At 33.4% G+C, this 72,089-nt stretch overlaps 4 protein-coding genes across 4 annotated transcripts; 1 reads left to right on the forward strand and 3 right to left on the reverse strand.

The window, feature by feature from the left end:
- The first annotated feature begins 792 nt into the window (after positions 1-792).
- On the forward strand, positions 793-1,254 carry LOC131631201 (uncharacterized). The gene has a single exon (XM_058901981.1). It carries the CDS (start codon positions 793-795, stop codon positions 1,252-1,254), a length of 462 nt encoding a protein of 153 aa, XP_058757964.1.
- A 16,003-nt stretch (positions 1,255-17,257) lies between these two features.
- On the reverse strand, positions 17,258-18,730 carry LOC131631202 (F-box/LRR-repeat protein 3-like). The gene has a single exon (XM_058901982.1). It carries the CDS (start codon positions 18,728-18,730, stop codon positions 17,258-17,260), a length of 1,473 nt encoding a protein of 490 aa, XP_058757965.1.
- An 8,556-nt stretch (positions 18,731-27,286) lies between these two features.
- On the reverse strand, positions 27,287-32,070 carry LOC131631203 (uncharacterized). The gene is made up of 5 exons (XM_058901984.1): positions 31,876-32,070; positions 31,118-31,681; positions 30,435-30,622; positions 28,088-28,136; positions 27,287-27,484 (listed from the first exon to the last, which is right to left on the reverse strand). Exons 1-5 carry the CDS (start codon positions 32,068-32,070, stop codon positions 27,287-27,289), a joined length of 1,194 nt encoding a protein of 397 aa, XP_058757967.1.
- Positions 32,071-36,152: 4,082 nt separating this feature from the next.
- On the reverse strand, positions 36,153-37,325 carry LOC131631204 (uncharacterized). Its single transcript, XM_058901985.1, has one exon. It carries the CDS (start codon positions 37,323-37,325, stop codon positions 36,153-36,155), a length of 1,173 nt encoding a protein of 390 aa, XP_058757968.1.
- Positions 37,326-72,089: the final 34,764 nt, after the last annotated feature.

Consider the following 72,089-nt stretch of genomic DNA (forward strand, 5'->3'; position numbering starts at 1 on the left):
AAAATGGGACCTGTAATATTTTGGCTCATATCTCTCAAATTAAGCATTTTTTGCCTTGGCTTTAGAGAGGAAAAGTTGTAGAGAATTAAATTTCCTTCAAAATAGGCTTTGGTTGGGAGATTTCTGATGTACCATGTGAAAGTTATGGCTGGTAAAAGTTCAGTTGACTTTTAGGTCAAAAACCCTAATTTAGAAACTTTAGGTTTTGTTGATTTCTGAATTTTTCTTGATGCATCATGATCAATACTTGATCAAATGATGAATGTGACTTCAAAATATTGATGTTGACCAAAAATCAGGAGTTTTGACTGTGATTTGACCATATTTGACTTTTAGGTCAAACTAGTCGACTGTCGACTATTTGAGCTTTTGTCTGGGCAATCTGGTGAATCTGAGCTTGAAACTTGATGTGAGGATTATTTGAGGCATATGAGATGCCATGGGATCCATTTAAGGTCATATAACTTGATTTGACCTTGAGAGAAACAAAACCCTAATTGTGGGGTTATTACTTAGGAGAGAGATAGTCAGGCTTATTTCTCAGTGCTTGAGCCAAAATATGATGGGAAAATTTTGGGGTATGACATGCGGGGTTTAGAAGGGTGTTACAATAGTGGTATCAGAGCATAGTCGGTCGATGTGACCAGAGTCTTGTGTCAGTCTTCCCTGTGTATGCGACTAGTATGAGTTAACTTGTCGATACTTTTCTTCTGACTAAATTGTTGTGATTTAAGCAGAGCAGTGTTTGGAAGAGGTGGAAGAAACAATGATGCAATTGCTGAGGCTTTGGGGATGATTAATGGCGTGCTGGGAGGAAATTCCAATGGTGCTAGGATTGGTGCGAACGGACAATTGGCAGAATTTCAAAGGAACAACCCTCTGTTGTTCAAAGGCAATCATGAACCTAAAGGCGCTCAGAAGTGGATGAAGGAAATCGAGAGGATTTTCCGAGTGATTGACTGTGCTGAAAATTTGAAGGTGATGTATGGTACTCACATGCTATTTGAGGAAGCCGACGACTGGTGGATTGCTACCAAGACAAAGCTGGATACTGATGGGATAGCAATCACTTGGGCTGTGTTCAAGAGGGGATTTTTGAGGAAAAACTTTCCAGAGGATGTTCGGGGAAGGAAGGAGATTGAGTTTATGGAGCTGAAGCAAGACAATATGATAGTTCCAGAGTACGCTGCCAAGTTTGTAGAATTGGCAAAGTATTACACTCCTTACAACAATGATGAGGCTGGTGAGTTCTAGAAATGCATCAAATTTGAGAATGGTCTCCGTGATGAAATCAAGCAGGGTATCAAGTATCAAAGGATTCGACGGTTTGCTGATTTGGTTGACTGCAGCACGATATTTGAAGAAGATAATATCAAGATGAAGTCATCTCACTCTTGCGAGTTGGTTGGCAGAAAAGGTAAGAAGCATATGGATAGAGGTAAGCCATATGGTAGAGGTGAAGCTGTTGATGGGAAAAAGCCTAGTGGGGGAGACTCCAGTGCTTTTGTCAGGTGCTACAACTGTGGCGAAACTGGGCACCCTAAGAATGAATGCAAGCTTGATCAGAAGAAATGTTTCAAGTGTGAAAAAGTGGGCCATATTCCTGCTGATTGTAAGAAGAAGATTATGACTTGCTACAACTGTGGTGAAGAAGGTCACATTAGCCCACAGTGTACTAAGCCAAAGAAGAACCAATCTAGAGGAAAGGTTTTTGCTTTGACTGGGTCGGAAACCACTCTGGAAGATCGATTGATTAAAGGTATGTGTTTCATTCATGGAACACCTTTAGTTGCAATTACTGATACTGGAGAAACTCACTCTTTTATTTCTTTGGATTGTGCTAAAAGATTGAACTTAGAAATATCTGACTTAAATGGAAGTATGGTTATTGACACTCCTGCGCCGGGTTCAGTAACTACTTCGTATACTTGCTTGAATTGTCCGGTCGATATTTTTGGTAGGGAATTTGGAATGGACTTAGTGTGTCTTCCATTGAAACAACTTGATATAATCCTGGGAATGAACTGGTTGGAATTCAACCGCGTTCATATCAACTGTTTTTCGAAGACGGTGTTGCTTCCTGAGGCTATTAATGCTGACAATCTGGCTATGACTGCTAGACAAGTGAATGAGGCTGTTGAAGATGATGCGACAGTGTTTATGTTGTTTGCAATGATGAACTTGAAAGAGAAGGTAGTAAGTAATGAACTACCTGTGGTGTGTGATTTTCCTAAAGTTTTTCCAGAGGATGTGAACGAGTTACCGCTGGAAAGAGAAGTAGAGTTTGCTATTGAATTGGTTCCGGGAACTAGTCCAGTGTCGATGGCACCGTATCGTATGTCACCATCTGAGTTGGCTGAACTGAAGAAACAATTGGAAGAATTTCTTGAAAAGAAATTCATTCGTCCGAGTGTTTCTCCGTGGGGTGCACCGGTATTGTTGGTAAATAATAAAGAGGGCTCTATGAGACTGTGTAGATTACCGATAACTAAACAAGGTTACTATCAAGAATCGGTATCCATTGTCGGGGATTGTTGATTTGATGGATCAGCTGGTTGGAGCATGTGTATTCAGTAACATTGATTTGAGGTCTGGGTATCACCAAATTCGAGTGAAGGAGGACGATATTCAGAAGACTGTATTTAGAACGAGGTATGGTCATTACGAATATTCGGTAATGCTGTTTGGAGTTACTAATGCACCTGGTGTTTTTATGGAGTATATGAATATGACCTTCCATCCTTATCTTGATAAATTCGTGGTGGTATTTATAGATGATATTCTGATATATTCTAAGAATGAAGAAGATCATGCAAACATCTCAGAATTGTGTTAGAGCTGTTAAAAGAAAAGAAACTTTTCGCCAAATTGTGAAAGTGTGAATTTTGGTTTGATGAAGTTAGTTTTCTTAGACATGTGATTTCTAAGAATGGTATTGCTGTTGATCCTACAAAGATGGAAGCGGTATCTCAGTGGGAGGCTCTGAAGTCAGTGTCGGAAATTTGTAGTTTTCTTGGTCTTGCAGGTTGCTACAGAAATTTATAGAAGGATTTTCAAAGTTAGCATTGCCGTTAACTAAATTGACCAGGAAGGGACAAGCGTTTATTTGGGATTCGAAATGTGACGAAGGATTCCAAGAGTTGAAGAAGAGGTTGACTGGTGCTCCTATCTTGATTTTGCCGAATCTGGCAGAATTGTTTGTGGTATATTGTGACGCATCACTGATGGGTTTAGGTGGTGTATTGATGCAGAATCAACAAGTGGTCGCTTATGCGTCGATACAACTCAAAGTGCATGAAAGGAATTATCCGACTCATGATTTAGAGTTGGCAGCTGTGGTTTTTGTTTTGAAGTTGTGGAGACATTATTTGTATGGTTCAAGATTCAAAGTGTTTAGTGATCATAAGAGCCTGAAGTATCTCTTTGATCAGAATGAGCTTAATATGAGGCAGAGAAGGTGGCTAGAATTCCTTAAAGACTGTGATTTTGGTTGGAATTACCATCCTGGTAAGGCAAACGTGTGTCGCTACTGCGAAAAATAGATAGAGTCGCCACTAATATATTTATACTATAAGGGAAAGGAATATCAGAAAACCTAACAAAGGATAAGAACGGGGTCTTGCGACCAGAGAATCTAGGTACGGGAGTCGGTTACGCGAGGGGAAGGTATTAGCACCTCTCGCACCCATCGTACTCGATGGTATCCACCTAAGTTTGTTTCTATCTAAAGGGTGTACTATATCTATGTCTACATGCGAATGAATGCAAAAAGAAATGCGGGGAAAAAAAGGAATTATTTACAAGTGTGCTCGCTTAGGCTCCGCGACTCAATGCCTACGTATCCTTTTCAGGAATCAGAGCGACCATAGTTCGGCTCAATAGTTTCTGTTTGTTTTGTGTTTTTTAGTTCAACAGAGGTTAAGGTCACAATCCACGATGCTCGACCTTTGGAGACTTATACGCCTATTTCTGGACTGGACTTAACTTGTTCTTAGCAGCAGAATGAACTTGGGTTTGTGTGTTTTATTGTAATTCCATGATGACAAAATCCACTACAAGGCTTCGCATCACTTCCTTACTTTGTTTTAAGTCTGAGCCTTTTATTAGATGTTTTATGTGTTTTTGGTTGGGTGTTTTTTAAGGGAATTTATTTGTGACTTAGATCATACCAAAAAAGAGTTTTTTGAATTTTTAGAGAATGCACATCAAGGTCTACACCCCAATCGTTTCTCTAAATAGCGGTTAAGAAATACACCGAGGCCTACGCCTCAATCATTTCTCTTCCGCTAAGTAGAAAAGAAATACACCGGGGCCTACGTCCCAATCATTTCTTTCCTACTATAAAAAATAGTAGCGGTATGATCCTCGTCGGTATTTATTAGATTTTTTAAGGTTGAAAAGAAAAAGAAATGAGAAAGGAGAACTAACCTATTTTCTAATCTAATAGTTATTCTAATCAAAAAGTCTAATTCCTAACTAAGGACTAACCTAACATCTAAGGGGAACTAACTAAGAAGAAAGTTTTTTAAGTTGACAATAGTCAACTTTAACAACTAGGGGCATTTTTGGTACTTCACAAAATATAACAAATATTCACAAAAAGAAAGAATTAAAATATAAACCAAAAATGAAAATATTCACAAGCAAATCATATTTTTATTCATTTTAGAATTATTTTTAAGAATTAAAACTAACAAAGACTAAGTATTTTTATTCATGAACCAATCAAAGTTCAAAGAAATTCTCGATTAAAATTCTAAACAATTAAGCAATTATTCCTAAAAATCTAGTTAGTCAAGAAAAACTATTTTTCAACTTTTATTTAAGCAAAAATCAATTAACAAGCAATAAAAGTAATAAAAGAACTATTTTTGTTTTTTTTTTTAAATTTGTCACACAGGGGGTGAGAAAGTAACAAGAAAATGAGCTAAAAGTCTATGTCATGAAGCAACTGGGCCCGAACATGGGGTATAAAGATCATTTGGCGCTAGGCCCAGTGCAGAAGATAGTGGTGTAATAGCGTCATAGGGGTGTGATCCATAAAGCAATCTCAAGCCCATTATTCGTGGCCCAGCAACACACACTATTCCATTTTCATTTTATTATTCCATTTACATCTATGTCAGCATGCATATTATTGATTTATCATATGGTATTTTTTTTATTAAACGTGACATAAAAAAAACTGTTAACTCATATCAATTGGTGACTTCATTTTTAAGTTGCTAAAAGACAAAAGAATGCCTTAACCAATCATAACGTGACACCACATATACTAATCATTTGAATAAAAACAAAACAAAAAAAAAAAAGGAGAAAAGCTGGGAACATGGGCCACTCAGGATCTGCCACGTATGCCAAACAGAATCAAAGCCATGGATTAACACAGACGCCGGAGCTAGGGCTCCGGTCGTCTTCTCCAGCGAACCTCCACCGTGAGCAAATTCAAACTCGCCCAGAAATCGACTAAACCACCACTACTTCACTCGAAATCTCACGTAGATTCCAATTATGGCCTTAGTTCTTTCTAAATCTTTCTCTATCACCCTAACCGAATGCTATTTCTAAAACCCTAACATCACCAAACTTTGCCAAGAACAAAATTAATCTTATCAATCGATTTATATTCGTTCATGGAGCTCAGATAGGTGATTCAAAATTTCAAACATCAACAATTTCATGCAAACTAAATCAAGCTCAAGAATCATATCAAACTTCATACAAATGACACACACAATAACACCTGAGGAATATATACAGATGCTCATGATCTATCATGCTTTTAGAATGAAGAGAAGGAATCAGGAAAACTTACCTGCTGAATCTTGAACGAAACACAAGAAAGCCTTCCGACTTGAATCCGAGCTCGGATATGTGCTACTTATTTGAGGAAGCTTTGATCCTGAGAAATGTGACTGATCCAAGAGTTGGATAGCGATGCAATTCACTTCAAGAAGCCATTAAAGTTGCTGTAGCATTTTCTTGAAGCTCTGAAAGTTAACGAAGGAGATGATGATGATGATACTGTGAGAAAGAACTCAGTGATGGTGATGGTTGGAGTTGGATCCGAAAATTTGAGATGAAGGTTGGAAAGTTGTTATGGTTTGTTAAAGTTTGTTACGATGGCCGGAATCAATTGCTATGGTGGTTAGAGATGGTTGAAATGAGAGAATGAGGGAGAGGGAGAAGAGAGTGATGAGAGAGTGAGAGAAGAATGAAGTTGGAGAGAAAAGAGAACGAGAATGTGAGTGTGTAAAAAAGGTTTGTGAAGGATGGTGGACTTATATAGGATGAGGAGAATGGCTCATGGTGTGCACTTTTTGGAGTGGGACTTGTAGTGTAGCTTTCTTTCATGCTTAGTGAACAAGTCTTGAGCATTTGGTAACCTCTCCATGTGCTTTCATATTTTAGAATCGTGCATGGTCCATTATGGAAATGCTGCAACCATTCATGCATGCTTTGTCTAAACCTATGGTGTCCCTGTTAGTCACTTTGGGCGTGGAAATCTCAAGATATGGCCCATCATATGACTTGATTTTGGGCTCATTGGAAAGAGGACGTGGCAAGGAATACATACATACCACATTTGAATCAATTGGATGCTTCTAATTCTTTAAAACTGGACGCAAATATAGCCCACCACATGTTTGTAGAAATGCTGCGCGCGTGACTTGTTTCTTGGCCTAGCCAGATGCACCACATGGGCTCTGCGAGGACGTCACTTTAGAGACTCATAATTGACTCAATATTTATCCAATTGCCATGATACTTTGTTCATTGTGTAAAGGGAATGGAGGAGAAGAGATTCATATCACGTTTGCACTTGATGGGTACTTGTATCTCCTTAGAATCAACTTCAAAAATGGCACGCCACGTGCTCGTGAAAATGCTGCACATGACTTGGAGATCTTGCCCAGCCTCATGACTTGCATAAATGGATTTCTTCAATCTTTACACCTTATTATCTCTTGAGTAAAGCTTCAAATGAAAAACCTTCCAATTAAAAAGTTATTGTATGCCATGATATGAACATTTCTCATGTTGAGCTTGTCTTGAAATTTTGCCATATGCCACGTGTAAATTGGTGCTGAAGTGGACTGATCATCATGTTTTAAAATGTCAAAATATTTTCTAAGTGTGAGAACATTCCTTTTTTAGCATAGTTTCCAAAACTGGCAACTTTGACAATTTCTTGATTTTATTCATTCGTTGACTCTTTCTTGACCGATTTTCCACCAAAAATCAATATTTAACAATTGACTTTGACTTTGACCCAAAAGTCAACTTTTCTTGATTTTCTGATTCCAGATGAATTTCCCGATTAATCCGTTTCTTGCCCAATTTCCAATCAGTCTTCAATTCAATGAGAATCAAATGAATACTTCCTTAATGCACCCATGATTTCATACTCAACAATTATCTTCTGATTAAATGCTGACCGAAAAGTCAACAAGGTTAACTTTGGTCAAAACCCTAACTTGGAAAGCCTGATGAACTTGAGGATTGTATCTTTTAATCAAAGCTTTGGCTTGGAGACGATAAAACCCTGATTTTTGGAGGATTTCAACGGGAATGATGCCATACAATCAGACTTCAATTCTTCCCTTATTTTTTATCAGGAATTTCTTCTGCAAAAGCTCTTTTCTTATCAATTTCGGATAGTAACCATGATATGGATGAATGTAATGGATGAATGGCCTAGATGAGGTATGCACATGAATGTAATGTGAAGGCCAATTGGGGAATAAATAAGTGGGCAAATTTTGGGGTGCAACAACGTGGTTGCTGATGCATTGAGTAGGAAGTCATTGCATATGTCTATGCTATTGGTGAAAGAATTGGATTTAATTGATCAATTTAGATATTTGAGTTTGGTATGTGAAGCTGATGCTGAGTTGATCGATAAGTTGACTTTGATTAACCAAGGTAAAGGCGGTAAATTCAGAATTGACGAGAATGGTATAGTGAGGTTTGTGATAGATTTTGTGTTCCTGATGTTGTTGAACTCCGAAAGAGTATTCTGGAAGAAGGACATCGTAGTGGATTGATCATTCATCCTGGTGCTACCAAGATGTATCATGATTTGAAAAAGTTATTTTGGTGGCCTGGAATGAAGAAGGAAATTGAAGAGTTTGGTTATTATTGCTTGACATGTCAGAAGTCAAAAATTGAGCATCAGAAGCCATCTTGGTTTATGCAACCGCTGTTTATTCCTGAATGGAAGTGGGATACCATATCAATGGACTTTGTTTAGGGTTTGCCGATAACTGTTAAGAATTGTGAGGCTATCTGGGTTGTTGTGGACATGTTGACACAGTCTGCACATTTCATACCGGTAAGAATGGATTATTCGATGGAGAAGTTGGCTCAATTGTATATTGGAAAGTTAGTTAGTCTGCATGGTATTCCTTCGAGTATCGTGTCTGACAGAGATCCAAGATTTACGTCTAAGTTCTGGGAAGGTTTGCAAAAGGCGTTGGGTACTAAGCTGAGATTGAGTTCTTCTTATCATCCGCAGACTGATGGATAGACTGAGAGGACGATCTAATTGTTAAAAGATTTGTTGCGTGCTTGTGTGTTAGAAAAAGGAGGTGCTTGGGATAGTTATCTGCCTTTAATTGAGTTTACCTACAATAGTAGTTATCATTCGAGTATTGGTATGGCTCCCTTTAAGGCTTTGTATGGTAGGAGGTACGAATTTGGTGAGAGTGTTGTGGTCGGGCTAGAAATTGTGCAATAGACTACGGAAAAGATTAAGATGATTCAGGAGAAAATGAAAGCTTTTCAAAGTCGTCAGAAAAGTTATCACGACAAGAGGAGGAAGACACTTGAGTTTCAGGAGGGAGACCATGTGTTTATAAGAGTTACTCCTATGACAGGCATTGGTCGAGCGTTGAAGTCGAAGAAGTTGACACCGCGTTTCATTGGTTCGTTTCAGATTTCTGAAAGAGTATGAGAAGTAACATATCGTATTGCTTTGTCGCCGATGCTTGCAAATTTGCATGATGCATTTCATGTGTCTCATTTGAGGAAATACATTGCGTATCCGTCCCATGTGATCCAAGTAGATGATGTACAGGTGAAAGACAACTTGACGGTTGAGGTTTTACCTGTGAAGATTGAAGATCAAAAGCTGAAGCAATTACGTGGCAAAGAGATAGCTTTGGTCAGAGTAGCTTGGGGAGGACCGACTGATGGAAATGTTACCTGGGAGCTAGAAATCTAGATGAAAGACTCCTATCCGAAACTCTTTACTTGAGGTATGTTTTCGAGGACGAAAACTCTTTTAGTGGGGGAGAGTTGTAACACCCGTATATTTTAATTTTTAATTTAATTGGAAATTAAATTAATAATTAGAATTATTTTGGTTTTATGAAAATAAATTGGAAAAGAATGGTTTATGGCATTGGGCCATGTGTGATGTTAGTAAGAAGGAGGTGTTGAGTTAGTAAAGCCCTTTACTAATTAAAATTTTATTTTTCATAAAATAAGAAGAAAATTGGAAAAGAGGATACAACGTGAAAAGAAGAACTAAGGAATCGGAAACTCGAAGAACGTGAAAGAGGAACAGAAGAGGGAGAGACCAATCAAGAAATTTTGGCTAAGGTAAGGGGAGACTCTTCGGTTAGCATCTCTTATCGTATTTTAGATGATAATATTGATTAGGGATATTGTTTAGGTCAATTGGATTGTATGTTAGGTTGGGGTTTAGGATGAATTAGAATAGATCATGTGATTGATGATTATCTATACTTAATTCTGTGCATTATTGTGTGGGAGTTGATGTTATGGTATGAATATAGTGTTTGTTTGATGTGTTTGGTGTGTTCATCCATGGAATTGAATCTACGAATGTAAATCCCTAACTAATTGAGTATAAATTAGGATTGTAATGAGGAAATTGATATATGGTGATAGACTATTGAAGATAGATGAATCCTATATGTTAAAGAGTGCATAATTTCTATTTTAGATCCAAAATCACAAGTTGTAATGGTGTAAAACGCGAGGAAGATGAACTGGTACGAGTTGCAGGTTTTGGAAGTCTTTATCCATTTGCGTATGATACGCGTATGGTACGCGTATGATGGGCTTCCCAGGGGCCATACGTGTATGGTATGCGCCCTGCCCCATCCAAAATACGCCTTTCTTCCTGTACGTGTACGATATGCGTATGAGAGGGTGGTGATACGCGTATGGCACTGTGATATGCGTATGATGTGTTTTGTGTGGAAATCAGCCTCTGGTGATACGCGTATGGTACTCGTATGACCATCGTGAGTGCAAAAATTTTCTGTTTTGTGATTTTTGAATGCTTGACGATGCTTAACTTTTGAACCGTTGGCCTGTTTTAAGGGTTGTATCCAGATGATGTGTTGGATCAGTGAAGGGCATAATTCACATTGTGTGGAATTTGTGCTGGCAGGGCCGTATCTTGACGATGTTGGGTCGGTCGGTGGGTTATTCCCATTGATGATGTTGGTACCACATGCATAGTGTCAGTTCATTCATATGCATGATTTTCATAACATGATTGATTGTGTTACAGTGTTATGAATTGATAATGTGTTGGTTGTGTGTTTGGTGAATTATTTGAATATAATACAATTGGATGAATAATATAACTATGATGTGTTATTATTAATGATACAATAATATTTGTTAATTGTGATGAGACTCACCCTTACATGTTGTCATTTTCAGAGTGAGGATAGTGGCTTTTCGACTTGGTGAGGATTAGCTCATGAGTCAGTGCGTTTAGTTTAGCGTCAAGTGTCATTCTCTGATATTGAAACACTGTGGAACGCGAGTTTAAAGTTTATTTTTTTATGACTCTATTTGTTTTATTTTTAGTTTTGAGGGATATAGTTTTTAAAGATGTTGAACTTATCTATATGACTGATTTTTCGTTGTGTTAAAATGAGTTATTATGTATTATGATGAATTTCCTTAGTGAATGCATGACAATGACATATGATGGTTGTTTTCAAATTTGAATTGTGGCACCCTTGTTCCATGTTACTCTGATATACTTATTTAATTGCCGTGGGGTTAGAAGGGTATTACAATCTACATGCAGCTCATGGGAGAAAACAAAAACGAAAAGCAGACACGCAAGCATTCAATGTTTCGTCTAAGAATCAAGTTAACGGACAAAAAATATTGAGCTATATATTCATGTTCGTCTGAAACAACAACAATAACGACAACATACACAAACATCATTATTCTGAAAATTATCAAAGTGTGAAGATACATCAAAACTCGTTGAAGAAAAATCTTCATATCCATATTCTGAGATCAAACTTTCTGTACCAAATATTAGTGAAATATCACAGTTGTGATTAACGCTTTATAGAAGCAATCCTAAACACTTTCATTTGAAGTTACTTTGTAACAGTTCCTTGAGAGACCAGTTGGGTCAGAAGTCTCAAGAAGTCTAGGACTAGTTGAGTCTTAGAAGTTGGTTAGTCACAAACAGTTGGTTTGTGCAGGTTGTTAGTCACCAGCAGTTGGCTCGTGCATTGTATTGTTAGTCACACCAGTTGGCTGTGCAATTGTAATCAAGTTCTGATTATAGTGGATTAAGTCCTTGTTGAGAGAGACAAATCACCTGTGGAGGGTGGACTGGATTAGTTTAAGTTGCAAACAAATCAGGATAAAAATAACTATGTTCTGTCTATTGTTGCTCAAAGCGAAAAAGAAACAAACTTATTCAACCCCCCTCTAAGTGTTCTCTCAACATTCAAAAATGGGGATAAGTGACCAAAAGTGTTTAAAAACAAAATAGGAGGACTAAAATCGTGAAAACACCAAAATAGAGGGACCAAAAATGTAATTTAGTATTCTTATATATATATTCTTTTATATATATATATATATATATATAGGACGTATCATATGAGAATTACATTTTTATATGAAAACATGAGAATAAATATGAACCATTAGATTTTAAAATAAATGGTGAAGATTATGTTTCATTTTTTTCTCTCCCTCCATTACTTGTTTTAATAATGAAGGAGAGAAAAAAATAATCACAAATAATCTCCACCATTTATTTTAATATCTAATGGTTCAGATTCATTCTCACCATTTATTTATGTGAGAACATGAGAATGAATCTGAGCCATTAGATTTTAAAATAAATGGTGGAAATTATGTGTCATTCTTTTTATCTCTCTCCTCCATCATTTATATTAATAATGGAGGAGAGAGAAAAAAAGAATGACCCATAATCTCTAGCATTTATTTTAAAATCTAATAGTTCAGATTGAGATGTGTTGATGTGCATAAGGTATATCCTTATGCACGGTGCATAAATACTCAAATATTGTTTAAATTACTCAAAATATTATATTTATTACTCAAAATAGTATAAATATTACTCAGAACAATGAATATATTACTCAAAATATTTAAAATTCGATATTACTCAGAATGGTGTAAATATTATTCAGAATAGTGTACTCATTACTCACAATTAATAATTATTCATAATTAATAGATGTGTACAAATAATGCATATATTCTTTATGGATTATGATATTAAATGTTGCTCGGAAAAAATTAAATATTACTCATACGAGACTTATGCACTCAACCTGACCCGTTCAGATTCATTCTCATGTTCTCACATATGATATGTCCTCTCTCTCTCTCTATATATATATATATATATATATATATATATATATATATATATATATATATATATATATATATATATATATATATATATATATATATATATATATATATATATATATACACTATACATTTCCGACGGGTCGACACTACTTAATTTGTATATCTTTTATATACAATTCTTAAATATCGCTATACCATATTTATTTACTATTTATAACAATATTGCACAACCATGCAAACGCATGAGTAGATAATCGATTTTATATATGTATGGGTGAAGTGTGCTACATCATATACTCATATTATTTTCAACATAATTTTTATGTATATCCTGACGACTACTATAATTTGACAAATTTGTTATTCTTTTTATATTTTATATATATTTTAAAAATTACTATATTATATTTATCTACTATTTATAACGACGTGCCGGCATTTCTTAATTTGTATATCTTTTATATACAAGCGAACACACATGTAGATAATCGATTTTATGTGTTCGTGTGAAGTGTACTAGACCAAATACTCATATTTTTCAACATAATTTCTATAAATATCTTAACCATTACTAAAATTTAATAAATTAAATTAATATTTATATGACAATTATCATTAAAATCTTTTTCATTTTAATTTATATATATTTTATTTAATATTTATATCGACTTTGCGCGACCCGTGCGAAAGCACGGGTCCTTTACTATTATCTGAACATTTCCAAATAGCTAACACTACTAGAAATAATACTCTGTTTTCCTGCGAATTTACTTGCGGATTTTAGTTAAATTTCCGCAGGAAACACGTTTCCTGCGTTTTATGTCGCCAGCAAAAACCTTCGTGGGTAATATTTTCGGCAGAAAATTCCGCAATTAATTTCGCAGGAACCAATCCGCAGGTAATTTCTTTCTCAAATTAAAAAAAAAGTTTTTTTAGAATATTATAAATTATATATTAAAATAACCATAATATAAAAATAAATTTATAAATTAAAATATTTTGAATTTAAATAAGACAAATTCATTGAACAATAGGTTAAATAAAACCATAATATAAAAAAAGTACAAAGATAAAATATTTTTTAACTTAAAGAAAACCATTCAAATTTCTCCATTTTTAGAGACAAGCCTTGGGATACGAAAACCATTCAATCAATAGCTGAGCAGTATTTCTTGCTATTTCATTACTTTTGTGGTCACAAAAAAGCTCAAAATTTCTAAAGAAAACTGAAGCAGAAAAGTCACACACTTTTACTTGTCTATGATCTTTGGAAAACTCTGGAGATGAATCCATTTTTCTGCTTGAACATCCCATAAAATTGCAGTCGTATCACAACTTCCAGTAAGAATATAATCTCCTTTCTTGTTCCACTTCAACGAAAATACGGGTCCCTTGTGTTTGATTAATGTACTCTTCAGTTCACTTGATCAAAGACCCGAACATATGATCAAAATAATGATTTTGATTGAAGTCCTAAGAGCAAATTCAAATAAACACAAAATTGCCAGCTTAAAAAACTTAACAATATAATCAATGACTTCATATATACCACGAATTCAACTAGATCAGACACTAAGATTTATCAAAATTAAGTATCTCAAAGCAGAAGGAAAGGTAGAAGAAATGGCTTACCATTAGTGGGCCAAATTCGTGCTTGACCATCATACGAACCTGTTGCAAGTAGTGTTATCTGTAATACAATCTGTTTTAGTTTAGATTAATACTCAATTCTTTGATCTTCTTTTGTTCTACTGTTAACTAGAGGATGAATACATGAAATAATTGCATTCTATTTCTCATACTTTCTTCTAGTTTAACATAACAAGAAATTTTAATATATATCACCAAACCATCTTTAAATTTGTACAAACCTATATATTATACAAATAAAGTATATACGAAATAGTAAAAGGTGATAATTTCTTATATATTTTGATATCTCTCCACCTTGATTTCATGTTACTAATATGAGCAGGTGCAGCAGAAACCCCACACTTGAAGTACAAATCACCTGGCCCTTGATCCTTTGTTTGAAACTTCTTCTCTTCATCAATGAACACTGTAAAACAATTATATTATTTATCAAAAAAGGAAATTTTAAATAATTTGATTAGTGTTAAAAATTTATAAGAAATAGAAGATAGATTATTTTATTGAATAGATATGATAAAAATTTATTTTTTATTGAATAATATATTTTAGTTATAACAAATAGAATGTAATTTTTTTTTAATAAATAGTAGTAGTAAGTAATTAAATACATTATTGAAAAATTTATAAATAATAATAATATAATAATAATAATTAATTAGCTAAAAACAATTAAATCTCAATTTAACCCCACCTATTAAATAAAAATATAACTCTTCACCTTTCCAAATCCCTACAAAATCTTTACTTTTTAGTCCTTACAAATTGTGTAACATATCCTTCGTCAACTTGGAAAAAAAATGCAAACAAGAAATTCTTATATATCTACAAATAAAATTTACTACATCTCTTTGATGACTCTTTGATAAAAAGATGAATATATTTTTATTGCTAAACCCACTAGACCTCTAAACAAAACACTCAGACCCCGCAGTTGAGAATACAAAACTCATAACAGCAAGTCTTAGTTTCATTCATTAGATTTAGTAAGTCTCATTCATATTCATTTACACTTGATTGTTAATTTCATATTAAGTCAATATGCAGAATTACAAAGACACCTGCACATGTCATCATATCATGACAGAGAGTAACTATGTTAGATTATATCACTATGTCAAGTTCTAGTATGATGCCATATATCTTTTGTGTAAATTTCATTTAAGTCCCTCATAAAAACGGTAGAGCTTAGATTAGTCCATGAGAAAAAAAAGTCTCTATTAAATCCCTTACAAAATTTAACCGAGTCATATTAGTCCCTCTACTAATATTTTTTTCAAACCGATTTTTTTATTACTTTTGAATCGTGACTGGACTACCAGTGAAGACCCATTTTAGTCTCTCACAAAAAGGGAGAGTCCAAATTAGTCCATGAGAAAAAAAAATCGCTATTTAATTCCTTACAAAATTTAACTGAGTCATGTTAGTCTCTTTTTAAATATTTTTTTAAACGATATTTTCCTATTTTTAAACCGTGACTAGACTCCTATTTTACCCGTTGATTTGAAATTATTTGTGAAGGGATTGTAGATAAATTATCGCAATACCACAATGTTCTTTTTTCTTGTTGGGTTTATTATCAGGCTTATGCGTGGGTGACTACGGTTTTTCTTGTTATGTATTCTTGTGTATTAGGTGTTGTTATTGTTTCTGTTGTTAATGATCTTTTATGAAGGTTTAGTTCTGCTGCTGTGGTGATTTAGGCTAATTTCTTACTTTTGTAAATAATACTTGTGGCGAAAATAATACACATGATATGTTGGAAAAAATTGGTTTATACCATACTCCTTAGGTTTTGATGATAACAAAGTATTTAATGAACAATTAGGTATACTAATACTAGGTAACCCAGCTTCTGGTGAAAACTCAGACTCTGACGACCATGTGCAAAGGAACATAACCTCTGACTCGTACTCAATTTCTGAAAGCATGTTTATCTTGTCAAGTCCAGTTACGATTTAAAAATAGGAAAAAAATCATTTGAAAAAAATATTAAAAGAGAGACTAACATGACTCACTTAAGTTTTGTACGTAAGAGATTAAATAGAGACTTTTTTTAAGGACTAATTTGAACTCTTTTTTTTTGTGAGAGACTAAAATGAGTCTCAATTGGCAGTCCAGTCACGGTTTAAAAGTAAGAAAAAATCGGTTTGAAAAAAATATTAGTAGAGGTACTAACATGACTTGGTTAAATTTTATAAAGAATTTAATAGAGATTTTTTTCTCAAGGACTAATCTGACCTCTGTAATTTTTTTGAGGGACTAAAATGAATCTTCACTCTTTTTTTCATTTATAGTTCAGTAATTATTAATTATTTTTGTGTATTGTGTTACTTGCTGCTGCTAGATCATTGATATCTAAAAGGTTTCTTGATAACTTGCCATTGTTTAAATATAGCTAAAGAATTCAAAGGTGAATTAATTACTTCAGCTCAGCTATTGATGCTTGGAATGCATGTCTTTTATTTCTTACATATATAAGAAGATTAAGGGTTAAATAAGTTTTTGGTCCCTGTAAATATCTCAATTTTGGTTTTTAGTTCCTATAAATTTTTTTTTGATTTTTAGTCCCTATAAAATCACTTTTGCACTCACTTTTAGTCCCTCTGCAGGGACTAAAAGTGAGTGCAAAAGTAATTTTATAGGGACTAAAAGTCGACTTTTTTTTAATAGGGACTAAAAGTAGTTTTTGATAATTTTATAGGGAGTAAAAACATATTTAACCCGAAAATTAATATAATTCAATTTGAAGGAAAGAAAAACATCAAAATTTAAAATTTTCACATAAAAAAACTAACTGTATTAAAATTAGTATTCGACAAAATGACGATTAAATAGAAACAAATCTTAAAACAAAAAACATGTAATATTTAAGAATCAAAACTTCAACAAATAATACATCCATAACTAGCAAAAGACAACCCCAAGGAAAAATAGTTTTTTTTACTTTATGTCACTATAACATGGATAATAATGGCCTTAATGAAACCAAGGAGACAACAACATTAGCATTCACTTTATCACACCACATGTAATGATGCTTTGATGAAAACACATGTAATGATGGCCTTGATGGAAGCATTGAGACAACAACATCAACATTCACTTTGCGACACCACTTCAAACAAATTTTTTTCAATTGGGTGCAGTTTTCAACCACACGCATCACTCCTTTTTCTGTGACATAATCACACATTATCAATACTAGCTGCAAAAGGCCACAACAACTCTTTGAGATCTGATAGAGTGTTTTATCATTAACATTTGAATATGATAAGTCCAACACCTCTAGTTGGTGAACTACAAAGTTCATTTTAAGTCCTCTCATATTATAACTGCAGGACAAGTCCAGATGTTTAAGCTTACAACATGTACTTAAAACTTGACAAATACCTCTTTTAGATATGTTATCGCAAAATCTTAAATTGAGAAACTGTAAATTGGGAAAAACAGAAGCAAGCAATATGAGAGTCTCGTCGTTTATCAATGAATTGGAACACAGATGTAGAAACTTTAATTGAGGGTTGGCGTCAAAATCTTTCAAAATATCAGAAACTTTTATACTCTCTCCTTTAGTAGTATATATGCTTTCCATGGTGATCTCACCAAGTGAATGACAGTTCTTAATGAGGGCAAACAAAGCTGATTCTGTGAGCTTGGAACATCTACTAAGATTTATAGATGTTAAATCAGGAAGAAGTAAAGACAACTGGGAAACATGATGATTATTTAGAAAATCAACATCATGAAGACCCAAATGTTGTATCCCATGACAGTTGGATAATAAATCATAAATTCCATGATAACTATAGCCCATACAATTTTCAAGCACAAAACTCTTCAAAGGAAGACCTCTTGCAATAGAGTAAAGCAAATCATCGGATATTTTGGAATACCGAAACTTAAGAGAATTCAAACCCTTCAAACTCAGGAAGGAATCAATGTAATGTGAAGAAACATAGTTTGCATCCTTTAGCTCAATTCCAAAAACAGATAATGATTTTAATGTTGGTCTGTCACGGAGAGCCAAAGCAATGGCTGCATTGTTGTCGAGATCATGCGAGGAGGCGAACCAGAGGTCAAGAGAATGAAGGTTGGAGAATCTATGAAAAAAACAAGGGAGAAAGCAAAGCTGTGGATAATAAATAGTGAGAGAGAATATGAGACGGTTGGTGATGGAGAGGAATTGTTTAGAGACGAGAGATAGGGAGGATTTGAAGTAGAGTTTGTTTTTGTCTTCGGGTACGGCAACTGGATTGATGATGAATGAAAAGACATGCTCCCAGCAATCATCTGGTAAGCAAAATTCAGGTTGTGTAGAAGAAAACGATTGTTGTTGTTGTTGAAAAGATTTGACACAAATTCTCTTCTTCTTTCTCAAAGCAATGACAGGTTCCGATAGTGGTTGAGAAGATCTCTTCTTCTTCATGTTGACGACGATCTCAGGGTGAAGGAAAATAACGGAATAAGGAATATATGTTCACCCTTATATAGTGGATTGCCGCCGCTAATTTTTCTTTTAATGGAATAACATTTTTTTTTTGTTTTAAATTAAAATATCCTACCCGTCCAATTTATAACTAAAATTATATATATATATACCAAATCAATACTACCAATTACTTTTAAATCACATATTAACTACTACTTTAAAAATGTTTATTAATAATCATGTAAATTTAAAACTTATATCTTTTCAATAAATACCAATAATTCGTTTTCTTAAAATAATAAACGATTTACAAAAATTAAGGAATTTATACAACTGATTTAGTCATTCCTATACCCTGCATTGATTTGATTGCAACAAACTTAAAAATAAAAATTATTATAAGACTATTTAAACGTCCATCATTCTACTTTTAAAAGAAAAAAAAGATTCCTAAACAATAAAAAAATTTATATACAACACAATCCTAAATAGAAATTTATAAAATTATATTGTATAAATATCATTAATATTAAAATTATAAATAAATAAAATCCGGAGACATAAATATTAATGATGTTTTATACTAAAAAGTGATTTCGTTTATATATTAAATTCAAATCCCCTTAAAGTGATTTCGTTTGTATAAATAATGAATTTTCTCTCTTTTCATAATCTCAACCACTTCATGAATCCAATTAAAAACAAAATTAAAATATTATTAGTTGTTTCTAAGAATATAAATTTAGGACCATGTTCATGTAAGAATTTCTCGAAACCAAGTTAGATCAGACTAGAACACATGACTCACAGTCGAGGTCGGCCATGAAAAATAACGACAACGACGCCTCTAACGTTGGTACGAGTTTTTCCACCACCTTATAACAATTGGAAGTATTTGGGAGCCTATTGAAATAATAAGTCAACCAAAATATTCAGAGACAAGAATCACCGACCACACTAAAATCGATTATAAAGAAAGACAAAGAGGGACTCTCGAGCAACACAAAGAAAACACTAAAGAGTTGTTGTTTTTTTTTTAATAGGCAAATATTATAATAAGCAGGAGTATAAGGGATACTCCGCTCATTACAACTGGAAAAAAAAACTACTTCCAAAACAGAAAGAGGTAAAAAATCCACTCATGGAATTACAAGACAAATGAGACTAACTAAACAAGCCCTTGTACCAGCCAAAACCTATAAGATTATGCATATTACATTCAAAACTTGAATGATGAATCTGCATTCAGAAGTGGAATGAAGACCCAAAATATAAATATAAGAGTTATAATAAAAAACTATTGAAAATAAAATTTATTTTATTTATAATTAAAACACAAATGTTAACGTTCATATAGTATTATTGTAAAAATAGGAGGTTGTAAAAATACAGGAATGAAGTGGAGTTTCGAAACAGGAACATTAAGCTTGCATCCAATACAGATACCAAACCACTAGGGTGGAAACACTAAGTTGTTATTTAAATTCGCTAATACCTATATATTTTATTTATTCATTATTATAATTTCTTAGTTACACCCCAAATTGATGCCCCTATTTTTCTGAGGTCCTGGGCTGTGGGCCTGTTTGCCCTAGCCCAAAGCCGGCCCTGAATGAGGCACATTCCATTTTATTAAAATCATTTTCAGTACAAAAATGATATTGTTGGTTTGTCGACCAATTAGTGTTAATATTAAAATTATATATCAACTTGAACTTGCATACAACATCATGATAAGTTTTTGTACAATATCATTTATGTCCGCTGCATATAATTGTTGGTTGAAATAGAAATTCTATCTATATGTATTTAGTAATAAAATAACACGAGGTAGTACATTAAGCTGTTCATGTAGCCGTTTTTAACGAGAAAATTATGTGCTCATACTGCTGCTCTATATATTGATAAGCTATTAACATTCATTGATCATATACTTAGGACAATCAGCTGTTCATCAATGTATTCTTTCAAACAATCAACTCTTAAACCGATATCTAATTATTACATAAACTGATATATTCTTTAGGGATAAATAACTGTTACTCTCTGTCGTTAGGGCGAGTTTTGATTTTGCCCCCTATTAATTTTTTTTGTTAGATTTTCCTCTTATAAAACACAAATTCTGTTTTAGGGATAAATAACTGTTACTCTCTGTCGTTAGGGCGAGTTTTGATTTTGCCCCCTATTAATTTTTTTTGTTAGATTTTCCTCTTATAAAATACAAATTCTGTGGGCGTGGGGAATTTGGCTGACTGAACATATAAATCTATTAGTTTTTTTTGTTAGATTCCCCCCTTATAAAACACAGATTCTGTGGAAAATTTGACTAACTGCGCATATGAATCTTTTGTTTGGCTAATTAATATTCGAAAAAATTTGTCCCACACCTTCATCCAACCAATGAAACAACTCATTTTATTTGTTTAAATATTGCTCATTAATTTATAAATTATATATTATCATTTTAATTTATTTTTTAATATAATATATATATATATATATATATATATATATATATATATATATATATATATATATATATATATATATATATATATATATATATATATATATATATAGGGAGCATATCAAGTGAGAGTATTTTAAAATGAGAGATGAGAGGAATAAATATCAACCATTGGATTCATCCAGAGAGAGAAATTAATAGCCACATTAATGCATTAACCTTCTCTCTCTTGATGAATTCAATGATTGATATTTATTCCTCCTATCTCTCATTTTAAAATGCTCTCACTTCATATGCTCCCATATATATATATATATATATATATATATATATATATATATATATATATATATATATATTAATTCAGTATGTTTTTTTTAATATAATTATAACGTTTTTTTTTGTTTTATATATATTAACTTTTTTTTGTTTTTTTGTTTTTTTAAATTGTTTTTTTTGTTTTATAACGTTTTTTTATAACTAGTACTTTACCCCCGTGCGATGCACGTGTTTAGGCGGGATTTTAGTCTAAAGTTGACGCCTAAACATGTATTCTGTTTTAATATATTAAAGATGTCTTTTTTGTAAAGTTTTTTTATTTACTCAGTATATAACATTTTTTTATATAACATTTTTTCTTATATTGTATTTTTTAAACATATAATTTTTTATAAATTACTCAGTATATAATTATTTTATATACTGTATTTTTTATACATATTATTTTTTAAAAACGTTAATATATACACTATAATAAAACATTAATATAATAAAACATTAGTATAATAATAAATTATGTTAGTTCATAAATTTAATTATTCAAAATCATGCAGTTTGTTAATTTATTAAAAAATATTTGTTAGTTTATAAAAAATACTAGTTTATAAATAAAATGTTAGTTAGTTTAAAATTATAAAATATAAAATAAAATTTATTAAAACGTTAATATATATATATATATATATATATATATATATATATATATATATATATATATATATATATATATATATATATATATATATATATATATATATATATATATATATATATATATATATATATATATATATATATATATATATATATATATATATATATAAAAGTTAAAAGGTAGTGCATTGACAGTGTAAAATAGTTTTACACTGTCATCCAATAGAAAATCATAAATGTTCCATGTCATTAATTTTTTTTTAAATAAAAAAGTGGTTTAATTAGATACATAGGTGGTGATTGGTTTACAGTGTAAAAATATTTTACACTGTCAGTGCATCACCCCTTTTTTTTTCTATATATATATATATATATATATATATATATATATATATATATATATATATATATATATATATATATATATATATATATTATAAAAAAATGTTAACGTTAGAACAAATATTATATTACTGAAACTATATATATTAATGTTAGAAAAAATGTTGCTTATTAACTATATATATTAACGTTAGAAAAAACTATACATATTACTGAAATTATATTATAAAAAAACGTTGGAAAAAACTATATATAGTAACGTTAGAAAAAACTATATATATTACTGAAACTATATAATACATCAGTTCAAACAACAAATATAATAAATCAATTGGCCTAGTGGATGTTTTCTATTGAAGAGTTGGGTTCAATACCTACCGCTTGCAAAATTTTGGGAAAAAACAACTTATTAAATTTATAAACTTAAAATAATAATAAATAATTTGCCAAATCATAATTAAAATATAAAAAAAAGCCACCTGAGATATTACCAGAAATAAAATAAATAAAAAATATAAAAAATATTTTAAAAAATCCACGTAGGACACAGTCAGCCCCACGTAGGACATAGTCAGCGAAATAGTGACAAATGGGGATGGAATCTAGGACTTACGAGGGGGAATCTCAATTTTCTTTTTAAGGGGGCGTAAATCAAAACTCGCCCTAATGACAGGGGGTAACAATTATTTATCCCTATTCTTTATTATGCAGTATATATATAAATACACTTAAAATCATCATATATTCATTGATGTTTTCTTTCAAACTTGGACTTCTTTACATGACCAACCAATTACATTTTGGATTTGGAGTATTTGTTACGTTAATGGATTCAATAGCTCATAGTTTCTAAAACGTATTTAATTTGACGCTGCTGTTAAAATTTCATTGTATTGAAATACTAGTAACTAGTAAGATAGCCGTGCTCTGGAGCACGGGTGAATTTATTTTAATATTAACGAAATAATTTTTTTTAGATATACATATAAAAATTCCTTTTTATTGAGAAAAATTATAACAAATAATATAATTATTCAAAGTATAATAATAAACTTGACAAATAATTTATTTAAATACATATGTGAATTTAAATTAAATTATATAATTGTAAAATAAAATATTATTATATAAATTCAATTGTATGAAATAATTTATAAAAACTTGTGACTTAGAAAAGAAAAAAAAATTGACATTTGAAAATAAAAATTTTATCATCAAATAAAAGTAATAATTTGATAATGACCCATAAAATAAAAAGTAAGTTGTGTAAATGATAACTTTTGATACAAATAACTTAGCTGCAAACTAAAAGAAATTCTTGTATCAACTTATTTTTCAATAATCATTTACTATGGCGCAGTGTAGCCAAAAAACAATACAATATTGACATAGATAATGCATAGTATAGAAATTATAAGAAAATTCCAAACAAATCCGTATTCATTGATAGTATAATTTTTTATTATAAAAAACAATATAAATAGATTATTTTATAATATCACTTTTTTAAATTAGTTGTTATTAGAATAGTATACAAATATTTACTGTCATACTTTTATAAATTAGTTTGAAAATATTTATATAAGTATTTTACATAATATAATTTGATGGACTATGTGTATAAAAGAAAATTACACCTGCTATACATACAAATTAAATATATTTATATTAATCATATTATAGATTATTTATAATTGTCTATCATATCTTACAAATACTACTACTACTACAGAAGAAGAGTGCTCCAACCAAAATGTCAGAAGATTTACAATTACGAAAGAAAAGTTCCGATAGTTCATAGAAAAAAAAATACATAAGATTGAATCATAGAAAAAGGCACCAAAAAGACATGAAGGTTTTGATGCACGGGTCCATTAATTTTAATTAGTATACAATTTATTTATATGAATTGATAAATTTAGTTATGTAGTGCATTCAGATTATATCAAATGAATTAAAATGTCAAAAAATAATTGATAGTTACTTGTCTAAACAGTATTATAGCTGATATTGGTGCATACAATATCATAGTTATGGACAGACCACAAAACGCATACCTGCCTACAGTGGCGGAGCCAAGACCCTGGACCAGGGGGTGCAAGTTATTTTTCGATTAATATATATATATATATATATATATATATATATATATATATGATTTAATTTTTTTATTTAAACTATGAAATTTACAATATTTTCATCCAATCAAACAGTTGGAATTTTTTAAAAATATTTACAAAAAATTTATATTTGTTTAATTATTTCAATAAATATTATATTAATATTTAACATTTGAACGCTGAAAAATTAATAAAAATTATAATAATTGAAATAAAGTCAATTTGAACATTTTAAGCTAAAGGTGGAAAAAAGATTTTAGGGATTCAAGATGAAAATTAATAAAATTAAATAATAACCTTTGATTGGACAAAGTACTAATACCCAATTAAGTTCAAGAATACTTGAGTATTCACCTTTATTTTATTATAATTTGAAGTGTTATTAATAATATATGTAATTATTAATAATAAATATAATATTGATTACCATTAGCCAATTGAAGAGAGAGGGAGGTAGAACAATTTGAAAATTTAACGTAGGGAGATGATAGGATAAGATATAATTAGTAAATAAAATATATTTTATAGGTGTAAAGAAGAGAGAGGAAACACAACTTTAACTTAAAAGAGAACAAAATAAAGTGTTGGATTGGTACAGAGTTTAAGGGTGCAAAGGACAACTTTTCAGGGGGTTCAAAGTTTATATAATATATGAAAATAGGCATGAAATTTTAAAGTTGAGGGGGTGCAGTTGCATCCCCTGGTGTGAACGTGGCTCCGCCACTGCCTGCCTAATTCCAATTTTTCATTATTCATTTGAAGTTTTGAATCATATGGTGACAAATTTAACTGAAAGAAGAAAATATAGTTAAGAAATAGTATATTAGTGAACACGAACTACATTTGATGATCTGCAGGGCACACATCAAAATTGAGGAAAAATAGATTAAAAAAACTACTTATATAAATTGGATTCACCGACTTCAGGTTTGAATTGCGAGACAGAAATAATCAAGAGGATTAAAAATTATTAAAAAAATTAAAATCACATAAAGGCAAGAGTATTAAGAATATTTAGATCACATAAATTCAAGAAAAGACTACTCTATGATCATCATTTTTTATTTGAATTTTAACCACCAAAAATTAAAAACTTAATGTCCACACTTCTCCCTTCAATTCAACTGTTTGAAATTTGAATGTGATTTTGATTTCACTGTCAACTCAAATACTCCATCCATGTTAAGACCATCAAGGCATCATCAAGTATTCCTTAGCAAAAACCAATCTCCTCAGAGGCTGTAACAGAAGTCATAGATGAAACTCAGAGATCTAACTTCAAACAACCACTAACAAAGCAAATCAAGTCTAGATTTAATATCTTAACAAAATCACTATTTATTAAACCAAATGTTCTTATTTATATAGGAACAAATAATCAGAGCCTGCAAGATGAGAAATCCAAAATATATACCGCAATTTGGGTCTTGAGATCATTCTCCTCGGTAGTAGTTAATTGAGCTGCAACATAATATTATTTAATTTAGATGAAATTAGATTTGGTAAAAATCGGATCAAATATTATGTTAAAACAAATCGATAATGCTTAACTATAGAAATATTAAGATAAACTATTAACCATTGATAGTGTTGTAGAACCAGCCCCAACTTTTTCCTGTAGCGTGAAGAACATAAGAAACCACGAGATTAATTTCAACAAATCAGAAAATAAACAAATCTTTCAAATAAGTCCAACAAATCACTTTTTAATTAATTTCAACACGTCACCGACAAGATTTATGGAACCTGATGCATCAACAACACAAATTTTGCGGTTAGATAGTATACACAGTACATAAAAAAGAAAATGCAGAACATAAGGAAGCTAATCTTGTTTGTAAAATATTCACAAATCTTCAACATAAATATGTATTAGTTAAATTTACCTGAAAGAGAGTTGACTGGTTTTGTTGCACTGCACTCTGTCCCTAAGCCAATTGTCTGCAGAACAATATTTTTTGCAAAGAAATGGGATAAAATATGATTCATGATGCTTATGTGAGTGAATAAGCTTAAATGAATGAAATTGGATTCATGATGATGAATAATTTTACACAGAATTCTAGCCGTTATCGCCGTGATAGAATTCTATCCGTCGACGACATGGTGCTGGCGGTGAAAGCGACGGTTAGACTGAAAACTCTGAACCAAACCTCCGTCTCTATGATATTTACTTATTTCGGGTCTCGGTTCGGGTTCATATTTCGTAAGTTCAGTAAATGAAAAGGTTCATGATAAATACTAATTCACCATTACACTTGGTGGTGATAAACGATGAAAATCTTCCTCCATGCAAATAAAAGTCAAGTCTAATGCATTCTCACTGCTCTCGGGAATCGAAATTGGGGTCAGTATTTAGTAACATTATTTGAAGAATCAAACTAGTAAACTATTTTCTAGTGGAATATATGTTAATTTTGCTTATCTGAAACATACAAAAGGGATTACAAAATATTTATCATATATAATTACAAACACCAATAAGAACCTAATTGACAATTGCATAAACAAAACCATTACCTATCAAATGAAAAGGAAGTTTGTCGAATGAAAAGGCTTACTATGCATAAGGATATTTCTTGCATGATATGTATACTACCACAAACCATCCAACACAGTTATGACAAAATTCCATGGTTGACACAGACTAATGTTCTTGATATATTTATCAGTAAGAATTGAAAATGTCACCTAATCCTCAAGGATCATGCGTGGAGGTGTACACCATGCACCACGATGTAAAGCATTGAAGGAGCTTACACTGCTCAACCCAGTAAATGAGCTAATGGTTGACATTTGGGGACTTTGCTGGCCTCTAACTCCTAGTTGTTGTTCCTGCTCTTGCTCCAGCTCCCTCATAGCTACATTGTAATCATATGTGTTGAGTCCCTGAGTCAATCGCAAAAGCATAACATTGATGTTAAATGGGAATTATGATGTAATCTTATACTTTTCAACTTGAAGGCATACTATCTTACCTTTTTAATGAGGAGGATATGAAAGAAGAAAAGCAAAACTACAGATAAAGTAGAAATCATAGATAGTTGTTGAGCCACTGGAAAAGCTCAAAATACATCAATCATTCAGAAAATATGCCAAAGAATGAGTATATAAATGGTAAATCAAAAAATCATATTCGGCAATGATGACCAATATGTAGGAAGAATCTGTAGATTATATATTGAAATTGAAAACCAATACATGAGAATAGGTCCTGATTAGAGATACATTTACACTGTTATTGAAATAATTATTTACCTTGACACGAAACTCCTCGATTGAAAGCTACGAACCTTTTTTTAACAATGCAATCAGAGCAGTGGCAGTAGCCAAATCAAACTCAAAGGCAAAAGCTAATAAAGGAAGTAAATGTTAAAACCAAAAATTAATGACATAATCGATTGGGATAAACTGTTGATAACATCAAAGGTTAAAAATTATAACTTCCAGAGAGACAGTTTAATGTATATCAATCAGTTTAATGTATATTACCTGCAATTTCTGCTCTTTAAGCATTTGTTCTTCAAGTTCATCGAAAGAGCTATAAGAAAAAGAAACACCAAAATAGTTACATCAACTGTGGTACAACCATAATCAACCGTAAATTTCATTAACCTATAACATACAAATACTTTAATAAACTAAAATCTGAAATAGTAGTGTAATTTTGTCAGGTTCTAACACTAACAAAAAATATAAGACTTCACCAGAGAAGAGATAATACAAGTTCTAATGAACTAGCGGAATTTTCAAAATGAATCTTAAATGTTGGGGATGGTAAGATATCTGAACCAAATGATGGATTGGTTGATATAGAAATTCCTCAAGAATTATTATTATTATCCAATTTTGATGATCCTATAAAAGCTATTGTTGAAAGCACATATCCTAATTTGTTGGAGAATTTTCAAGATGTGGCATATTTACAAGGAAAAGAAATTCTTGCATCAACCATTGAAGTTATGTACAAAATCAATCATTAAGTATTGGACATGATACAAGGTAATAAAACGTTAACTTTTGTCTATATATATGCATATAACATACAACAAAACGGTATTTCATATTGGATTTACTAATGTATTAATATTTTGATTTTATTGCATTTTTTAGGAGAAGAGAAATAGTATCTAAGTTACGATTCAACTGATAGAACTAATGCAATTTATACAGAAGCTTATGAAGTTCTAATTCCAGAATTTCTTAGAAAACTAAGAACACCGGGCCTACCAAATCATAGGACCAAATTGAAGGTTGGTACCTCCATCGTGCTAATGAGAAATTTGGATCAAACAGATGGATTGTGCAATGGAACAAGATTAGTTGTTACAAGGTTAGCAAATCACGTCATAGAGGCAAAAATTATGTTGGAAAAGAACATAGGTAACATTTTTTACATTCCTCGAATATCTTAGTCACCTTCTGAGTCACCGGGCCATTCAAGTTGATTAATTAGGAGACAATTTTCAATCATTGTCTCTTATGCAATAACGGTTAATTAATTCCAAGGTCAATCGTTTGATAATGTCGGATTATATTTGCCTACATCTATTTTTAGTCATGGACAATTGTATGTTGCAATTTTAAGAGTTAGAATCAAAAGAGGTCTTAAAATCTTAATACATGACAAGGAGAATGCACCGTATTTGACCACTATAAATATTGTATACAAGGAAGTTTTTCAAACACTTTATTAGTTGGTAATCCTTTTCACTTTTTCCTTTGTGATCCAAATTCAATATTCATGTTTAATTTATACATGTCGATACCACATACTTTCTTTAGTTTTTTAAATATGCAGAATAATCAATAACTTATTTGATACATTTCTCCATGCAGATATACGATGCCTGTTGTTATTGGCTGCTTCCTTCATTGAAAATGTTCAACTATGAAATTGATACTATGGAGATATTAACATGTGAACATATAAGACTGAAAAGTTTGAGTGTATTATTAGTGGCAGACCAATCATGTTAATTTTGTTGTTTAATATACTATTTAGTTCAAAATAAATTGAATTTTGGTTGAATTTGATTAATTTAACTTTGATATATGAAAAAATTTCGCAAATCATTATTAAATCATGTGATATTAAATCATTAACATGGTTTCTTACTATTTTGAATATTAGAGTTTACCTCCCAACCGTGAATGGAAGGTTTATATCTTCCATGCAGAAAGAGAAGTTAAATTATTCTTGAGTGTAATTTAAGTGCGCAGGACCAATAGATTATCAACACCTAGTGTATATGACATAGAAGAAAATTACATTTGGTTTAATAGAAGTTTTTATCGGGATCCTGTTATCCTATCCTAAAATTATTTAACTGATACAAGTTTTTTTTCCAAAGCAACTCTTATATTAAGAATACGAGTACTAGAGGTATCCAACCCTTACAAAAATGACGAAAAAAGTAAAATAACTAGCCGCAAAGAATATATTCAAGGAAAAATATTCTTTTTAGTCCCGTAAGTTAATTTCGGGGTTCATTTTGGTCCCTTAATTTTAAAAAGTTTCAAATTGGTCCCTTAACTCTTCAAAAGGTATTATTTTAGTCTTTTTTGTCATATTAGCGACGGAAAAACTCAAAAATCGATCGCTAAATCCGTCGCTAATATGCCAAAAAGGACTAAAATGACACATTTTGAAGAGTTAAGGGACCAATATGAAACTTTTTGAAATTAAGAGACCAAAATGAACCCCGAGATTAACATATGGGACCAAAAAGATTATTTTTCCTATATTCAAATACACAAAGAAGGATTTTGGATCCATTCATAGAAATTGAAATTGATTCTATTCTTGGAAGCTATGGCCAGCCACCACCAAGTGTACCTTAATATTGAGTAATATACATGTTCCATATCCAACACATCCCCATTGAATATTATGGCATTCCTATGTTTCCATATGCACCAATAAATTGTAAGCCAAATTGCTACACCTCTCTTACTTCCCAACCTTCCTTTGACTTCTTCCTCATAAGCAAGCAAACTCTCCCACCATTCGTCGACATTTGTATTCTGCATATCAAGCCAAAAAAACATTTTCCTCCATAACCAGTCTAACTTGGGACTTTGCACTAACACATGATTTAGATCTTCCACCTGCTCTTTACAAAACACACACAAAGTGTCATTCAATTGGTGAAGAATATGCCTCTTTAGAAGTTGCTTGCGGGTAGGAAGTCTGTCCCTAATCAATCTCCAACCAAAGATCTTTAGTTTAGAAGGTACATAAGCCCTCCAAATTCTACTCAGACCGTGTGTTAATCCTTCAGCCACCACTTCCGTTTCTCTTTGCACATTCAAATTATCATAGCACGATCTCACGGTGAAACTCTTATTTCTATCATATGGCCAGACAAAATGATCCGGGTTGTTAACCATTAGAGTTATGCCCAACACCAAACTCAACAGCTCACAATATTCCTTCGTCGCCTCCCTTCCAAGCACTTATTCTCTTTGCTTTAACTTCCAGCTCCACACACCTTGATTCCAATCTCCCAACTTACTCACCTCTAGCATATTAGATAAGACACTGTTAATCAATTTTACTCTTCCTCGTATGGATAACATTCTACCTTTCCAAGTGGATAGTTTTGCTTCTAATGATTTGACAACCGGTTTCCAAAACTCAACACATCTTTGGTTCCCACCTACTCGAAATCCCAAAAACTTAAATGGAACTTTATCAATATTACATCCTAAGAAACTGGCACTTGCTTCTAAACAATGTGAGGGACTGTGTTCTCCATAAAGCTTGCTTTTATCCAAGTTGATACTCAGTCCAGAAATCATTTCAAATCCCCTCGATATTGCTTTGACTGCCCATAAATTTGACCAAGAGCCATCCCCAAATAATATTGTGTCATTTGCAAATTGTAAAAGGTTATATTCCAATGTATTTGAAAGCTTGAAGCTACTGTACAGTCCTCTATGTACAGTCTGCCTCATCATGGCAGCCAATTCTTCTGCAATAATTGGGGACAATAGGTCACCCTGTCGTAGACCTCTGGCTACAAGGTGCTGGTGAAAACCATTGATTCCATCCATCTCATCTATCTTGTCCCGAACCTCATGCTTGTAAGTATATACCTCAGTTAATTCCAATCCACACAGTCATATGCTTGAGTAAAATCAACTTTAAAGACCATGCACTCTCTCTTGTTCCTTCTAGCAAAATCTAAATTTTCATTTTCCACTAATACTCCATCAAGGATTTGTCTTCATGGGATGAATGTTGTTTGATTGCAAGATATCAACCTGTCCATTACCTTTCTCAATCTTGCCACGAGAACCTTAGAGATTATCTTAAGCAGACTATTAATCAAGCATATATGTCTATATTCTTCAAGTCTTAAAGGATTTTCACACTTAGGTACTAAGGCTAGAAAGGATGAAGTAACAGCTTTAGGAAGTTTACCTCCTCTATAGAAATCTTGTATGAAGCTCACTATCTCCTCTCCCATAAAGTCCCAGCACTTTTTTCAGGAAGTCCATGTTAAATCCATCTGGGCCAGGGCTCTTGTCCCCATTCCCCTCAAACACAACTTCTCTTATTTCTTCATATGTGAATGGCTCCTCCAGCATACCTCTTTCCTCAATAGTTAAACATTTTAATTCAGAATTTTGCAGCCTGGGCCTAGGAGTGTTTGATCTTTGAAAATGAGTTGCAAAATAATCCTTGATTACCTTCTTTACTTCGACTTCCGACTCCACTATATGCCCCCAATGAATTTTTTATCTTTATAATACGGTGAACTGACTTTTTCGAAATGTTGCGGATAGCAAGAGTCGCCACCGACTTTTATTTTATCCAGTTGGAAAGGAAAAAAGAACAGGAAAGACCTTTGAAAGATTTTGAGTTCGGGGGGTAGGTTATACAAAGAGAAGGTGTAAGACACCCTTTGCATCCATGGTTATCCATGGGCTCTTAATTGCTTAGCTCACTTGTTGTTTGATTGGTTTGAAAAGTGTCGTGTGTGAATAGTAAAAAGATTTCGTTAAGGACTTTAGCTTGTGAATAAGCGTAGCCTTGTTTTGAAATTGTTTTGAAATAGGAGGTGTGAAAAGTATTTGAATTTTGAATTGATTTGAGCAAGCAATTTAGAACTACCTACCCTAAGTTTGTCTTTCGTGTTCTTTAAGTCTTTCATTTGAAAGGGTCTATCCATACCATGAGAGGGCAGGAAGTCTTTCAATTGGATGTGCGGGTCATCGAGAATAATCGTTCACCATAAAACTGTCCTCACCATGAAGAGGTAAGTAGTCTTTAGGGAATGATAAAATAGTCATTAAGGAAACAGTAAGGATACCTTAGCAATCGAAGGGACTATCACCATTTAATCGAGGGACGAGATCATATTTTATCGTAGGTAACTCGAAAGGGACTATGATCTTTTATCGGAGGGACGTGGTGATTTTGAATCGAAGGCAGCAAGCTAAGGTATCCCTATATTCGAAGGGACTTGACTATTTGATCGAAATCGAAGGCAACGGGCAACAAGAGGAGTACCCTAAAGGTGTTTGTGTGCATCAATCACGTGGATTAGATTCATATATTTATCTTGTATTAGATGAGCTATCGTTCAGTTAATTGCTTATCTTGCACTCCCTATTTTACTAACCACGCAGTTTTAAAATTGCATAAATTAAACCGTGTATAATATACAGGAAAAAAAACAGAAAATAAATCCTAATTACTATTACATTTAAAACGAATGAGCGGCCTATACACATTTTCTAATATTTAAATAACAGAAATTAAATAAATAAACAGATAAATGGCGTAATTAAAAGGAAAATTAAAATGAGAGCAGAATTGAACAAAGGCACAATTTAAATGGTGGAAATTAAATAATTAAATAAATATCATTAAATAAAAACGAAATTAAAATGAAGGCACGCGACAATCATAGAGTATGGGATGAGAGGAGAAATTGCGCATTTTAGAAATTCAAGGTTTGAAGGCAAATGAAGTGTTCATGGTGATAAATCCTAAATCTTAAAGGTTAGCCTAATGGAAAGAACACAAACCTTATAGTTACTGGACAATACCTACCTGATTAGGGTTAAGGGGAAAGGTTAATTATAAAACCTAAAATTAATTATTATTATTAAAACCTAAAAATAATTAGCCTAATCATTTAATTAATCAAAGTTATTCCTAAATTAAATTATTTACCTAATTAAAAATAAATAAAAATTAACTAATTAAAGTAATTACTAAACTAATTAACATTTACAAACTAATTATTATAGTTATTTGAGATTGATTATTAAAAAAAAAGTTAATTAAAAGAAGAAAATTAGTTTTTAAAAAAGATTTAGTTTTAAAAAGAATTTCTAGAAAATAAAGTAAATAAAAGAAATAAAGAAAAGAAAAGAAAAAAATATTTAAAGAAACCTGGCGTTGATTCAATGTATTACTCCTGTGCAGGTCCATGGTGAGGCACGCTCCTGGGGCGTTAGATCTGGGCTTCGTGTTAATCCAATGGTGATATGCTGAAGGTGCATCTTGGGCATGTGAAGGGAAGCTGCACGGAATCTATGAAACAAGTATACCAAAAAAATTCAAAAAATAGTTAAAGCATCCAGGGATCGAACCTGCACCCTGTTGGTCACACGACCACGCTTCTTCCATCTGTGCCAGACTTATTCACAGATTTTGTAACACTTTGCATAAAATATATAATAAACAAAATTATTAGAAAACCAGTCAAACCAAACGCCCACGTGGGGCCCTCGCCTGTGCTGACCAACCAATGGGAGAAGGAGAGAGGAGGATGACATTATTGACCAACCATTCAGGCTGGGCCACGCGTGCGGTGTGAGGAGGCCAAGGTTTACCCGCGAGTAATACAACGCCACACGTTCACTCAAGAATCTACACCTACTATTCATCATCTTCTTCGAAGAAGCTGCGGCTTTTCATGCGGAATCACCCACAATTTTACCTGCGGATTTTCCTTGGTGCAGCATCCATGGAACCTGCATTTTGAAACATAAAAAAGACAACGAAGCAAGACACATATGTAACCCAGGTCCACTAATTAACATGCCAGGACTTCAATGGTGCGAATGGTTTAGGCTGAATCGTCCTAGAACGTAGAAAACGAAGGGTATCTTCTTTGTGCCCTAACACTGGTGGTTCCAAGGTTCTTCGTGCAAGCTTCATCCCAGAGGTCCCAACCTGTCTTAAATGCTACCAATAACTCATGTAAAGCATTAGATTTAAATTAAACACATCAAAACATAGTAAACACGAATTCAAGAAATGCATGAAAAATAAGGACATGGTACCATCATGATACACGTTATGGATCCTCAACCATGGTTTATACTTACCCTCTGCTACTGTGAGAAGTGATTGGAAGGATTATTTGTCTCTGAATAGGGCTGCCAAGAGGAGTACGATTCTCACTTTTCTTTGAATTTTTTGTGATGCAAACCCTAACTCTTGCCTTCTTTTCTTTCGTCCCCTTGAGGTTTAATAAGGTGTGAATATATAGAGGATAATTAGGGTTGAATCATTGGAGAGGCAATAAGAGATTTGATTGGAACAATATTTGATTCTTGATCATGCATGAAAACCTTCTATTTTAACTCCTTTAATAATTTGTGCACTTTTCTCATGTGATCCCAAGCTTGGTGAATCAATTTGGATCTACAAAACCAATCTCATAATATTTTTTAATCAAATCATAATTTTATTTGATTTAATTTTGAATTTAAGTGAATAAATTCAATAATAAAGGAATAAAATCACAAAATTGTATGAGATTGTTCTATGGGCCCTCAAGGTAATTCTTAGATTGATTAAAAAATTTGAAAAATTAATCTCATAATCTTTTATCATTTAATTACAATTTTATTTGAATTCAAATGGATGAATTCTAAATAAAAGAAATAAATATCATAAATAAAGATAAATAAACATATGGGCCTCTTATAAGCTTGGAGTAACGTGGTAAACACAAAAACATGGGCCCATTACTCAAAAAGTTCAAAGTTTCTCAATTGTAGTTTCATGCATTTTCTAAAAATTGCTCAACTTCAATGATGCGCGTCTCTCTCAATTTTAACCCTATGAAGGTGTTCTTGATCATTTTAGAAAGCTTAGAGTGTCCTCTAAATTCCTCTTTTGGTTTCATCTCAATTGAGTTTTCCATTTGCAAGTTATGAGCTTTGACCCGAAAGGTGTTTTTGTTGACTTTCTGATCTTTTCTTGATGAATCATGATCAATCCTTGATCAAATGATGAATGATACTTCATAATGAGGATGTTGACCAAAAATCAGAAGTTTTGACTGTGATTTGACCATATTTTGACTTTTAGGTCAACCAGTCGAGTATCGATCGTTTGGGCCATTGAGTGAGCAATCTTTTGAATCGGGGCTTGAGACTTGGCATGAGGATTATTTGAATCATATGAGAGACCCTGGAATCCACTTGAGACATCAGAACCTGATTTTCCTTTGAAAAGATCAAAACCCTAGTTTGAGGGTTGTTGTTTAGGAGAGTGTACAGTCAATCAAATTTTGAGCTTCTGCTATTCAAATGAGTTTGAGCATAAAAATGTGGTGGGCAAATTTTGGGGTATGACAATCTCAATAATAGCATTCCTTCTTATTTTTGTCTTCATGGTAGTATGGAAGTATCTTGAGTTATTGTCCCCTTTTATCATCCACTTAAGCCCTGATTTCTGCCTAAGAATACTTTCTTTAGTATGAAGTTTGTTCCAAAAAGAATCCTGGATCCGCCTCCTCTCAACTATCTCGTCCTCTGTTAGTGTCACATTCATCTGCACCATTCTCTCTTCTATGATATTGAGTGCCTCGACATCATTTTCAATCTTCAGATCAACTTTGCCAAATACATTAAGATTCCACCACCGCAGCCTTTCTCTTAGCTTATTCATCTTTTCCTTGATAACAAATTCCTTGCTTCCCTTTACAACAAAAGAACTCCATTCCTTATGAACAAAAGGAATAAAATCTTTGTGATCAAACCAACAATTCGTTCTACTCGTTTTTGTCCACACCAGTTTATGGTCTGATACATCTCTCTTTCCCACCTCTTGCGCAACAATATCCCATCTGCATATATGCCATTCAGATAGCAATATACGGTCCAATCTACTTCTTGCATTCCCATTTGGTTTAATCCAGGAAAACATATTTCCCACCACTTGAACATCTATTACCTCTAAACTTTCAATGAAGCCCTTAAATTCCTTCATCTCAGAATCTCTGTTTGTATTCTCCACACCTCTCCTTTCCTTTCTATTCTTTATTGAATTAAAATCACCTCTAACCACCCATTCTCTTACTTCCAATTTACTTTTCCATTTTATTAAGTCTTGCCATAATTTCCTTTTGTCTGCTAAGCTACATTGCGAGTAGATATTGACGTAGTAAACAATCATACCTTTCACAGACCCTTTGATCCCCAAGAAGCCTTTACCATGAAAACTAAAGACCGGAACAAAGGCATCCTTCTTCCAAATTGTTATAATTCCTCCAGCTCTTCCGTCTGCCTCCTTTGCAGACCACTCACAATATTCTGCACCCCAAATTCTATTAACTATATTTTCCGTCATCTTCCCTATTTTAGTTTCTTGCAAAAACACAACATCTGGACTTCTTCTCCTTACAATTTGACTAATACGTTTCTGTTTCGTCAAATTGGCACACCCACGAACACTGAAGGTTCCAATTATCATGGTAACCTCCTTGATAACTCCTTCACCTCTTCCTTTTTCCTTCTATCTTTATCCTCCAAATCACGAATTACACCCTCAAACAGTTAATCATCCTCGTCTCCTTCCACTCCTAGCTCTTTAATTGTGTTCATACTTTCTTAGGTACCCCTTCAAATGCTTTCTAGATTCTTCCATTTCCTCTTTGAACTCCTAAATCCGAGACAGATTCCCCTGAATTTGAAGGAGTTTCAGTAGTTCTAAACATGTCTCCCAACTCAACTCCCTTGCTGCTATTTTTGTTTGGATTACTTGAGTTCTTGGTTTTTGAATTAGAGTTTATTTGGGAATGCAAAAGCGCTGTAAAATAAGAAGGGGTGCAGGGGATTTTCAACGATTCGTATATCTCCACCAAAGGCTTTTTTTTCTCTTTGTTATGACAATATGGGCCTCTTGGGCCCAACTGGATCTCCGCAATTGGGACAAAAGAGACAGACTCCAAGTCTATTTCCTCGTGCCTATGGCCCACGTTTTTCCTCAGATCGTTTCCCCCCCTCTTCGTACAACAAGCCATTGACTTTTTCACAATTTCAACTCCATCTCCATCATTAAATTTTACCTCAGCAAATGTTGTTGCGTCAACTTTTGAGACTCTTACTTTCTTGGAATTCCCACCATTTTCTCCAATCTCTGCTCTAACCTCTGTTTCCTCCACCACGCTTTCTTCCTCCTGTTTTTTCATGCCAGATCCCATCCTACCTCCTTCACCTTTTCTTGAGAATACTTGGAAACGTCATGTTGCCTACCTTCCCTAGGTTCTTCTTCCTCAACCTCCTTCATTCCTCCTGTGCTCCACGCGCCATCTTCCTCTTCATCTTCATCCGACAACATCTCCTATGAGTCTTCATCCTTTTTTGGTTCCATTGGTACAACAATTCTTTTTGGGCCTTGCATATCCTCTACTAACTTTATACGATAAATTTCATCATTTATTTCTACATTTACTGTCTCGTTCATCACCAGGGAATATTTTATTCTTATCATGAATCGTGCCACGTCCAGTCTCTTGTGAATTCTCGTTTCGTCATCGAAGCAAACATATGTTCCCATACAACCAGAGATGGATGCAATGAATTATGGATCCCATGCATGGCATGGTAAGTCGTAGCAATGCATCCAAGTTAAGCGCTCATTATCGACGTCTCTTGGTGTCCACGAGTGTATATCCGAGAACCACTGGCTCATCCAATCTTTTGCTTCCTCTACCAGCGCTTTGATCTCTCCTTCGTCCTGCTCTTCTAGGAGGCAATGGTTTGCTCCCAAAGGTGTAGCTTTCACCCTAAAATAGCCTTCCTTATAAAATGCTTCCTGGATGTTATATGTCATTCCCTATCACTCCAGCCTAACACATTCCTAGTTTTTGATGTTTGATGTTCTCTCTCTGCGTTAGCATTTGGTCTATAACCTCTCACCACGTTTGCATAAGAGCTTCCTTCGTTCCTTATGTTAAGTTTCTTCCCCTCCACAAGATTATCTTTTTATGTTCTCTTTGCTTCCACTTGCTCCTTCGCTTCTTTCCCTTATAGTCTACCCTTCACAAACCCTTTATTTTCTCTGCTAAACCTAGCTATGTTGGCATGGAGTTTCCTTCCCCTGATGAATATGTTATCCAGTTTTATCACAAGATCTCCATCGTTGCTTACCTTCCTGAATCTGACAAATCCATACCTCCTACCCTTGTTGTCTCTCTTTGGTGGTATTGCCACCTCCTGCACCAACCCATATCCTTTAAATATTTCGAAAAGATCCTTAACTCCAAGCTCTTCCTGAAATTCTGTAAAGAAAAAGTTTGAAACGTCTTCCACTTCCGCATAAGCTTCCTTTCCTCTCCTTCTCGCAGCCTAGAAAGAGCCTCTAACCCTCACCCTCCTATTTTTGTTACTGACCATCGTCCAACCTCCCTTCGTCATCTCCAATATACTAATATTACAACTTAAACTACTTAGGCTAAACTATGCATACAAGGTGAGCCAGTAAAACATACACCAGGACCAAGGTCCCTAAGGAATTTAAGCAGAAAATCTTAATGCAGAAACACTAGTACATCATGCAGTTCTAATCAGTAGTTCAGTAGTGTTTATCTTAGGGAAATATGAACCACAAAGTGAAAAGGTATATTAAAACTTGCAATGGTTGTATATGATTTGGTAATAAAACATAATCGGATATTAAACTGATATAAAAATGGTTTTATAGTTGGATCGAAGTTAGACTCAAGTTGAAACGAATTTAATTATGTAATACATTTTTTTAATATTTTATTATAATATAGCAAGTATTGGTGAAAAATATATTACAAAAATAAACATGTTACCAAAATATAATTATTATGGCCTTCTTTTATTTTCTTATAAGCCCAGGGCCGGCCCAAGGGTAAGGCGGGCAAGGCCCTTGCCTTGGACCTCAGAAGAAGAAAAAAATCTTAAGGGATATTTAGGCCTAAAAAAATAATTTTAAATATATTTTTAATATGGCGAGTTTTATACCAACTTGTTTGTTTGGCTATATTGGTTAGTAGGCACCTGTTTAACTATTCAATCTTGTTTTCGAATCTGGTAGTTGGATAAAAAAATGTCATATTTTTACTATATATTTTTTCTTTTAGAACTAATAGGCGGCATTTTTGGTTTTATTTTTCTTTTTAACACATCTCTCTTTTTAATAACAAGAAAACAAATATTTATTTATTAATCAAAAAGTAATTTGAATACTTTAATTGTTATTGAGTAAATATATAAATTTTTTTATCTATCTAATTATAATACCAATTTAATATTTAACTTTAAAATTAAAAATATTTTTTGAGCCTCACCTTTCATAAAAATTAAAACATGATTATTTTTTAAATCTATTATTTGAAAAAATAATTCAGCTTTGATATAAAAAGTGTAAATATCTAACTACCGATTTTAACATTAGTTTCATAATTGATAAAAAAAATTAATAATAAAAATATCTTAGAACATTTTTTAAAATTAAATATTTTAATTATAGTAGCTGAGAAAAAAAGCCTCATATTAATATTTGCCTTGGGCCTCACATTATGTTGGGCCGGCCCTGTATAAGCCCAATCCGACCCTAAACTCAACATCTTACATTGTTCTACTTCTTTTCTTTCTATCGATTTTAATTTTTTTGCACTTTTTTCATTTTAAATCTTGCAAATGTTATAACTCTCACACAACAAGATTTAACATTTTAGAACTAATTTCTCAGTTTTTTAATTTGGGTATTTTACTCATCTAATTTATATCAATTTTTTTCATTTGAATTATGAGATTAAATGCAAACAAATTGAAAACACAAAATCAATATCCAAAAAATCAATAGCAGGTGGAGCAAAACAAGTATAAAAGTGCAAAAATCCTTAAAACACACTTGAAAAAAACTCGGTTTGATCTTCAAACTTGTCAGCTTTCCGGTTTTCTCCGATTTATTGGCTTATTTTCCGATTATGTGAGCTAGCAGTTTCGAAGAGCAAATGAAACCGGTTGGACCTGTTTTTATTACAATGATATAACTGCTGCATCCTTCTTTCAAGTCTACCTCTTCAATGCATCCTTCTTTCAAGTCTACCTCTTCAATTTTTTTAGCGTCTTCTTTCCTTCCCTTACCCGCCTCGCAATACTGTGTTACGACAAATTTATATATTGTTAATAAATATAACTATAGTAAAAAAATTTAAACTTAATTAATCAGATTTTCTTACAAGTTTGGAACATGACTAGTAGGCAAATGCTTATAGGGAGCTTCCATATCTTTGATTTCCTTATCCAGTTTGTCTATCCTCTTCATTTTTTCCTCTTCCAATTTGTTCTCCCTGTCTTCCATTTCTTGCTTCTGTTTCTTCTCAATTTCTTTCTTTTTCTTTGAACTCCTTTTCTTTTTTTTTGCACCGCTGCATACATGATAACGAGTAAATTATGATGTTATCAAACAACCACAGAAGTAAAGCTCAAAGTAAATTATGATGTTACCAAACCAGCACAGAAGTAAAGCTCAAAGAAATTTGAAGAAAAAATACCTGCTTTCCCCTTGTTCAGGAATTTTTCTCTTTCTTCCTATCATCATCATGTGCTTTTTGAGAGGAAGGCCCATAAGAACTAGTTTTCCAGATTTCTTCTTATCATTTTTCTTTTTCTTTGTTCCTTTTGCAATCACTTCCGTAGTGATTTCATCATAATTCTTCGCCATAGTTCCTATTTGCAAAAATAAACAAATCATAGTAATTTAATTTGCATTGCTAAAACACATATTACCACCAACACATAATTAATCTACAATGTTAAATCGAGAATACGTTAAATAGTAACCAAATTGCTAATATCATTATGTGATATTAAATAATGGTTTTATAGCACCAGAACCTATTATGTGATATATCCTATTTGATACAAAATACTGTTAAATAACTATGGCATTATAGCAGGATATTGTTAAATAGCTATTCTGTGAAGTATTTACCTAAAGAAAATGTAAATGAAACACTAACAATTATCAACTTTCGAAGAAAAAAAATAGGAAAAGCAATTACGCAAACTCTTGATAGAAACAGGAATAATGAGAAACTGTGAGCTACGGAATAAACACAAGAAAGTAAAATCACTAACAAATATAAGCAATGGAAGAACAATTAGGAATAACACTAACCAAATTTGATAGAAACAGAAACGACCAGAAAACTATGATCTTCGAAATAAAGCTAAATATAATCGACTCAAGAAAGTAAAAACGCTAACAATTATGAGTATTCGAACAGTTAGGAATATCGTTTACCGACGTAACAGAGAAGAAATCAACCGAAAACCTGAAACATACAAACGTTTTGGTGATCAACAAAAATATAATCCATTCAAGAAAGTAAAAACATTAACAATTGTGAGTATTCAAACTGTTAGGAATAGCGTTTACCGACGTAACCGAGAAGAAATCAACCGAGAACCTGAAACATACAAACGTTTTGGTGATCAACGAAATGAAGATTGAGATAATGATTCAAGAATGTGAACAAGAACACTAACAACTATGAACATAGAAGAAGAACTAGAAAAAACGTTTACCGAAACTGGATCGTAACCGAAACGAAGAGAAGTGAAGAGAAGCTTCAACTTCACAAGGTAAGTTGAAGTTCTCCAGAGAGAGAGAGAGCGCGCGAATTGTAGAAAGAGAAAACGGTTGGTACTTGGAAAAGAGAGAGAGAGGTTGAAGGAAGGGATTATATACCGGAGTCCGGTGGGTGTGTTTGCTGCGAGGGAAAACCGTCTTCAACACATTTCTAACAGAATTTTCTTTCAAACTTTGCGCGACTTTCGAGGCATGGAGTCATTTCCACAATTACCCTTGATTCATTCTATTAAATAAGCGTGCATTTTGTGATCAGACGGTGGAGAGTTAGAGGATGCGATAAAAGACTGTGGATTTATTATTGTTTGGCACTATGCTTCGTTTTTTTATTATTATTATTATTATAAATTTTGATTTCATAAATACAAATGAAGTGAATGATGTTTAAGTCTACGTGATTTTGACTTAATTTATCGGAATCGTGTTGAATTAAAATAAAATTAAGGTATAATAATTTTGCAAAATTAATTTTTTTGTAAATTTATAGAGTTCAATGGACATGTAATTTACACTCTTATGCAATATATATCTTCTTCTATTCTTTTTGTTTTCTCAAGTGGTTGCATGCAATAACTCTAGTCTCAAATAGATGATTGTAGAGTCAAAACTGTAGAAGTATATTGCCATTTTCTTGATGCGGTTGCTTTGAAGTGGAGCCAATTATTTTTAACAATTTTTTAATTTTTATACACCTATCGCAATTACATTTATGTTCTATGGCTTAAGAGATACATATCAAGAAACACTTTGATTTGTCAAAATTTGTTTTTTTTTTTTTTCAGAATTACATATACGGAAGTATTTTAAATTGGTAAATATTAGGAAAAACTTCATAATAATTCAGTTTAGGGAATCTTTCGGAACGTCTTAGCGCTAGAATATTCCGTCGATGTAGCTCTGGAACTTTGTGCTATATTTTAAACCAGCATGATCACTCTCCATTATTGTTTTTCTTCCTCAATACTCACCTTCACCAACCTAAAAAATCCTACATCATCAATATCATTTTAATCCAAAACTCTAACTTTTTGGTGCAACAAATCGAATGGAGTAAGAGAATATTGAATTTCAGGTAAAGATTCAACTTTGTCAATTACATTGCTCGCATTAATCATCAAACTTTTGTAATAAAAGTAATGTTGCTTTCATATGTACCGCTCTGGAACGTGTTGAAGATGAACACTTTCGGGTGTACATCTCCAGAAGCAGTTTATAATTTTTTATTATTGTTTACAAATGGTTATGGTGCACTCCGATAATATCTCAAAAGAATTAGTTTCTACAAATGATGTTTCTTCGAATGTTCAAGGGGTTGTCGTAAAGTCGGTAGATGTCGGCGGTGACTTTAATAACAAGCAAGAGTTTGATGATCGTGATAACATGCTCACATGGATTCATCAGACTGCAACTAGACTTTAGTTTTCGTGTGGTAATAGGAAAATCGGGTAATGGTTCGTAAATAAGAAACGCTTTTATAACAATGTTGTGCGAAAGAAGCGGAAAATACCAAACTCCTCTACGGAAGTTTAAAAGAGACGACACGGGTAGTAGAAAATGTTAATGTCCTTTTGAAATCTGTGGTTACATGTTGACTACCCGGAAATTTAGTGTTATTTGTGGTTTGCATAACCATGTATTATGCTTAAAGTTACAAGGTCATCTTAGTGTATGTCGGCTCAAACCAGAAGAGAAGACATGTATTAGTGACATGACCTTGAATCTTGTCCAACCAAAAATTATACTTGTCACATTGAAACGGAAGGAACCCGACAATGTATCAAATATAAGGCAAGTGTATAACATTAGATACTGCACCAACAAGGCGATTAGGGGAGATAAAAGTGAGATGCAATAACTGTTGAAATTGTTGGATGATAATAGTTACATGTCTCGATACAGAACTTGCGACGATGGAGTTACGGTCTGAGATATTTTTTGGACTCATCCGGATTCGATAAAGTTACATGTTCTCGACAGTGCTCATTCTTGATTCTACCTACAAAACCAACAAGTATAGACTTCCATTATTTGATATGGTTGGTGTTACATCTACCAAGAAGACATATTCCGTTGGTTTTGCTTTATTGGAGTGTGAAAAATAGGACAATTTTACATGTGCATCAGAGGTGTGTCAGTCACTTTTGAAGGAACAAGTTGAGATGCCTAAGGCGATTGTTACGGACCGTGATACCACGTTGATGAATGCGGTGGAAAAAGTATTTCCTTCTTCTAATGCCTTACTTTGTCGATATCACAAAACAACGAATGTAAGAAGTCGAGCTAAACTCGCGGTAGGGACGAAACAAGTAGAGGCCGAAGGTGGAAAATTGGTGAAGGGCGAAGGTGGAAAATTTGTGAAAAAATAATGGATGCATAGAATTGTATACTAAATTCTTCCACAAAAGAATTATATGCTTATTCCGTCATTCAATTCCGAAAAGTGTGTGAAAAGTATCCTGCTTTATTGAAATATGTTGAAAGCACCATTCTTATTAGGTGAAGGAGAAGTTTGTCTCTGCGTAGACTGATAATGTCCAACACCTTGGGAATACAACCACCAACAGAGTTGAGTCGACCCATGCTAGTTTGAAAATTTGGTTGGGTAATAGTATGGGGACTTGTGTCGTGATTGGGACTCCATAAATCTCATGATTAAAACTAACATAATGAGATATAAACCACATTTGGTCGGAGCATGGTGTTGGAACATCAATTTAAGGACAACATTCTTTATTCTCAATTGATCGACAATATGTCTCAGTCTGGGTTGAACTATATTTTTCACGAGGCCAAACGAGGTGAAACGGTAAGTTTCGTTAGAGCAAAGTGTGGTTGCACTATTTTTAAAACATATGATCTTCCGTCTGCTTGTGTCATTACTAAAAAGATGAAACTAGGTGAGCCAATAAGAATAGATGAAGTCTTCCCTCATTGGAAAAGACTCAATTTTGAGGATGATGGTTTCATGGAAGGAGGTAAATCAAATATATCTATTTAAATCGAATTGGAAGCGATACAAGAGAGATTTTTAAAGGCCGATGAGAACATGAAACTCCACAAAAAAAAATAATTGAGAAAGATTGGATATCCTGAAATAATTAACAGGAAACAACCTTCTCAACCAGTAAAGACAAAGGATGCTCCAAAGAAAATAAAGTATACATTGAATGACAACTCGACTACACGGTCTCCTTCTTATCGTGAGCACGATGATAAAAAATTTCCCGACTCACTGACTCCTAAATCTCAAAAAAAATATCATGAAAGGAGCGCGCATAATCAAACCGCCTCTGACCCCGATTCCACCGAAAATTCCATTCATCGATGAGATGCTGGTTTTTATGCATAAATACATCGAACAAATCGTCAATTTTGAGGGGGACAGTAATTGCGGTTACCAGGCCGTTTCAGCTTTGCTTGGTAAGAGAGAGGATAGTCGTGTGTTTGTCTATCATCAACTTATCCAAGAGTTGAATACGCATAAAGAATCGTACACGCGGGTGTACATAGAGAAAGATAAATTTGAAGGTGTCAAAATGGATGAGATTCCCGAAAATGGGGCATCTTATTGCATGTGCATATGATAGGGTGTGCATTGACTTGATGCGATACAGGTTTTCAGAACCTTTTTTTCCGCTCTGCACCACACGACCTAAAAATTTAAATGATCGCACCATGTGTAATAGATAGCTTGCAAAATCAAGTCATTTTGTACAAGTTTACTTGAAACTGGGATGCCCCATACCACCTACATCACCAGAATGGGCGACTCATTCTACCATAAATGATGAGACATGGTCGGATCATTTTGTTGAAAGGATGCACAAATTTAAAAGATTGAACAACATTGAAAAGGAATCGAGTGCGGAGAAGTTCAAGATGGAACCACCAATAGATTTAGCCGATGACACTTGTTTTGAATTTTTGAAGTGTAATATACTCACTTCTTAACATTGCAATATAATCAATTTTTAACATTACAATATGCTCACTTTCCTTATTATTCTGTTATGGTGTAAAAATGTAACACCGAAAGTTTCGTATATGTATGTACGGAAGGTTCTTAAGTTGTAGTTCCATGGAATTTTTCATAGATATACCTTCGGAACCAATATATCAGGGGTCTTTCTGTGGATATGTATACGGAAAGAAGTGTGACAGAAAATGGGTGGTCCATATTCACCTAGGTTTCTATAAATTTGGGGTTTCTTATGTTGTCTTTCACACAAACACAAAAATGTCTCAATATGATATCAACATTCGTTGGCATGTCGCAAGCGAATCCTACTCCGACGGTAAAACACTAGGGAGGACGTTCAAACTCAACGATTACACCTCACTCGATGATATCATTGACGAAATCCATTATCGCTTACCTTACAGACACACTGAAAGGTTCTGAAGCTCGAGTATCGTTCACCTTCAGTAGACAACAAAAGGAACGTCATTTACATCAACTTTGAGCTTAAGAACCGAGAGGATAGTTTGGCGATGTGGCGAACGTATTTTGGTTTCGAAGAGAAAATCCCGCTCGATTTGGTAGTGACGGTACGAAGAACGGTCGAGCAAATCTTGGAGATGTGCAAGCGTCCATCGGGCTATTGAATTGTAATATTTAATTTTTTGTTGAAATCATCAATGTAATACCGATTTTATTTTATGAATGTTGATTTTATCGTTGCAATGTTGATTTTTTTGGTATTCTGTTTCTGGTTTTCTTCCGTAAATATACATACGAACATATTTCGTAGATGTAGCTTTAGAATATTTTGATGTTGAGTAAAAAAAGGTGCGTCCAGAGATACATCTCCAGAAACAGAGGGGTATTTTTGGAAGCGCGCATGGTGCATAAGAACCTGAAGGGGTGGGGTAAGAAACTCCCTTATTTTTTTTCACAATTTTTTGTTGATTAGATGCACAAGCATAATTGTGCATGAAAGTTTTGTTTGGTAAAACTAATGATTGACTTATAAGTTAACTGATAGCTTATAGCTTATGAATGATGGCTGATGACTGCTAGCTTATAGCTTATAATTGATGACAAATGACTTATAGCTGATAAGCTAATTGAAACGTTTGATAAAATTAGTGTTTGATAAAATAAGCTAGTTGATAATTTAAAAGGACGTAAAAGACATTTAATATATAATATTTTATTTTAAATTAAAACAAACTATAAAAGGTAGTGGTGGATTTTAAAGAAAAAAATTAGGGCAAAAGTGGAATAAAAAATTACAAGCTAAAAGTTTTTTAAAATAATATATGAAAAATAAGCTATAAGTGGCAGAAGGAAATTGGAAGTGGCAGGTTTTTCTAGCTAGAATAACCCGAAGTTAGAGATAGTGGACAGCAGGCTGATTGGCTCTTTGTGGCATAAGGAGGACATTGGTTGGTCGTATTCGGGTGCTGCTGGCAGTAAAGGGGGGCTGTTAACGATGTGGAAGGCTGACATATTTGAGGAAATTCTGAGTTTTAAGGGGGAAGGATACCTGGGGGTTAAGCTGAATTGTAAAGGGTGTAACACCCGTATAATTTTAATTTTAATTTAATTTGAATATTAGATTAATAATAATTATTATTATGATGGATTTTATGAAAATAATGGAAAAAATGATGGTTGATGGCATTTGGGCCATGTGAGAGATTAGTAAGAAGAGGGGGTGTGGTGTAGTAAAGCTCTTACTAATTTAATATTATTTTTCATAAAATAATTAGAATTGGGAAAGAAAGAACAGAACGTGAAAAGAGAGAAGTTGGAACGCGAAGAACGTAAAAGAGGAACAAAGAGGAAGAGACCAAAGAGCAAGAATTTGGCTAAGGTAAGGGGGGACTCTTCCAATTATCACCCCTTATTGTGATTATAGATGAATAGTGTATGAATAGCTGTATTGTTGAGTCAATTCGATTTGTATGTCAGAGTTAGGTTTTGGGTTCTAAGAATTGATTTAGATTTTGTGATTTTGATGTGTGAATTGGTATAGGATGATAGATTAATCCGTATGAATGAATCCTGTGAATAATAAAGTGAAAATTGGACTGTTTTAGACTCAAAATCGTGGACTGGTATGAGTAAAAACGAGTGGGTTTTGGACTGTTATGAAGTTGCAGGTTCTGGACATTTTTCTGGTGTTTCACGTATGAAACAGTGCCATACGCGTATGGGATGAGGTCATACGCGTATGAGGGACATTCCCCAAGGGCTATACGCGTATGATACGCAGCTGCCCTGTCCCAAAGTACCTTGTGCTGGTGATTTGCGTATGAGAGCGTATGAGGATTCTCATACGCGTATGGAAATCTTTAAAGAGGAAATTGAATCTAGTGATACGCGTATGGCAAGGCTGATACGCGTATGAGGTTGCTTCTAGGCAAAATCTGGTTCTGGTGATACGCGTATGGACGCGTATGGGCTATGGGTTATACGCGTATGGACTTGATGATACGCGTATGGCTTCTGTATGTGGAATTTCTGTTTTGTGATTTTTTTCTGGAAAGTTCAATGATGCGTAACTTTCGATCTGTAGGCCTGTTTTGTATGTTGTTTGAGACTGTGTAAACCTGGTAATGTGATTTTGTGGTTTACTGATGATTGATTGTATTGAATGATGTTAATGTATATATGAACATGCTTAGTAATGATGATGATGATGATGATGATGATGATGATGATGAAATGAGTATAGATGATGCTGCTCATAGAGTGGAGATAATGAAAGTATGTTATATATATGTTTGCATGCATTCATAAGCATTGAAAAGGGCTGAATCCTAGATGATGAGAGGATTCAGTGAATGGCAGAATTCCCAATGTGTGGAATTTGTGCTGGCAGGGCCGTATCTGGATGATGATAGATCGGTCGGTGGGTGATTCCCATTGATGATGATTGGTACCACATGCATAGAGTCAGATGCATTCATTTGCATGGATTTGATAACATGACTATATGTATACTCTTGTATGGTTTTGATGGTATGTGTGTGTATGTTGATGGATGATCTGATATAGAGGAGTTGGGTGAATGATATAACTGTTGATGTACTGTTATTTATAATGCAATAATATTTGTTAATTGCGAATGAGACTCACCCTTACACTATATTTTTCAGATTGAGGAATAACGGCTTCGACTCGGTGAGGATTAGCTCACGAGTCAATGTGTTGGTTAGCGTCGGGTCATGCTCTGATAGGTGTAACACTGGGGAACGCTGTTTTTTTAGTTTATGACATTATCGTTGTTTTGTTTATTTTATTTGAGGATTAAAGCATGGATGATGTAATGCTAGTTTGACGACTTATTCCGCTGTGTAAACATGAGATAGTTTATTTATGAGTTATGTTGGTATGTTTCTTCAGTGATTGCATGACTTGTGACCGATGCGGTTTATTTTTATTTATTAATTGTGACGCCCTTGTGCATGTTACTCTGATTTAATTTGATTAATTTTCGCGGGGTTAGAAGCGTGTTACAAAGGGTGTTACTTTTATGTTGTCAATATTTATTCTCCGTGCAACATGCTGCAAAAGAAGGTGTTGTGGTGTGAAATTCTTAAGCTGAGGGCGATATATTCAGATGCAGCGTGGGTTTTAGCGGGTGACTTTAATCCAGTAGCCAATTTGAATGAGAGGAAGGGAGTTTCATGTAGCAGTAGGAAAATGGAAGTGGCAGGTTTTTCTAGCTTTGTGGATTCGGTGGATTTAGTGGATTTACCTTGTAAGGGTAAAAGATTTACATGGTATAGTGGTAATGGTATGTCTTGTAGCAGGATTGACCGATTTTTGGTGTCTGAAGAATTGATATCAGTTTGGGGTTTAGTTGGGCAATTTATCGCTAGTAGAGACATTTCGGATCACTGCCCTGTTTGGTTAGTGGTGGACAAGGAAAATTGGGGTCCCAAACCGTTTGTTTTCAACAATGGGTGGTTTGATAATAAATTTTTTCTTCCGTTTGTCGAGTCCGTTTGGCTGTCTTTGAAGGTGTGTGGGAGAGGAGATTATGTCCTGAAGGAGAAGCTGAGAATTTTAAAGGAGAGAATTAGGAAGTGGAATTTTGAAGTGTATGGGAAAATTGATTTGGATATAAAGGAGGGTGTTAAGTTAATTAATAAGGAGGACGAATTCATGGAAAGTAGTAACTTGGAGAACATGGAAGAAGCGGTCAAAAGAAGGAGTGATGCTACTAGTCGTTTCTGGACTAACCTGAGAATAAAAGAGAACCTTCTTTTTCAGAAAGCCAGGCTCAAATGGGATAACGAAGGCGATGATAATAGTCGTTATTTTCATTGTGTGATGAAGGAGAGAAGGAGGAGGAAGTATATAGGTTCTTTACCAACGGCGAGGGGAGTTCTCAAGGAGGTAGAGGAGGTTAAAAGGAGGTTAGGCGCCACTTTTCTGAAAAATTGAAGAGAGTGATTTCAACAGACCGACTCTGGAAGGCATTCCCTTTGATAAATTGGAGGTTTCTAAGGCTAAAGGGTTGGAGGCTACTTTTTCGGAGGATGAGATTAAGGACGCCGTTTGGAGTTGTGAAGGATCCAAAAGCCCGGGGCCGGACGGTTTCAACTTCTTCTTCATTAGAAAGTGTTGGTCGTTCTTGAAGTTTGATTTTGTGAGATTCGTCAACGACTTTCACAGGTACGCGGTCTTGTCCAAAGCGATTAATTCCTCTTTCTTGACCCTTATTCCGAAAATAGATAATCCGGTGGGGCTTGACGATTACCGTCCAATTTGCTTGGTTGGTTGCCTTTACAAGTGTTTGGCAAAATTACTTGCTTCTAGGTTGAAAATGGTGTTGAAGGATGTTGTCTCGGATTGTCAAACGACGTTCGTTCCGGGTAGGCAACTCCTTGATGGAGTCGTTGTGGCGAATGAGCTAATTGGTCTAACAACTGTCATAACCAACTTACCTTAAATAATACCAAATATATTACTAATGTAAGTAAAGTAGCAAACTTAATATAATCTAAGAATAAGATAAATAAGCTTAACACCCACCTCAAATTGGAGTGTATGTCATGTACGTCGGAAATCTGCTATGTTGAATGAATCAAAAGAAGGTGAATGGTTATGTCAAGCACTTTGTCGTAGACAATGTTATAATCCACTTCTATGTGCTTTATGCATTAGTGAAACACCAAATTGTTAGCAATGTAAATTGCATAAGAGTTGTCAAAAAATAACAGTCACGCTTTGAAAGTGAGAGATGCCTAAGTCCTTGAGAATGTATAGTAGCCATTGTGTCTCGCAAGTAGCATTGGTCAATGTGCGTGTTTAGTGGTATTTTTAATAAATCAAATCACAAATTTTAGTTCACTTGAAAAATTAAACTCAAAAAAATCACAAGGACAATTTATGTAGAAAAATATGACTAAAAGTGATTGTGCTTGAGAATTTAATGTTTGAATGTTGAAATATTGAAATATTGAACATAAACTCTAATGAACACTATGCAAGATTGCTTTAAAAGAATAAGATGAATAAAAAACATAATAAATAACATTAATATGAATGCTTATATTTAAAATATTAAAGGAATAAAAGACATGATGTGTATTCATACATTTTCTCACATTTTATTTCTGTTTATGACTTTGATACTTTAGTTAAATAGAGAATAAGTGAAATTTGTACCTTTAATTATATCAATGAATTTGATTTATGTACTAATTATCAGATGTTGATGAAGGTTACTTCTCAGGCACACAAAGCGTGTCCCCCAACATGGGTTCCCATCTTATGATGCACTTCCACATGTTTTTAGTCTCTGAAACTGCCTTTAACTCTTAAAGTTTAAAAATCGTCTTTATACTCTTTAACTTTACTCGTCGAAGGATTTCTTAGTCGAACCATGTTGTGATGTTGAAATACCTTTAAAATACACAATCTCTGGACTTAAGAATATACTAAGTCCCAAATATCTTATGAAAATATCAAACTCGACACCTCTACAATATATTTCCATGTCAAAATTCTGATTAGTGCAAACCTTTTCGAGATTCTAGACATGATTTTAACAAGGAGTGATCATAATCTTGTGTATTTTTTCCTGATACTCTCCCAAACCACGATTCATGGGCGTTAAAATACCTTATGTCACACATCATCTGACAGGTCGAACCATCTTTGGTCAACACGGTTAGTATGTCGAAGCTATGATTTAGACTCTTGACACTTAGCATTTTCAAACGTGGTTTTTACCATTCTCTGTCAAATTCTTCAACTACAACGTCAGGCTAACAACGCGGTATTCCGATGCTCATGAGGAGCGCGAAACAACACCTTGTTTCTTGTTTTTCCAGCAGATGAGAGAACTGCCTAGAACAAAATAGAATCCTATTTTAAATTTATGTGTGTCATTGCAAGAGACCCAGTCAGAGTTGGTGAATATAGATAATGTGGTGGAGGAGTAAGTCTTGAAAAGAAATCCTTAGCTTTGATTGAATTTGAAGTAACGCAGAATTCTCAATGATGCCTAAAACTGAGCTCTTGTTGGATTGGATAAAAACTGACTGATCCTACATACGAAAAAGTTGATGTCAGGGCGAGTATGAGTTAAATATAACAACTTACCTATAATATTTTGAAAAGTATTAGGGTTAGAGAAATGAGGATTAGTTTTAGAAATATTTTTAGGACTAGAATCCATGGGACTGGATGGTTTTGCTCTAAGCAGCCTTGCAGTTTGGAGAAGATCCATACTGTATTATTTGGGAAATGAAAATTCCTTGTGTAGAGCGAGCGATTTCAAAGCCAAGAAATTATTTAATGATGCCTAAGTCTTTTATACTAAACCTGATGTCTAAGACAAGATTAATATGGTGAATTTTTCAATGTTGTCACCTACAATCAGAAGATCATCAACATGTGAAGTCAAGCTTTCCTTTGTTGCATATTATTTTGATGAAGACAAAACTTTTACTATCAAAGAAGGAAAAGATGACTCTCAAGATATATCATCACGTTCAAGGCTTTGGAATCAAAGGAATTAAACTTCAATAAGGTATAATGACAATACTTACCTCCACTAAAGTCTTAGATGCTCAACTGATCAAACACCCTTGCATAACTCATTCATTTTCATGGCATAAACACATAGTCAAAATTTTAAATTTTCACCATACGCAAATCGATTTGCACTTTGGAGAAATCGATTTGCACATGTACCTTTCCTAAGTTTCCCTTGCAAAATTTCATTTTTTTTACCCTATACAAATCGATTTTAAATTTCATTTTTTTTACCCTATACAAATCGAGTTGCACTTGATGCAAATCTATTGCTTACTGAAGCATTTCAAAAAAATTGTAACGTTACCTTATGCAAATTAATTTGCACCATACAACAATCGATTTGCACCTGAACGAAATTGAAAAATAGTAGCATCTTTCAGACACCTTTTCATGCCTCTCTTCATGAAACCTTTTCATTTTAACTTGACATTTGTTCATGATATTTTTTTAGAACTTCACCATGATTCATAAAGGTGTCATACTAATATAAATACCTAAATCTTCAATTACAAATCACTCTCCCAATCAAACACTTAGACTTTCAAAATTCACATATCAAATATTCAAACTTTCTTCAAGAAATTTTCTGCATACTTCCATATCATTTAAACTAGAAAATTCTTTAGCAATCTAACATTTTAGTGTTTGTGAATTATCGTTATTGAAAGGGAAGATCATTTCTTGTAATTGATAGATACTCATCATATTCAAACTTCTTACTATTTTTTTAGAATTAGTTTTGTTACCTCGTTGTCCATGATTGTTGAAAACAAGAGAGTGGAAAAAAGGATTGTTTTATTTTCTTCTTGGTTGGTTTAAATACCTTATTGTCCAGGATTGTTGGAAGCAAGAGAGTGAATAAGAAATGATTTTTCCTCTTGTCACACTTGGTTGAATCACAAGAGGTTTTTTCTTGGTGATTTGGTTAGAGTGTTGTATAGGAAGACTAGATAGTCTTGTCCATAAAATCTAACAATAATAAAATCTCTTACATGTGGTAAGGGGGCTAGATTTACTATCAGATTGTGAGGGGAACTAAGATAAACTTTCGTTGTTCTTTACTTTTCTGCATTTAGTGTTTTCATCACATATCATAACCATAAAAGAAAGACACTATTCTCTAAAACCAAAAAAAAATTAAATTAACTCATTCACCCCCTCCTTTTAGATAGGGGTGATCGTATCCGAACCAATCCAAAAGAAAAACCGCAAACCGAACCAATCCAAACCGAAAACCGCCAAAAACGCGTTTGGTTTGGATGGTTTTGGATGATTTTTGGGTTGAACCGCACGGTTCGGTTTGGTTTGCAGTTTTCATTTCACCAAACCGAACCAAACCGCATATTTAACTAAATTTTTAAATTTCTATAATTAATTTATTATATTTCCAATCTAATTGCAATATTGTACACTCACGTCACGTGACTCACTATTCCTTCATTCTTCATTCCTATTCAACATTTCAACTTCATTCTCTGATTTCTCTCTCACTCATTATAGAGAAGCATTTGGTGTATATGTAGTACTGATAATATTTAGTCCTGAAGTTGTAATGTTGTATTAATATTTAGAACCGAAGTTATCTGATAATTGTATATGTAGTGTGCAGTTTATTAGTATGAAAAACTGTATATAGTATATATAGTATGTAGTATGAAAAACTGAAGTTATATTAGTAATTTAGTATGTAGTATATGTAAAATACATGGTATGGTACTGTAAAATACATGATACTGATACTTATATGGTAGTAATTTTGGTGTAAAATACATGTATGGAAGAATGAATTATTTTGGTGTAATTAGTATGAAAAACTTTTTTTATGGTACCATAATATATGTATGGAAGAATGAATTATTTTTCTTTTTTTTATTTCAGTACATTCTCATTTTATGGTGTAAACCGCAACCCACCGAACCGATCCTAACTGCATTGGTTTGGTTTTGATGACTTTTTAAGAATTAACCGAACCAAACCGAACCTCATGCATTTTTATCTCGCGGTTAGGATGACTTTTATGCTCAAAACCGAACCAAACTGCACCGCGAACACCCATACTTTTAGACGCACTTCATACTTACACAACATAGACTAATATGGCATTAAAATAATTATGATTATTCTTTAAGGAAAAAATAGTCAGCCTTAGATTCACGATATCCTAAGTCAATAAGAGTAAATATAAGTTTAGAATTACATTGACGACTAGCTTGTTTTAAACCATAAATGAATCTTTTTAATTCGAGCCAGTTATGGCCTTAGTGTAATAGCTAGGTTCATTAATGGTTGATAATTTACCATTAAAGCATTTTTGATTAGAGGATAAATTATTATAAGACACAAAATTATGAATAGGGTATAGTGAAGTACTTGAGTAGCAGTTATTAGATGGAGGAGAACTATTTGTTAGAAGAGAACAATGGTAATCATGAAGGGTAGTCTGTGGATTTGGTACCCCTTTTGGATTTTGTGATGGTAATAGGTTTGTTAGCTTTCTTGGGAGAGTTTGATATTGGTGTGGGAGTAGGGACAATTTCTAGAGAATGTTAGTTATGAATGGTATCCAGGGCAATTTCATCTGTTGTTTTGGCGAGTTCAATATGAGGTGTAGAAGGAGTGTTGTATAGAAGGGATATTTTGGTGGGTGGTGTGGTTTGTAACATTCCGATTTTATTAGTTATTTATTTAATTAGTGTTTGTTTTTACTAATTGTTCATGTTATTTAATTATTTGGTATGATATTATCCAATTGAGTTTGTGCTAATTGGATTAATTGGAATATTAGTAGAATAAAATGAGACAATATGTTATTGGGCTTAAGTGTTAGAAAATATAACATTGGGTGAATTAGTGGGTTAAGCCCATTTGATTTGAGAAAGATAGTAAGGAAAGTTAGGTTATTCTCATAACTTCATTTTGGGGGGAAAAGAGAAAGAAGAGAGAAGATAAGAGGATTGTGAGATTCTTGAAGAGATGAGGAGATTGACTAGAGGTAAGGGTTAGAATCCAAATTAATATAGGTTTATGAAACTTCTAAATGTCATAACTTTTGATTCGTAACTCCTTTTCATGTGTCGTTTGAAGCATTAGGAAGGTAATGTGATATTCTATATGATAGGATAGGATTGGTTGACACTTGATTAATTAATTAATTACAGTGTTGTTGTGTGAATAACATGTAATTATCTTTATGTGCGTTATGATTTGGAAGATGGTGAATAACAATTGTTGGCATGATACATGGTAAGATATAGGGATGGAAACGAGTCGGGTCGGTGAGGATTTCATACTACCCAAACCCGCACCCGAAATTGGTACCCGAACCCGAACCCAAAGGTTGTTCGGGTGGAAAAATAACACCCACGCCCACACCCGTTGGATTCAAGTTTTTTCACCAAAACCCGAACCCGCAGCAAAATACATAAAATACATTTCTCCTACCATTTTCTTATAACTTTCCATAATATATATATATAATATATTTATATAATAAATATATATAATATATATAATAAATAAATATATATATATATATATAATATATATATATATATAAGCGGGTGTGATTTCGGGTTTCGGGTGCAGGTTTTATACTACCCAAACCCGCACCCGAAATACCGGGAGGCACCAGAACCCAAACCCAGTCAACTCAGATTTTCACTCGTTGACTCGGGTTCGGGTGCAGGTGGGCTCAGCGGGTTTGGGTCTGCTTGTCATCCCTAGTAAGATATTCATGATGATTTTGATTTAATATATGATAGTTGTTGTGCTTTGTTGTAATTGTTATTTGATATGTGAATCTTGTACAATTGGTGGATAATTCAATGTGTGAATTATTGTGGTATGCGGTACGTTAAGATTTGTTTGGATAATCTTAATTGCATATGTGTTGAGATAATTGTACATGCATTCATGGTTGGCTTTGAAACATAGTCGGTGAAACTTTGGGTTACATTGGTTGTCTTTGAAACATAGGCGGTGAAACTTTGGGTTCACATTGGTAGCTTTGAAACATAGGCGGTGAAACTTTGGGTTCACAATTGTGGCTTTGGTCTTGTCCGGATCAGAACCGTGGCTTGGATTCTAGATATTGAATCGGAAAGCGGTGAAACTTTGATTTCACATGGTACCACATGCATTGAGTCACATTTATTACATTCGAGACACATTGTGTGTTATGTGATTGTTTTTGTATCAATGTGATTGCTTTGTGTGATAATTAATACATGGTGTATGGATGTATGTTTTGAGAAGAGTGATGAATTGTGAAATGTATTCTTGTCGTGTTTTGCATTTCCCATTATTATGTTTATCTATAATAATTTGAATTCTTACCCTTTTGTTTGAATGATGTTCATCGTGACATCGTGCAGGTTCTGACGAGTAGCGAGTTTATTCGAGAATATAGCTGAGGAGCTATTGAGTCAATGCTCTGGTCATGTAACACGGGGGGTATTTGAACTCATGTTATTGGATGTTTGGATTATTGTTATCTTTATTGTAATTAACATGATATTGTAGATGTACTCTGTTGATGGCTATGTTGCCTATTGTTGGATTCGTATGATATTTAATGGTATGATAATGTTATTATGATTTTGGTAGATGATTATAGTATGGGATATAATCATTGAAATGTTTTGAGTTATAATTCTTCCGCGTGCGATATGCATAATTTAGGAAAGCATGAAGTTTCAAATTGTGTTATGAAATGATCAGGTGCATGTTAGTATGATTGTTCTAGGTTTTCATTGTGATGAAAATAACATGTGACGCCCTTTTATTGTATGCATGCTAATACTCTGTGAATATTTGTATTATTTAGGGTTTAGAAAAGGAGTGTTACATGGTTGTTGGTTGATTATGAGTTGTAAGGTAATCTATGTAATCATCAAGGGAATAATGATGAGGAAGAGGTTTAGGATGGTGAGCAGGGAATCTATGAGGTTTGTGTAGGGAATATATGTTGAAAAAAATATGGTCGACCCATGCTAGTGTCTATGAGGTTTGAAATATGTTGAAAGCACCATTCTTATTAGGTGAAGGAGAAGTTTGTCTCTGCATAGACTGATAATGTCCAACACCTTGGGAATACAACCACCAACAGAGTTGAGTCGACCCATGCTAGTTTGAAAATTTGGTTGGGTAATAGTATGGGGACTTGTGTCGTGATTGGGACTCCATAAATCTCATGATTAAAACTAACATAATGAGATATAAACCACATTTGGTCGGAGCATGGTGTTGGAACATCAATTTAAGGACAACATTCTTTATTCTCAATTGATCGACAATATGTCTCAGTCTGGGTTGAACTATATTTTTCACGAGGTGAAACGGTAAGTTTCGTTAGAGCAAGGTGTGGTTGCACTATTTTTAAAACATATGGTCTTCCGTCTGCTTGTGTCATTACTAAAAAGATGAAACTAGGTGAGCCAATAAGAATAGATGAAGTCTTCCCTCATTGGAAAAGACTCAATTTTGAGGATGATGGTTTCATGGAAGGAGGTAAATCAAATATATCTATTTAAATCGAATTGGAAGCGATACAAGAGAGATTTTTAAAGGCCGATGAGAACATGAAACTCCACATCAAAAAATAATTGAGAAAGATTGGATATCCTGAAATAACTAACAGGAAACAACCTTCTCAACCAGTAAAGACAAAGGATGCTCCAAAGAAAATAAAGTATACATTGAATGACAACTCGACTACACGGTCTCCTTCTTATCGTGAGCACGATGATAAAAAATTTCCCGACTCACTGACTCCTAAATCTCAAAAAAAATATCATGAAAGGAGCGCGCATAATCAAACCGCCTCTGACCCCGATTCCACCGAAAATTCCATTCATCGACGAGATGCTGGTTTTTATGCATAAATACATCGAACAAATCGTCAATTTTGAGGGGGACAGTAATTGCGTTTACCAGGCCGTTTCAGCTTTGCTTGGTAAGAGAGAGGATAGTTGTGTGTTTGTCTATCATCAACTTATCCAAGAGTTGAATACGCATAAAGAATCGTACACGCGGGTGTACATAGAGAAAGATAAATTTGAAGGTGTCAAAATGGATGAGATTCCCGAAAATGGGGCATCTTATTGCATGTGCATATGATAGGGTGTGCATTGACTTGATGCGATATGACCGACTATGCTCTGATACCACTATTGTAACACCTTTCTAAACCCCGCGGAAAATTAAATAAATTTATTCAGAGTACATGAAATAAGGGTGCCACAATTTCATAATAATTTAAAAACAACATCCAGTCATGTCATGCATTCACTGAGGCAATTCTCATTAATTAAAACAATTCATGTCAACACAGCGGAAATAATTCAACAGATTAAGTTTAACATTTTCAAACTAATCCTTCAATATCAAAACATAACTAGAGTTATCAAAACTTAAACTCTAAACATCGCGTCCCCAGTGTTACAACTATCAGAGCATGACACCTGACGCTAACCAAACAACTGACTCATGAGCTAATCCTCACCGAGTCGAATAGCCTCTATCCTCAATCTGAAAATGACAACATGTAAGGGTGAGTCTTCATCATAATTAACAAATGTTATAAGGCTATAAGGCAATAACACATCATAGCTGTATTGTTCACCCAATTGTTTCATAAACAGACATTCAGACAAGTTTCATCATCACAAAACAATCAACCAACCATCATCAATATTTATAACACTGGAATGCATCCAATCATGCTATAAAAGTCATGCATATGAATGCAACTGACACTATGCATGTGGTACCAACATCATCAAATGGGAATAACCCATGACCGATCCAACATCATCAAGATACGGCCCTGTCGGCACAGATTCCACACAATGGGAATCATGCCCTTCACTGATCCAACACACCTTTATGGATACAGTATCATCAATGAACATGAATGAATGCAAACATATATGAACATACTTATACCATCGTCAAGTCTATGAGTAACATCATCAAATACTCATTTCATCATAATCATCAACATCATCAAGCATGTTTATATATATATGCATCATTCAATCACAATCACATCATTAATCATCACATAAAATATTTAATAAGGTTCGTTTAGCTCAAAACGGCACACGAAACGGACCAACGGTTCAAAAGTTATGCATTTTACAAAATTCTGCATTTTTCAAAAACCTTCAGTGGTAATCGGTTACCCAAAGGCCAGTAACCGGTTACCCTGACTCACGAAACACATCCCCCTGGTTTTTGTATGGGTAATCGGTTACCCTGTTTTCAGTAATCGATTACCGACTTCTAGAAAATACATTCCCCTGTTTTTTGTATGGGTAATCGGTTACCCTGCTTTTAGTAACCGATTACCGACTCCCAGAAAGCAATATTTTCCCTTTTTCACTGCAGTAATCGGTTACCCTGCTCCCAGTAACTGGTTACTGCGTACCTGCAACCCCAGATTCTGCAGAAAACAGCATTCCAACCATTCTAAACTCATTCAAATCACACCAACTCGAATAATAGGAAATGAAATGCACACATACCACGAAATACACATCACAATACATCAATTACACATCAAACAAAGCCATGATCACACAACATCATAAATTTCATACACAAGATCAATTATCATACAATTTGATTCAATCCCTAAACCTATCATATGACTCAATTGACCCGAATCCTACATCTATTCAATATTACTAACCCCTAACCCGATAATAGATGATAATCAGACAAGTCCCCCCTTACCTTAGCCAAATCCTTGAATGGGTCTTCTTCCTCTTTGGTTCTCTTTCACGTTCTTCAGCTCCTCTTCTCACAACTTCTTGTTTTTCACGTTCTAACTCTTTCTCCTCTTGTTTTTCCTTATTTTATGAAAACATAAAATTAGAAATGGGCTCCCTCACACTTACACCCCCATATTACTAATTCCACCATAAGGCCCAACAACTTAACATTTTATATTTCTTTCCACATAATTCCAATAAAATGCTAATTCAAATTAATTAATTTAAAATTTAATTAAACTCATTAAATAAGAATATTTTGGGATGTTACAACTCTCCCCCACTAAAAGAGTTTTCGTCCTCGAAAACATACCTCAAGTAAAGAGTTCCAGATAGGAATCTTTCATCTGGCTTTCCAACTCCCAGGTGACATTCCCCTCAGCCGGTCCTCCCCAAGCTACTCTGACCAAGGCTATTTCCTTTCCACGCAACTGTTTCAGCTTCCGGTCTTCAATCCTCACAGGTAAGGTTTCAACGGTCAAGTTATCTTTCACCTGTACATCATCTACCTGAATCACATGGGATGGATCCGCAACGTACTTCCTCAACTGCGATACATGAAATACGTCATGCAAATTTGCAAGCATCGGCGGCAAAGCAATACGATAAGCTACTTCTCCCACTTTTTCGGAAACTTGGAATGGTCCAATAAAATGCAGAGTCAACTTCTTTGACTTCAATGCCCGACCAATTCCTGTCATAGGAGTAACTCTCATAAACACATGGTCTCCCTCTTGAAACTCAAGTGTTTTCCTCCTCTTGTCATGGTAACTCTTCTGACGACTCTGAGACGCTTTCATCTTCTCTTGAATCCTCTTAATCTTCTCTGTAGTTTGTTGTACAATTTCTGGTCCAATCACAACACTCTCACCGGATTCATACCAACATAAAGGCGTCCTACACCTCCAACCATACAAAGCTTCAAACGGAGCCATACCGATACTCGAATGAAAACTGTTGTTGTAGGTAAACTCAATAAAAGGCAGATAATTATCCCAAGCACCTCCTTTTTCTAGTACACAAGCACGTAACAAATCTTCTAACGACTGAATCGTCCTCTCAGTCTGTCCATCTGTCTGCGGATGATAAGCAGAACTCAATCTCAGCTTAGTACCCAAAGCCTTCTGCAAACCTTCCCAGAACTTCGACGTAAATATCGGATCTCTGTCTCACACGATACTCGAAGGAATACCATGTAAACTAACTATCTTCTCAATATACAATTGAGCCAACTTTTCCATCGGATAATCCATCCTCACTGGTATGAAATGTGCAGACTTCGTCAACCTGTCCACAACAACCCAAATAGCTTCACAATTCTTAACGGTCCTCGGCAATCCAGAAACAAAATCCATTGATATGCTATCCCACTTCCACTCAGGAATAAACATCGGTTGCATGAATCCATATGGCTTCTGATGTTCAACCTTTAACTTCTGACACGTCAAACAAGAGAATACAAATTCAGCAATTTCCTTCTTCATTCCAGGCCACCAAAACAGCTTTTTCAAATCATGATACATCTTGGTAGCACGAGGGTGAATACTTAATCCACTACAGTGTCCTTTTTCTAGAATACTCTTCCGGAGTTCAGCAAGATCAGGAACACAAACTCTGTCTCCAAACCTCAGTATACCATTCTCGTCATCTCTGAATTCACCTCCTTTACCTTGATTAATCGAAGTCAACTTATCGATCAACTCAACATCGGCTTTTTGACCCTCTCTGATCTCTTCAAGAATACCACTTGTCAGCTTCAGCATACCCAATTTAATACTAGTAGTAGTACCTTCGCATACCAAACTCAAATCTCGGAATTGTTCAATTAAATCCAATTCTCTAACCATTAGCATATACATATGCAAAGTTTTCCTGCTCAATGCATCAGCAACTACGTTTGCCTTACCAGGATGGTAATTCAAACCAAAGTCATAGTCCTTCAAGAATTCTAACCACCTCCTCTGTCTCATATTCAACTCTTTCTGGTCAAAGAGATACTTCAGACTCTTGTGGTCACTGAACACCTCGAACCTCGAACCGTACAAATAATGTCGCCACAATTTCAAGACAAAAACCACAGCTGCCAGCTCTAAATCATGAGTCGGATAATTCCTTTCATGCACTTTGAGTTGTCTCGAAGCATATGCGACCACTTGTTGATTCTGCATCAGTACACCACCTAAACCCATCAGTGAAGCATCGCAATAAACAACAAAGGATTCTGCCAGATTCGGCAAAATTAAGATAGGAGCACTCGTCAGTCTCTTCTCCAACTCTTAGAATCCCTCTTCGCATTTTGCATCCCAAATAAAAGTCTGACCCTTCCTGGTCAATTTAGTTAACGGCAACGCTAACTTTGAAAAGCCTTCTATAAACTTTCTGTAGTAACCTGTAAGACCAAGAAAACTACGAATTTCTGACACTGATTTCGGAGTTCCCCACTAAGATACCGCTTCTACCTTCGTAGGATCAACAGCAATACCATTCTTCGAAATCACATGTCCAAGAAAACTAACCTCATTCAACCAAAATTCACACTTTGACAATTTTGCGAAAAGTTTCTTCTCCTTTAATAATTCTAACACAGTTCTGAGATGCTCCGCATGCTCTTATTCGTTCTTGGAGTATATCAAAATATCGTCTATAAATACTACCACAAATTTATCAAGATAAGGATGGAAAATCCTATTCATATACTCCATAAAAACACCAGGTGCATTCGTAACTCCAAATGGCATCACCGAATATTCATAATGCCCATACCTTGTTCTAAACGCCGTCTTCTGAATGTCATCTTCCTTCACTCGAATTTGGTGATATCCAGACCTCCGATCAATTTTACTAAACACACAAGCCCCAATCAACTGATCCATCAAGTCATCAATCCTCGGCAATGGATACCGATTCTTGATAGTAACTTTGTTTAATTGTCGGTAATCTACACATAGCCTCATAGAACCCTCTTTCTTCTTTACCAACAATACCGGTGCACCCCACGGAGAAACACTCGGACGAATGAATTTCTTCTCAAGCAACTCCCCTAATTGCTTCTTCAATTCGGCCAACTCTGATGGTGACATACGATATGGTGCCATCGACACTGGACTAGTTCCCGGAATCAATTCAATAGTAAACTCTACTTCTCTTTCCGGTGGTAAGTCATTCACATCTTCAGGGAAAACTTCCGGAAATTCACATACTACTGGTAATTCACTACGCACCACCTTCTCTTTCAGGTCCATCATTGCGAACAACATGAACACTGCCGCACCGTCCTTAATGGCTTCTTTCACTTGTTTAGTCGTCATGTCCAGATCATCAATATTAACAGCTTCGGGAAAGATTACCGTCTTCGTAAAGCAGTTAATATGAACACGGTTGAATTCCAACCAGTTCATTCCCAGGATAACATCGAGTTGTTTCAATGGAAGACACACTAAGTCCATTCCAAATTCTCTACCAAAAACATCAACGGGACAATTCAAACAAGCAGATGAAGTAGTTACTGAACCCGACGCAGGAGTGTCAATAACCATGCTTCCATTTATTTCAGATATTTCTAAATTCAACCTTTTAGCGCAATCCAAGGAAATAAAAGAATGAGTTGCTCCAGTATCAATAATTGCAACCAAAGGTGTGCCATGAATGAAACACGTACCTTTAATTAGTCTATCCTCTGGAGTAGTCTTCGTCCCAGTCAAGGCAAAAACTTTTCCTTCAGCTTGATTCTTCTTCGGTTTAGGACACTGTGGGCTAATGTGGCCCTCTTCGCCACAATTGTAACAAGTCACAGTCTTCTTCTTACAATCAACGGCAACATGACCCACCTCTTCACACTTGAAGCACTTCTTTTGGTTCAGCTTGCACTCATTCCTACGGTGCCCGACCTCACCACAGGTATAACACCTGACAAAAGCACTGGAGTCTCTCCCACCAGGCCTCTTCCAACCACCAATCTTTGGATTACCTCTACCATACGGTTTTCCTTTTTCCAAAGGTTTCTTACCCTTCCTGTCAACTAACTCGCGAGAGTGAGATGACTTCAGCTTAAGGTTATCTTCTTCAAAGATCCTGCTACAGTCTACCAAATCAACAAATCTCTGAATCCTCTGGTACCTGATTCCTTGCTTAATCTCATCACGGAGACCGTTCTCAAATTTGATGCACTTTGAGAATTCACTAGCTTCATCGTTGTTGTAGTGAACGTAGTACTTTGCCAACCCAACGAACTTCGAAGCGTATTCTGGCACTGTCATATTACCTTGAACCAACTCTAGAAATTCAATTTCCTTTCGGCCTCGCACGTCCTCAGGGAAGTACCTTCTCAAAAACTCTCTCTTGAACACATGCCAAGAAATACCCACATCATCAGCCTCCAGTTCAGCTCTGGTCGCCATCCACCAGTCATCAGCTTCTTCGGATAACATATGCGTACCATACCTCACCTTCAGATTTTCAGCACAATCAATGATTCTGAAAATCCGTTCGATCTCTTTCAGCCACTTATGAGCACCTTCAGGATCATGCGTACCCTTGAACAACGGAGGATTGTTCCTCTGAAAATTCCCCAGTTGCCTGTCAGCACCAATCCCTGCCCCTCCAGCATTTCCTCCCAGCACACCAGCAATCATGCCCAGAGCCTCAGCGATAGCGTCATCGTTTCTTCCTCCTCTTCCAGCCATTGCTCTGCTTAAATCACAAACAATTTAATCAGAACAAAAGTATCGACAAGTCAGTTAGTACGAGTCCCATACACAGGAAAGACTGGCACTAAGACTATGGTCACAACGACCGACTATGCTCTGATACCACTATTGTAACACCTTTCTAAACCCCGCAGAAAATTAAATAAATTTATTCAGAGTACATGAAATAAGGGTGCCACAATTTCATAATAATTTAAAAACAACATTCAGTCATGTCATGCATTCACTGATGCAATTCTCATTAATTAAAACAATTCATGTCAACACAGCGGAAATAATTCAACAGATTAAGTTTAACATTTTCAAACTAATCCTTCAACATCAAAACATAACTAGAGTTATCAAAACTTAAACTCTAAACATCGCGTCCCCAGTGTTACAACTATCAGAGCATGACACCTGACGCTAACCAAACAACTGACTCATGAGCAAATCCTCACCGAGTCGAATAGCCGCTATCCTCAATCTGAAAATGACAACATGTAAGGGTGAGTCTTCATCATAATTAACAAATGTTATAAGGCTATAAGGAAATAACACATCATAGCTGTATTGTTCACCCAATTGTTTCATAAACAGACATTCAAACAAGTTTCATCATCACAAAACAATCAACCAACCATCATCAATATTTATAACACTGGAATGCATCCAATCATGTTATAAAAGTCATGCATATGAATGCAACTAACACTATGCATGTGGTACCAACATCATCAAATGGGAATAACCCATGACCGATCCAACATCATCAAGATACGGCCCTGCCGGCACAGATTCCACACAATGGGAATCATGCCCTTCACTGATCCAACACACCCTTATGGATACAGTATCATCAATGAACATGAATGAATGCAAACATATATGAACATACTTATACCATCGTCAAGTCTATGAGTAACATCATCAAATACTCATTTCATCATAATAATCATCATCATCAAGCATGTTTATATATATGTGAATCATTTAATCCCAATCACATCATTAATCATCACATAAATTATTTAATAAGGTTCGTTTAGCTCAAAATGGCACACGAAACGGACCAACGGTTCAAAAGTTATGCATTTTACAAAATTCTGCATTTTTAAAAAACCTTCAGTGGTAATCGGTTACCCAAAGGCCAGTAACCGGTTACCCTGACTCACGAAACACATCCCCCTGGTTTTTGTATGGGTAATCGGTTACCCTGTTTTCAGTAATCGATTACCGACTTCCAGAAAATACATTCCCCTGTTTTTTGTATGGGTAATCGGTTACCCTGCTTTCAGTAACCGATTACCGACTCCCATAAAGCAATATTTTCCCTTTTTCACTGCAGTAATCGGTTACCCTGCTCCCAGTAACCGGTTACTGCGTACCTGCAACCCCAAATTCTGCAGAAAACAGCATTCCAACCATTCTAAACTCATTCAAATCACACCAACTCGAATAATAGGAAATGAAATGCACACATACCACGAAATACACATCACAATACATCAATTACACATCAAGCAAAGCCATGATCACACAACATCATAGATTTCATACACAAGATCAATTATCATACAATTTGATTCAATCCCTAAACCTATCATATGACTCAATTGACCCGAATCCTACATCTATTCAATATTACTAACCCCTAACCCAATAATAGATGATAATCAGACAAATCCCCCCTTACCTTAGCCAAATCCTTGAATGGGTCTTCTTCCTCTTTGGTTCTCTTTCACGTTCTTCAGCTCCTCTTCTCACAACTTCTTGTTTTTCACGTTCTAACTCTTTCTCCTCTTGTTTTTCCTTATTTTATGAAAACATAAAATTAGAAATGGGCTCCCTCACACTTACACCCCCATATTACTAATTCCACCATAAGGCCCAACAACTTAACATTTTATATTTCTTTCCACATAATTCCAATAAAATGTTAATTCAAATTAATTAATTTAAAATTTAATTAAACTAATTAAATAAGAATTTTTTGGGATGTTACAAGACATACAACATCAGAAAGGATGTAAGTCCAATTTTTTGGCGAAGTTTAGCTTGAAACAAGAGGGATCTGGAAATACTAAGGCTATGTTTGGGAGTTTGGAGGGGAGGGGAGGAGAAGGCTTCCAAAAATGAAATTTTAAAAAAATATAGAAAAATAGTTTACATTTTTTGAAAAAATGATTTTGTTTAGAATGATAAAAGAGTCATTATCATTAGTAAATTTTTAATTTTCAGAATACTATAACAACCTAAAAGATATTTGGAAAATTTATGTAAGCCCTTCAAAACCCTCAAAAACCCTCATTCAATACAATTTTTGAATTCCCCCATATTATGGGGTTTTTGGTGTTATGAATAAACCAAACCCTCCAAAACCCTCCTACCCAAAATCTTTTTATCATTTTCATCCAATTCTTCCTATTTTCCAAAGCCCTCCCCTCCCTTCCCCTCCAAACTCCCAAACATAGCCTAAGGGTTTGTTTGGTTCAAATGAGGGCGAGGGAAGGGGAGGAATTTTAATAGAGAGAAGGGAATGGGAGGGGAGAGATTTTATTTAATAATATGTATGTTTGGTTCCAACGAGGATGGGGAGGAATTTTGGTTAAAAATATGTTAGGTTCACGAGGGGAGGGGAGAGGTTTTATTAATAATTTATATTTTTATTCTTATGATTTTATATAAGTGATATGATATTCAAAAGTGAAAATTTCATAAATAATTTTTTGAAAATAATATTTATAATATTGAGTTATTAAAAATTTATAACTTACCACATAACGTTAAAAAAATTGAGTACACTTGATACGTATTATAACTCTCGACACATAATAATTTATGTGTTGATATATAATAGAATACATAACAAAAAAAATAAACATAAAAATAAAAATTACAATAAAAAAATTCTAGTGATTATAATTTTTAGTAAAAAAAAAAATAATTTGAAGGTAAAGAATAATTATAATCATTCATAATAAAAAAGCAAGATGAGAATTTGGACAAGTTTGCCACTTGGCAAGTCCACATTAATTCTTACATTTTGACAACTTGCTAAAAGAGGAAAATTTTCATTTAAAAAATTATTTAATTAAATAAAAAATAAACTAACTAATTGTATTCTTTATATTTTATTTTTAAATTAACTAGAAATATGGCCCGTGCGTTGCACGGATATGATTATAATTGTTCCTTTAAATATTATTTCTCAAAAATTTAATTGAAGAAGAAAGAACTCAACGAAAATTTGTATTTCCACAAACAAAAGTGATTAAAAGTATAAAATATATTTTTATTTTTTACTAATGATATTTATTTTTGCCTATTAAAATAATTAAATTTTATAATAGTGAATAATATGATTTGTTTATCATATTATCAGTTATAATAATTTCTATTAATAAAGTGATCCATCTTAATTAAGAATAATAATGTTTATTTTTTAAAACGAATAAATAATAATGTCTCATTTATAAAAGTAATAAGTTACAGAAAAAATTTAATGACAAATTTGTTAAAAGTTAAATTTAAAAATAAAATAAAAAGAGCATAGAATATAAGTTTTATCTAATTAAATTAATAATATTTATAGATCTCAAGTATTTGTTGTAAAAGTTTATCAAATATTTTTTTCAAATAATTTTTTTTATTCTATACAATAATTTATTTTAGTGTGATAGGTATTTTAATCCGATTTCTTAAAAAATAAACACAAAATGTACATAAGTCAAGTTAAAGAATATAATTATTTAATTTCCAATACAATCAACTTAAAAAGTGAATTTTTTTCAATATAATTTAATACAAACATCTTCAATACTATCAATTAATTATAGTAATATAATTTTTTATTTATTAAATGGATTACACCATATCAATATTTTCATGAATTATTTCTATTTAAAATAATAATAAACTCAAACACATTTTATCAACAAAACTTATAATGTTGTTTGGTTTATTATAAATCCAATATAAATTAATAAAAAACAAAATTTTCAATAGTGAGACAATAAATGAAACAATAAAACAAAATCATATTTTTTTCAAATATTTTTTTAATCATATACAATATAATATTTTAGTGTGATAGGTATTTTAATTCAATTTCTTAAAAAAATAAACACAAATGTACGTAAGTTAAAGAATACAATCATGTACAATACAATCAACTTAAAAAGTGAATAATTTTTTAATATAATTTAATACAAACATCTTCAATACAATGAATTAATTATAGTAATACAATTTTCTATTTATTAAATTGATTATACCCTATCAATATTTTCATGAATCATTTGTATTTAAATTAATAATAAACTCTAATACATCTTATCAACAAAATTTATAATGTTGTGCCCCAACGAATCACTTTTGATATAGATTTTCCAAAGCAAATATAATTTTTATTATATATGCTTGTAATATTTTATCTTCGCTAAGCCTGCAAAAACATATATTGTATTTTACATGAAAATAGAATAAATGAGTATGAAATTTAACAATAAGATAAACAAATTTATAAATAGTTATTAGAAAAAAAATCTTACCGATTGAAGTTGTTATGAGACATGAAAATCCTAAAAAAGAACAAATAGGTAAAAAATTGTAGCAAATAAAATTGAAATTTTTTTCTTAATGATTGAAGTTGTTATGAGACATGAAAATCTTAGAAAAGAACAAATAGGTAAAAATGGTAGCAAATGAAATTGGTAAATAATGAAGGTAAGATTAAGAGTGGTTATAAAGGTGTGTAAGAATACAAAAAGACACTATTTTATAATCGTTTTCATAGACTATTATTAATACTATGAAACTGTTAATTATTTTACCAATTAATAGAAAAACAGTAACAGATAAAAAAAATAAAGTGTTGCAGTAAAACAAAAATTTATGACACCTTCAATGAAGAGTTAGAGATATGAAAAAACTGAAAAACTAAAAAGTAATGGTTAGTTATGGAATATAAAAGAGAATGTTATTGATTTAGAATAATTTCCAAATATACTATTACAATTAGAATTAAAGTAATATTAAAGTTAGAAAATAAAGTTAAAATGGAGGACTATTAATATTTTTTAGAGTTTTTTTATATTTTACTATGTGGTATTTATTATAAAAATAATATATAAATTATTTAAATAAAACATAATTTCAAAAGTTTAAAAAAAATCAGGGGTTGTTACACTTTCTCTAATTCTAACCTATTAAATTTTATAAAATTTCATTAAAATAAACCATACAAAAAACAAAAATATTTCGGATTAAGACAAAAAATTTAAATTAAGACACTTAAATTTACAAAGTCATGATTTTTCTTTTACAAATTAAAAAAATAGAAACTCATAAATATAAAATCTTCTAAGTTTTTAAATTTTAAATAATCTAAATAAATAATATTATTATTCAAAAGTGTGTATTATACATAAAATTAAGGACAATGATTACTATATTTATTACTATTATTCTTTAATTATTATTTATTTTTGTTCATCTATTATGTATTTATATTACATGAATGCAATCAATTTGTATAAAAACATAATTGTTATTTTAGTAAATATCTTTTATAATATAAGCAACTTAGGTTTGTGTAAGTTGATTAATGACCAAAAAAAAATGAATTAGATTTATAGCTGTTATAAATTGAATACAAATCAAGTGATAAGTAATATTGGTTAAAATAAATATAATAAATCATGATTTAGACGTTCAAAATTGATAGAGTCAATTGAATTCAAATTCATTATAAGTTTTAAATTTAGAATAAATATGAAACTGATAACCGCAATAATTAAGGAGGATGAAATATTTGATTGGATCTTCTATAATTATTTAATTATTTTATTGCATAAAGATATTTGTGAAACATAAAAAATATAACTAATATACACTATAGAAACAAAAAAAAGAATTTAAATTAAAAAAAGTACATTATTATATAATCTAACCTGTAAATTTTTTAATTATTTTTTTTATTTTCAATTAAGACAATATTTTTTAAAATAAAATATTTAAATTTACAAATTCATAAAATTTGATTTTTTTACAAATTAATAAATTAAAAAATATTAAAGATAAACTCACCATTGGAGTGTATTATTTAAAATATAATAATTATTAAAATGAAATACTT

Source organism: Vicia villosa, unplaced genomic scaffold (assembly GCF_029867415.1).
Source record: "Vicia villosa cultivar HV-30 ecotype Madison, WI unplaced genomic scaffold, Vvil1.0 ctg.000790F_1_1, whole genome shotgun sequence".
Lineage (NCBI taxonomy): Eukaryota > Viridiplantae > Streptophyta > Magnoliopsida > Fabales > Fabaceae > Vicia > Vicia villosa.

What these genes read in the sequence shown, in the direction of transcription:
- LOC131631201 (XM_058901981.1), top strand. Translation starts at nt 793, where the DNA reads ATGATTAATGGCGTGCTGGGAGGAAATTCCAATGGTGCTAGGATTGGT.
- LOC131631202 (XM_058901982.1), bottom strand. Translation starts at nt 18,730, where the DNA reads ATGAAGAAGAAGAGATCTTCTCAACCACTATCGGAACCTGTCATTGCT.
- LOC131631203 (XM_058901984.1), bottom strand. Translation starts at nt 32,070, where the DNA reads ATGGGAGAGGAGATAGTGAGCTTCATACAAGATTTCTATAGAGGAGGT. An exon ending in TCGTGGCAAGATTGAGAAAG is followed by an intron (nt 31,682 to 31,875) that starts GTAATGGACAGG and finishes TATACTTACAAG; the next exon opens with CATGAGGTTCGGGACAAGAT. An exon ending in TCTTATCTAATATGCTAGAG is followed by an intron (nt 30,623 to 31,117) that starts GTGAGTAAGTTG and finishes CTTGATATGCAG; the next exon opens with AATACAAATGTCGACGAATG.
- LOC131631204 (XM_058901985.1), bottom strand. Translation starts at nt 37,325, where the DNA reads ATGATAATTGGAACCTTCAGTGTTCGTGGGTGTGCCAATTTGACGAAA.